Source organism: Odocoileus virginianus, chromosome 17 (genome assembly GCF_023699985.2).
Source record: "Odocoileus virginianus isolate 20LAN1187 ecotype Illinois chromosome 17, Ovbor_1.2, whole genome shotgun sequence".
Classification (NCBI taxonomy): domain Eukaryota; kingdom Metazoa; phylum Chordata; class Mammalia; order Artiodactyla; family Cervidae; genus Odocoileus; species Odocoileus virginianus.
The window spans coordinates 39170628-39227292 of record NC_069690.1 but is presented as its reverse complement, the minus strand read 5'-3'; the positions used below and the strand labels follow the sequence as shown (position 1 = coordinate 39227292).

The 56665-nt window shown below is 39.0% G+C and overlaps 4 protein-coding genes and 1 long non-coding RNA gene across 7 annotated transcripts; 4 read left to right on the top strand and 1 right to left on the bottom strand.

The window, feature by feature from the left end:
• Positions 1-4367: 4367 nt before the first annotated feature.
• LOC139039120 (uncharacterized) lies at positions 4368-47620 on the bottom strand. 3 transcript variants are annotated; one of them, XR_011492330.1, is made up of 7 exons: positions 47538-47620; positions 42565-42672; positions 31984-32202; positions 9276-9433; positions 8639-8777; positions 5958-6066; positions 4368-5406 (listed from the first exon to the last, which is right to left on the bottom strand). It is a non-coding gene; the product is annotated as an uncharacterized lncRNA (long non-coding RNA). The 3 variants fall into 3 exon arrangements; XR_011492331.1 differs by lacking the exon at positions 47538-47620 and adding an exon at positions 43942-45625; XR_011492329.1 differs by lacking the exons at positions 42565-42672; positions 47538-47620 and adding exons at positions 33216-33411; positions 34815-36103.
• On the top strand, positions 4969-13066 carry LOC110141027 (keratin, type I cytoskeletal 28). The gene is made up of 8 exons (XM_070479438.1): positions 4969-5517; positions 5989-6071; positions 6890-7046; positions 8245-8406; positions 8661-8786; positions 11540-11757; positions 12364-12419; positions 12690-13066. The coding sequence occupies exons 1-8, from the start codon at positions 4969-4971 to the stop codon at positions 12830-12832; spliced, it is 1494 nt and encodes a 497-aa protein (XP_070335539.1). The 3' UTR covers positions 12833-13066.
• KRT27 (keratin 27) lies at positions 20554-26169 on the top strand. Its single transcript, XM_020899754.2, has 8 exons — positions 20554-21022; positions 21493-21575; positions 22367-22523; positions 22752-22913; positions 22992-23117; positions 24820-25037; positions 25242-25291; positions 25849-26169. The coding sequence occupies exons 1-8, from the start codon at positions 20591-20593 to the stop codon at positions 25989-25991; spliced, it is 1371 nt and encodes a 456-aa protein (XP_020755413.2). The 5' UTR covers positions 20554-20590; the 3' UTR covers positions 25992-26169.
• Positions 32880-38759, top strand: LOC110141020 (keratin, type I cytoskeletal 26). Its single transcript, XM_020899742.2, has 8 exons — positions 32880-33365; positions 33804-33886; positions 34854-35010; positions 35657-35818; positions 35902-36027; positions 36705-36922; positions 37552-37619; positions 38345-38759. The coding sequence occupies exons 1-8, from the start codon at positions 32925-32927 to the stop codon at positions 38497-38499; spliced, it is 1410 nt and encodes a 469-aa protein (XP_020755401.2). The 5' UTR covers positions 32880-32924; the 3' UTR covers positions 38500-38759.
• KRT25 (keratin 25) lies at positions 47183-54716 on the top strand. Its single transcript, XM_020899752.2, has 8 exons — positions 47183-47687; positions 47986-48068; positions 48606-48762; positions 50981-51142; positions 51228-51353; positions 52825-53042; positions 53535-53602; positions 54327-54716. The coding sequence occupies exons 1-8, from the start codon at positions 47196-47198 to the stop codon at positions 54434-54436; spliced, it is 1416 nt and encodes a 471-aa protein (XP_020755411.2). The 5' UTR covers positions 47183-47195; the 3' UTR covers positions 54437-54716.
• The last annotated feature ends 1949 nt before the right edge of the window (positions 54717-56665 follow it).

Genomic DNA, 56665 nt, shown 5'->3' with positions numbered 1-56665 from the left:
TCCTCAAAATATTTTTTAAAAATACCAGCAATTCCACTTCTGGGTATGTACCTAAAAGAATTGAAATCATGGTCTTGAAGAGCTATTTGTACATGCCTTGTTCAAAGCAGCATTATTCGCAATAAGAGTTTGAAAGGTATATATTTTCCTTTCCACTATATCCTCTGCTACTAGTACAATGCCTGGTGTATTGTAGATACTCATTAAATATGTCTAGGTATTTAATTTGATAATTAAATTAATTTAATTTGATAACTGAATGTTTTTGAATTAAAAAATTGAATAGATGACTCCTGATAGGCACATAATTTGCAATCAACAGTTGCATTTTGCTATTACTAGAAATTCTGAAAAAAAATTTGTAAGAAATATGTTTGTGCTTTTCATTAAAGAAGGATTTTTGCATTGCTTGAGTTTTACTTTTCTACCTGACATTAAGATAACTATATATAGTAAAAGAAATCACACTGAATTACAAGGCTCATTCTGGCTTGATTCACCCAGTTTGATTCTGTGTATCCTTGAACAGTCCTTTTATTCAGTTTCCTCATGTTTAAATCAAAGGAAGGAAACCTCTCTTCCTAATTCCCAAATTCATTGTAAAGCTCAAATAAGATAATTTACAAGAAATTCCTTCAGAACTTATAAAGCCTGATATAAACATAAGAGAATTTTGTCTTTATATTCATCATGCTCTAGACTTTGAAAACATAAATGTTGAGGTAGGTTCTTGCTGTTGTGCTGTGTGCTCAGTCGTGTCCAACTCTTTGCGGCCCCATGGACTATAGGTCACCAGGATCCTCTGGCCATGGAATTTTCCAGGCAAGAATACTGGAGTGGGTTGCCATGCCCTCCTCCAGGGGAATCTTCCCAACCCAGGGATCAAACCTGCATCTCTTGTCTCTCCCGCATTAGCAGGCAGATTCAGGGGTTTAATATAATTTCCTGCCAAGGGCATGCATGAGCCAGGTTGAAGTCAGCCCCAAGAACATACATTTGCAAGTGAGCACTGCCCTCTGGTGGAAATAAAGGTAGGGGCAGGGGCAGTTAATGACGTGGGAGGGCCAGAGGTGATGCCAAGAAGCCATTTATTTAAATGTATGCATTAACAACAACAACAAAATCTTCCTTCTTTTTTGTCACACATGTTCCTTTGGAAATATTTTCCTTACGTATATAGAATGTGAACCTGTTACGCCAAAGTGAAAGTGAAAGTCGCTCAGTCGTGTCTGACTCTTTGCAACTCCGTGGACTATACAGTCCTTGGAATTCTCCAGGCCAGAATAATGGCGTGGGTAGCCTTTCCCTTCTCCAGGGCATCTTCCCAACCCAGGGATCAAACCCTGGTGTCCCGCATTGCAGGCGGATTCTTTACCAACTGAGCTACCAGGGAAGCCCGTTACACCAATTATTTGTCTAATTATTATATTTGCAGTTCCCTGGTGGCTCAGATGGTAAAGAATCTGCCTGCAATGTGAGAAACCCGTGTTTGATCCCTGGGTCAGGAAGATCCCCTGGAGAAGGGAATGGCTACTCACTCCAGTACTCTGGAGAATTCCATGGACAGAGGAGCCTGGTAGGCTACAGTTCATGAAGTTGCAAAGAGTTAGACACGACTGAGACACATGAATTCAAATTCAATGATCACGCAAGCATTGAAGAGAGTCACAGTTCTTTATATATTTTAATATCCTTATTCTTTGTTCTTTCAATTTCAATCACTCAATAACTTAATTAAAAGATAATTTCACAACCCATACAGCATTTTAAGATTACTGATGGCAACATATAAAGCAGATATTCAGTAGAGTTATTTCTTATATCTGAAATGTGCTCAAGATACAAGACTCTCAAGGTCACCTAAAAATATACCACATCTTCACTTGGCAGGTAGCTAGTGACTCTGAGCAAACTGTTTAACAGTTCTGGGACTTACTTGCTTCATCTGTCAAATGAAAAGGCTGAAATGGGTGATGCCTCAGGCCCTCTGCAGCTCTAAAAAGATCCTACAACTTTGCCCAGAAAATGCATTTAAAGGCCATGTTGATGCCAGCCTCAGTACCGGCTAACTAGGTTTCAGGCTGCTTGTACCAGCAGAGTTCCAGGAGACACCCTGACTGTCTTGGTGGCAAAGCAACTTCATTCCTCTCTCTGCCACAGAACTGGAACCAGTCAAGCCCAACCAAGTCCCTCCTGCTCCTCCTCCTCCCATCCTCTCTTCTTCCTTCACCCCGATCTCCCACCAAAGCCTCAAGAGGAGGCTTCTCAGGTCATTTCTTGCCCACTTCTGCTTCCACCGCAGCTTGACCTCCCCAGACTGTCCACACCAGCTTATAACACAACCACAACAATAAAGCTGCCCTTCATTGACAGCTTTTCATTTGCTGGGTATTGTGCTAAGCCAAGTCTCCTTTACTGTGTCAACAAAAAGAGGTGGAAAGTCTTTTTAACCACATTTTGACAACTCCCTAAACCTTTTCTGCACGTTTCTTTGCAGGAGGGTTCAACTGAAAAGATTTTTTATAATATTACACTTTAATGTGTCTTTCTCCCAAATTCGCCCAGGAACTTTTTCTGTTGGAAACTGATCATTCATTTCCTCTCTCTACCTCCCAACCCTCTCCTCCCTCTCTCCTCTCCTCCATTTCCCTTCCACCTCTCTCCTCATTCCCTCCCAACTCCACTTCCACATATCTAACATACAGACTTCAAGGCCGAATCCGTATTCTCTATATCCCCAATGCCACATCCAGCTTCCTGTCATTTCATTCTTAAGCTAAAATTCTTCTTTTGAGGCTGATGCTATCCAATTACCCCCCACCACACCCTTCCACCATCCAAGGACTTCCCCACCTGGTTTGTAGTCCACTTCTCTTCATCTCCTGCCATCATGGGAGACTTCCTGGCTATAAAGATGGCTCGTTTAACACTCCAGTCTAATTCCTACTCCAGGACTTCAGTGTCAGTCCATTTCTAACCTCTTATTCCAGCGATTGTTGGGTCCAGGCCCCATGTCTATTCACTAAACTTTATCAAGATCTGGGGTTATATCTCAATTAGAATTCTAAACTCTGGCTTCCACCATCCAACTTTAACCTACCATCCTTCATCTCTGTTAATCTCCTGCCCACTCCACCTGCTGTATATCCTCAAAAAAGTGCCCAATGACTCAATCTTTGTCTTTGCTCAGTGTATCTGTTCCTCTAGTCTTACTTCCTTCTTTACATATGACTATATGGTCAATCCAGAGAAGGCAATGGCACCCCACTCCAGTACTCTTGCCTGGAAAGTCCCATGGATGGAGGAGCCTGGTAGGCGTCAGTCCATGGGGTCGCTAAGAGTCAGACACGACTGAGCGACTTCACTTCCACTTTTCACTTTCATGCACTGGAGAAGGAAATGGCAACCCACTCCAGTGTTCTTGCCTTGAGAATCCCAGGGATGGGGGAGCCTAGTGGGCTGCTATCTATGGGGTCACACAGAGTCGGACACGACTGAAGTGACTTAGCAGCAGCAGCAGCAGCATATGGTCAATCACGGGCTTCACAGGTGGCTGAGTGGTAAAGAATCTACTTGCCAATGCAGGAGACACAGGAGATGGGGGTTTGACCCCTGGGTCAGGAAGATTCCCCTAGAGGAAGAAATGGCAGCCCACTCCAATATTCTTGCCCGGAAAATCCCAAGGACAGAGGAACCTGGTGGGCTACAGTCCATGGGATCATAAAAGAGTTGGGACACAACTCAGCATGCACCAGAAACTTCTTCACTATTTTTTCCTTCTTCTGAGCCCATCTTCAAACCCCAAATGCATATCAGCCGATCATCTTCTCTCCTCCTACATGAAGATAACTTCCAAATATGCATTTAAATGTCATTAGAAATGAGAGTTGGTCCTTCAAGCCTTTCACTCATTGCTAGTCAGGCATCTTTCCCCATTCCAAGTACTTATTCTAAACATTCACACTTCCTATCTTCATATGAGACATTCCACCAACCCTTAAAACTCAGCTGGACCAAAGCTAACCCCAGTATCTTCCTCCTCTTGTGTTTCCTATCTCATTCAGTATTATAGGATTCCCAGCATCTGAAAGCAATTACCTAAGAGCCACCCCCAATTCTTATTCTTTATTCTCCAAATTCAATCAATGACCATCTCCTCTCAACTTCTTTCCATCCTACTACCCTCATCCTTTCCACCTGAACCATTTTCCTAGCCTTGTAACTGGTCTTATTTTTCATTTCAACGTGATTATGTTGTCCCCTGCTTTTTAGTTATGATTCATTTCAAAGTTTTTAATACAGACAGCTAAACATGATCCAGCCCCTATCTGGTCCTGACCATACATTTCTCAAAGATTGTAACTATGCATTTTTCATGTCTGCATTTATTTAGCATCATGTCTTTATTTTTACACTTAGTATTGACTAACAAATGTAGTAGCTATACATTTTAAATAAAGGAATCAGTCAATATTTAGGTTATTGTTCAAGGTAACGAATAGATGTAATAATCACAGTAAGACAAGAGAAGTTAGTAGGATCATATATGTTTTAAAACAACACAATGCTTCTTGGTGTGGTGGGATAAAATATGTGTTTCTGTAGCTAATGGTTCTTTATATCAATATATCTCTCTGGTAATTAAGACCCTACTGTAGCTGATGGTACCCTATCACAAGCTTAACTTTTAAGACTTTATAATAACCTGTATCAAATAATAATGGTATATTCTTAGGGTCTAGATGAAAGTAAAGGATTACTCACCCAAAATTATAAGTTAAAATAATGAACTTAATATAGAATGAACCCTATTATATGTAAGATAACAAATATCCTGAAGCAACAACCCAGGATGGTAGACATTAATTTAGCCCCCCAAATCACCCAATTATACATAATTTCATGCTAATTTGAATGATGCCTTTTTTTTCCTTTTGGCATGTATAACTCAAATAGAGACACCCCCCAATGTGTATAAAAGCCCAAAGAAGCCATCAGCACACAATATTCTGTTCTCCTCTGAAGTCACAGCTATCCACAGACAAAGTGACCATTTCTCATATTGCCATGTCTCTCCGATTTTCTAGCGGGTCCAGGCATATTTGCCTACGGTCTGGAACTGGATCTGTCAGACCATCCAATGGAGGCACAGGCTTTGCAGGTAGCAATGCTTGTGGCAACTCTGGTGCTGGACGTGGATTTTCCTACGCTTTGGGCGGCGGCTTGGGCAGTCTTCCTGGTGGGGACCACGCTGGTGGTATCCCGGGAAGTGGTACCTGTGCTGGCTTTGCTGGAAGTGAAGGGGGACTCTTCTCTGGGAATGAGAAGGTGACCATGCAGAATCTTAATGACCGCTTGGCATCCTACCTGGATAACGTGCGAGCTCTGGAGGAGGCAAATGCTGAACTAGAGAGAAAAATCAAGAGTTGGTATGAAAAACATGGTCCTGGATCTTGCCATGGACTTGATCATGACTACAGCAGATATCACTTAACAATCGAAGATCTTAAGAATAAGGTGAGAATTCACAAACTTGGAACTATTCAAAGTATTTAAAACTAAAAATGATCTAGCAAAAGACACAGAAGTAGAACAGGAAATGCTTCAGAACTGTTATGTATCATTTATATCATATTTATTATCTATTTTGAAACGTAATTCTTCCTATTAGCTAAAAACAGGCATTCTGATTCATGAATGTCTATGCAACTTAAATGTTACTAGTTCCATTATTGCTTATTTTGAGATATATTCATTGACAAAGAAGTATTACAGTCTAAAAGTTATATGGAAAGAAGTAAAACCATATTTGTAATTTTTAAAAACAAAATTTTAAACCTTTTTGGTTATTACATAAGGAAGTAAGATTTTTTTTTATACCAAGGTTGATTCTACAATGTTTTTTGTTTGTGTGCTTGTTTGTTTCCTGAAATAATAGGTTGTTAGAGCAGACTTACTGGTTGTGTTCTCCCTCCTGATTTCTTCTAGATCATCTCTTCCACTACGGCAAATGCTAATGTCATTCTGCAGATTGATAATGCCAGACTGGCTGCTGACGATTTCCGGCTAAAGTAGGATATAGAAAATAATCACACCTAGAACATGGTTCTAGTCCACTTAATGTGTTATATAAAATTTCAATTTCACCCCGAAATTTCACCCCATAGAACAAGCTATGGGCTTCCCAGATGGTGCTAGTGGTAAAGAACCCACCCTCCAGTGCAGAAGACATGAGAGACACAGATTTGATCCCTGGGTCAGGAAGATCCCCTGGAGAAGGGCATGACAACCCACTCCAGTATTCTTGCCTGGAGAATCCCATTAGACATAGGATCCTGGTGGGCTAAAGTCCATAGAGTCACATAGAGTCTGACACAACTAAAGTGATTAGTACGTACGCATAGAACAAGCTATAACCTAAGAGATTAAAGGAAGTAACATGTGACAATGCAACAACAAAATGCAACACAAAGCATGTTCTAAGATTACAATCAGCTAGACTCACATTTTACATATTTATGACATTCTTGAGCCAAAATATCACTGTATTTCTAGGCCTGCCTAAAATAGTGCCAAGTACAAAGTAAATGTAAATATTTGTTTTAATGGCCCAATTTACAATTTTCACTTTTAACTTCAATAAAATTCTGAAACAGTCTATTTCTACTTAATTGGGATATGCTATTGGAATTTGCATGACCAGATATTCATGCTGATTATTCTGCACAGAATTGTGTGAGAGGAGTGGAGGAGGACTTTCTTTGTATACACTTATAATATTTAGAGACCTGATTTCATTTAACTTTCACTTAAAAGCAGTTGAGCAGTTGAGTAAAGCAGGTTTTACTTTTCGGTCTCTTGAGCTGAGATTCACTAAATGTTTCCTAAGGTATGAAAATGAGCTCGCCCTTCACCAAAACACAGAGGCTGACATCAACGGGTTACGGCGAGTCCTGGATGAACTGACTCTCTGCAGGACTGACCAGGAACTGCAGTATGAATCCCTGAGTGAAGAGATGACCTATCTCAAGAAGAACCATGAAGAGGTAGGGGAAGATTTAGCTCTAGTTATTTTAAATACTTGGGAGTGAAGACTAAATGACAATAGTAACTCGTGCTCCTTATAATAATTCAAACAATGCCAAGGCATATCAAACAAAGAATTCCATGTCTCCAGCTCTGCCCTTCTAATCTCATCCCCCAAGGTAATACATGGTTAACACTTTGATCCGTATCCTTCAATTTTCTGGCTGTCACAGCCTAACCTTAGGAAATTACTACATTACTTTTCTCTACCACATTCAAATCCAGGAATGTTCAAGTCCTGGATGTTCAGGTACTAAGCATCTTGGGCAAATAGTTTAACCTCTCTGTGCCTCCATTTCCCAATCTGTAAATTAAGTCTGGTAATAGTACCTATTAGTTAGAGATGTTAATACCCCTAAACTGCTTTAGAACAATGTCTGGCATATAACAAGTGCTCAACTGAGAGCTGTGGTCCTTAAGGTGAGAGTTCCCAGAGGGCAGGGATTTTTATTTGTTTTTCCACTGCTCTAGTCCCATCAACAAGCACTCTCACTGACATTTCATCGAGAATTATATGCTTGATGCAAACTACTATACATAACATAAACAACAAGGTCCTATTGTACCACACAGGAAACTATATTCAATATCTTTTTCTTTTTTTTTTTTCTTTTTTTTTTTTTTTTGCTGCACCCCACGGTATGTGGGCTCTTAGTTTCCCAACCAGGGGGGATCCAACTCAGGCCCTCTGCAGTGGAAGCCAGGTCCTAACTACTGGACCGCCAGGGAATTCCCTACATTCAATATCTTGTAATAACATTATCTACAATGGAAAAGAACCTGAAAATGAATAGATACATATGGATCATTTTGCTGTACAGTTGAAACTAACATAACATTGTAAATCAAGTTTAATAAAATTTTTTTTTAAATAAAGAAAAAAAAGAATTTAAGAACTCTCTGATCTTTGTACCCACTTCTCACTTGAAAGGATAAAACATCTCTCTGGATGTTGTGGTGTTGGTTGTGGCTGTCTTAACAAATAACGAAGTAAATAGATGATTGGCATGACTACTGATCGAATAAGTCAACTTAAAAAATCATTCGTGCCTTAACTTAGACAACTCGAATTTAAGTCACAAACTGAGACCTAAAAAAGGAACAAGAGCGCAGGTGATCCCACACCGCCCTCGGGTCACAGTCAACGTCTCCCCGCAGGAGATGAAGGCTCTACAGTGCACCGCGGGAGGCAATGTGAACGTGGAGATGAACGCGGCGCCCGGCGTGGACCTCACGCTTCTGCTGAACAACATGCGGGCCGAGTACGAAGACCTGGCCGAGCAGAACCGCAGGGACGCCGAGGCCTGGTTCAACGAAAAGGTGAGGGATGCCCAGCCCAGCCGGGCCGGTACCCACCCCCGCCACCTCTCACCCTGCATCCCTCCACCCCACCCTCTCATCCCCCTCATCCCCCTCATCCCCCTCACCCGACCCCCGCCACCCCCCACCCCCACACCCCTCACCCTGCATCCCTCCACCCCACCCCATCATCCCCCTCACCCCACCCCCGCCACGCACCCACCCACCCCCTGGCAAGCTCAGACGCGCTTACTCCCGGGCGCCCGGCCTTGCAGAGCGCCAGCCTGCAGCAGCAGATCTCTGACGACGCGGGCGCGGCCTCCTCCGCCCGGGGCGAGCTCACGGAAATGAAGCGCACGGTGCAGACCCTGGACATAGAGCTGCAGTCCCTCCTGGCAACGGTAGGTGAGAGCGCAGGTCAGCGACTCCAAAAAGTCTAACTGAAATTCTTCCCAGGCCCCCTGTCATAACTTCATCTCCGAATACTTAGTGGAGAGAGGAGGACAGACAGACCCCGAGACGCTCAGAGAGACAGACAGCACTTCTTCTTCCCTGAGGTCTCTGAAGGTTCCTTCCCGCCCAGGCTCAGTGCCCACTTCCCGAAATGGGTCCTTTCTTCAGCTGGATGCAAAGCAAACAGCAGCAGCATTGATCTACCCGACAATCAAGTGGCAAGCTTATGTCAGGCGGTCAGGCAAAGCAGAGCTGGTATCACCAGCATCTCCTAATATTGCTGAAGTCCTGTTAAAGGCCACACTGTGCTTGCCACCAGGCAAAGAAGGGGACACATCTGAGGACTGTTAGCCTCTTCAGCCTCAGGGCATCCAGGGGAGACATCCCAACCCGACACACCCCAAAAGACTTGGCTGTCAGCCTTCTCTGGCACTTACTGCCAATTATTTCAAATGTTTCCGTGGACACAGCCCAGGAGGAAAATGGCTTCTCTTCTGGAGTGTCTGCTGGCAGCATTCAAAAGGCTTGGTTTTGAGAATTATGGCACACGTGATGGTCCAAGGGTTCCCTGTCCTCATCAGAGGTTTCACAGCCCCTGAGGACACCAGGTTGACACAAAGAGTCACTATTATACAAATAACAGTAAGCAGAGAAGGAAAAGATACTCAAAACAATAGGAAGACTGATTTGATGTAGACACCCTAAAAAAGGCTAGGGCTTTCTTACTATATCGTATTTAGATTGGAAATTTTACCACTCACTAACCCCATCTGGACAACTGTGCCCCTCTCCTCCTTCACCTTCATCACCACTGCTGGCTGGTACCCAAGACCCTCCTCCCTTCCACTTTGGGCTCCTGGAACCCTCCTCTCTTCCCCATTCCCTTCTTTCCTGCAACTAGAACCTGAGGCCCTATTCCTGCTGCCGTGCTCCTGAACACAAATCCTCCCTCTCATTTTGGAGCTGCGCTGAAGGAAATAAATTCCTGAGCTCCCAGAGCAGAATTTTAAGCACTTTCACAGAAAAGCAATGATATTAGAAAGTAGCTAGATTCCGTGCAGCCAGTAGTCCTGTAGTTTGGGCTCATGAAATAATCCACAAAAAAGCCCATCTTAACTTCCAACATAATCGAATAATAGAATAAGGGTGGCATGGAACCTATCTTCCATTCCTGAGATTCTTTTGTGGTCAGATGACTTCTATAGTTTGGAACACAAACTGTGAACATGCTGAGAGTTGTCTAAATATATCTCAATGCTTCACATGCTTCCTGTAATGTACAAACTTCCAAGTTCATCCTGACCTGTCTCCACATTCACAAGCCAACCTTTACAGTAGGAAGTTGTGAGACAGAGATGCTTATGGTCTGGTCTGATTTAGGACAGTGTTAACAATCTTGAAAAGGAGTATCATATGAGGACACTTTATCAGGGAAATTCAAGTTTTGAACACCTGAGCACGCACCTCCCTGATATCTGCCACTTGTCGCCTCAGCGTCCTATTACTATCCTGTTCACCTTCCACTTCTTTTCCCTGGAGAGCCCAGCCCCACCCATGTGATGTACTGGTCAGCCTGTTTATCAAAGGCAGTGCTTCTTAGCTCCCTGAGACTCCTGTTTAATAATGAATCTCTTATAACTCCCTCTTTATAATCCTAAAAATGGAGTCAAGAGATAATATATTTAGCAATACACACAAGATTTTTAAAACCAGTGTAATGCCATAACAACAATCAAGAGGAAAAATGGAAGTTTTAAAATAATATATATTTAATATGTAAACACTTGGGCCCAACTACCCTGTAATGAAACAGACTGAGGCTTACACCTTCTTTTCACTGATAAGTTTCATTTTAAACAACATAAGATTGGGAGTTGGTCCACACAAGAATACAAAGAAAATGAAAGAGTGAAAGTAGGAGTGCACACTGAGGTAATAACTAATATCAAGAGACGTAATAACCACCCGGATGTGATACGATAATAGAAAGAGGAAAATTATATTAATTAAAGTAGAGATCACATGACAAGACAAATTACAGACTATGCAAGTGGAAATGAGGAGGTATAATATTCACAAGAGTAGAGTTGAAATAATGACTTGTCCTGGCTTATGAAATATATCTCTTGTCTTGAAATCCCGCCCATGTGAGGGCATTCACACAATCTCAAGTGCTTATTAAAAGGCCTTTGACTGATGACAGAAAATCAAGGATGAATTAGAAAAAGAAACAGCAGCACAAAAAGCAGTGGTGGGGTGGATCTTTGGAGACAGTAGTAGAGTTAGATTGAAAACAACAGGCAACTCAAAAATAAGTATGAGATCTCAAGATAAAATTGAAAGACTTCAAAATAAGATTGATTTCTTATTATCTTACCCCCCCCAAAGTGTTTTAATATAAAGATTGGTTGTTATATGAAACAATACCTAAATGTGTGAATGTCTACTGGAATAATCAGAAATCTGTGGGTCAGGTATCTCACTCCAGGACATCCATCAGGCCTGCCCACCCCCACCCCACCACCAAGTAAACGCCAGTCACTTCCCCTTTCTCTCCACCTCCTGTTTAACTCTGACAAGTGCCTCAGATTTCCAAAGTCCACCTAGGGAGCAGTACTGCCCTTTGCTGAGAAACACTAGTCCACGTGTCCTCCCAGTGGTCCTCCTTCATCTCTTGTTGTGACACCTTTTATGTCCTCAGAAACACTCCCTGGAGTGCTCCTTGACAGAGACGGAGGGCAACTACTGTGCACAGCTGGCCCAGATCCAGGCTCAGATCGGGGCCCTGGAGGAGCAGCTGCACCAGGTCAGGACCGAGACCGAGGGCCAGAAGCTGGAGTATGAACAGCTCCTGGACATCAAGGTCCACCTGGAGAAAGAAATCGAGACCTACTGCCGCCTGATAGATGGAGACAGAAAGTAAGTAATGCCGTTAGAAAATTCAGTTTTTACCTATTTCAAGCCACAACCATAGACAGTCATTCCCCTTCTATGCCTCCAAGCCTCCCCTCTTCCTTCCCACTGCAGAAAAGCATGGCCATCTCTTGCCTCAACTGTCTTCTCTTCCACACTTTGTACATCACAGCCGCATCTTCGTTTGCTCTGGGTGATCCCAGTCATCCCTGCAGAAGTCTCCATTTGTTATCCTTTTAATCCTTGTGTGTTTGAAGCTTTATCTACCTTTCAGTTCATTCCTAACATCACTGCTGTCCTGAAATAAATGTACTCTTTACAACCCCCCAGGATCTATATGTAAAGTGTATACTTTTCCTTAAGTTTCAAATTCTTGGGTTTAAAAAACAATCAAATGTAAACAAGATGGTTTTATATCCTCTCTTTAGATAAACTTTAGCTATCTAAATGTTAGATTTAGGTAGCTAAAATTTTAATATTTTCCTCTATAGAAAATGAAAATCTGTTTTGGGCCTACAAAGTTTGCTGGCATTCATGTTCATCCCTTGACTCAATGAATATTTATGAAGTGATGAACAAATATTACAGAATAAATTGGATTTCTTTTAACAGCTCATGCTCTAAATCAAAAGGCTTTGGATCAGGAAGCCCAGGAACTTCATCTAAAGGTAATAAAATCTAGTTTTCTTTCTATTTCAGCAAATATTTTTACATTAATGACAATCATACACTATGGCAACAGCCTGTCTATGTTTAAGTAATTTTAACTAATGTGCTCTGAACTTAAAGTATTCTGTTGAGTGGATACAACTGTCCCAAACAATTATTATAAACCAATACTTAACTCCCTCAACAAAAAAATTATATTACAACAGTGGAACTCTTTGTCATGTAATATTTTCAGTTGAATATGTGTATTACATATGTTTTATTTCTAGATTTATCCAGAACCACGCTGGTAAAGACGGTGGTTGAAGAGATAGATCAACGTGGTAAAGTTCTTTCATCAAGGGTTCAGTCCATTGAAGAGAAGACATCTAAAATGACCAATGGCAAGACAGAACAAAGAATTCCTTTCTAATTGTCACTTTTGAGAAAAGAATCATTTGAGGAAATATCCTGGAAAACTTCATTATTCTAAATATCAAGGAGATAATAAAAACACTTTCTACCCTTAAAGATTAGTTACTTACCAAGAAAAAAAACCCTGTTGTCTTAGTTACCTTTTACAGGAAGTTGGGTGTTTATTTTCAAATAAATAAAAAAGTTGATGTGCACTTATGTTCATTCACTCATGACAAATAAATAATTGAGAGTTATTTTTTCCATGTCTAATTCATAGGGAAACATTTATGGAATATATTTTAACTGCCTTTTGCCCTAGCTTTATATAATAGTCAATACCATATGGCAATTAAATATTAAACATTCACTAGGCATAATCTTTGTTGTTGTTGAGTCGTTAAGTCACATCCAACTCTTGTGACCCCATGGACTGGACTATAACCTGCCAGGCTCCTCTATTCATGGGATTTTCCAGGCAAGAATACTAGAGTGGGTTGCCATTTCCTTCTCCAGGGTATCTTCCTGATCCAGGGATTGAACTCATGTCTCCTGCATTGCAGGTCAATTCTTAATGCTGAGCCACTAGGGAAGCAGGCATAATCTTTAAATCATTTTCACATGAGCAAGCAATCTGGAAGGAAATCAGTCCTGAATATGCATTGGAAGGACTGATGCTGAAGCTGAAACTCCAATACTTTGGCCACCTGATGTGAAAAACTGACTCATTGGAAAAGACCCGGATGCTGGGAAAGCCTGAAGGTGGGAGGAGAAGGGGACAGAGGATGAGATAGTTGGATGGCATCACCGACTCAATGGAATTTGAGTAAATTCCAGGAGTTGGTGATGGACGGGGAGGTCTTGTGTGCTGCAGTCCATGGTGTCGCAAAGAGGAGGACACAACTGAGTGAGCGACAACTGAAGCAATCTGGAAAATTTTTAGAAAATTTCCTGCGATTGAAAACTTCCACCTCTAGATGGCACATTTCTGGTGTTTCACCTATGAGCCTATCTCGGACTCATTTGGAGATCTGGATACTTATCAGGATACCATTCCCCATAATCAGGATAATCTCGACAGATGTACAGCAAAGAATCTCATGCCACTGACTTTTTTCTAGAGCAGAAGTTGGCAAGCTTTTTCTTTAAAATATTGGGCCCAGACAGTAAATATTTTAAGCTTGGCAGGCCATAAGTTCTCTATTTCAATGACTACTCAACTCATTCATTGAAGTAGACAGCAGCCATAAACAATGGATAAGAAAATAAGCATGACTACCTTCCAATAAACTTTAGTTATAGACACTGAAATTTGAATGGCCAATAATTTTGACATGACAAAAAATATTTATCCTTCTTTGATTTTTTTCCAACCATTTAAACATAAAAAAATATTCTTAGCTCATGGACTGTACAGAAACATAGGGTGGGCCAGATTTAACCCATGAGCAGCTCTTCTAGAACTTAAAATTTCATGAGGTTGATGAATACAGCTTTCCATCTTTCTCAATCAAAGTGTATGATAGGGATTCCCAGCAAATTTTAAACTCTGCAAAGGAAGAACAACTCTCATATTTCTCAAATTTGTGATTGATTCTAATGAGAAGCTTCAATGAGGGCAGGAATTCTACCAAACAACCCAACGGTTATATGGAAGTTCAAAGAAGGGGCAAAAAGGATATTTATAAAATCTTGAGCCAAAGGTCACTAAATGAAGCAAATAGTAGAAGTTGATGGGGAAATAATTTCCCAATGGTACAATGTATGGGCTTCCCAGGTGGCTCAGAGGTAAAGAATCTGCCTGCCAATGCAGGAGATGCAGAAGACGCAGGTTCAATCCCCGGATGGGGAGCTCCTCTGGAGGAGGAAATGGAAACTTGCTTCAGTATTCTTGTCTGGAAAATTCCATGGACAAAAGAGACTGGCGGGCAACAGTCCATGGGGTCACATAGAGTCGGACATGACTAAGCAATGAGCACACACAAGCACAGTGTATAGGGCCAGCTGCATAACTTGCAGGGCTCAGTGCAAAATGAAAATGTGGACTCCTATGTTCAAAAATCAGCAGAAAAAGCATCACTAAAGGCACTAAAATAAGTTGTTTTTTTTTTTTTCCTTCTGCATTCATACTCTTGACGTCATAGTTTTGGAGTAGGATTTTTTGGCCATTTAATGTCATTAGGTATGGTAAGTCACTCCGTCATATCCAACTCTTTGTGACCCTATGGACTGTAGCCCGCCAGGCTCCCTTGTCCATGGGATTTTCCAGGCAAGAATACTGGAGTGGATTGCCATGCCCTCCTCCAGGGGATCTTCCCAACCCAGGGATTGAACCTGTAGCTCTTACGTGTCCTGCATTAGCAGGCAGGTTCTTTACCACTAGCGCAATGTCATCATAAATTAAAAATTTAAGCTGTTGGCATGAATTTTACAGTTTCATATTGTGCAATGACAGTTTTAAATCCAAATACAAGAACATGCAGTCAATGAAATTACACAATTTTTTTTTTTTCTGCTGATCTCCCCCACAGGACATGAGGGATCTCAGTTCCCTAACAAGGGATGGAACCCATGGCCACTGCAATGGAAGCACAAGTCTCAACCTCAAGACCACCAGGAAAGTCCACAACTCATATACTGTAGCTCATACATGCATATGCATTTTATTCTTACCAAAACAGTGGGAACACTGCATCAAACAAACTCAACTATTTTTAAATTTCACTTTATAGGCTCACATTCTACCAACACTCTTCACCACTGGCTTTCTGATAAGTAAGAAAAGACAGAAAAGGACACAGGGGGATTAAAGATCTAAATGTAAGACCAGAAACTATAAAACTCCTAGAGGAGAACATAGGCAAAACCTTCTCCGACATAAATCACAGCAGGATCCTCTATGACCCACCTCCCAGAATATTGGAAATAAAAGCAAAAATAAACAAATGGGACCTAATGAAACTTAAAAGCTTTTGCACAACGAAGGAAACTATAAGCAAGGTGAAAAAAGACAGCCCTCAGATTGGGAGAAAATAATAGCAAACAAAGCAACAGACAAAGGATTAATCTCAAAAATATACAAGCAACTCCTGCAGCTCAATTCCAGAAAAATAAATGACCTAATCAAAAAATGGGCCAAAGAACGAAACAGACATTTCTCCAAAGAAGACATACAGATGGCTAACAAACACATGAAAAGATGCTCAACATCACTCATTATCAGAGAAATGCAAATCAAAACCACAATGAGGTACCATTACACGCCAGTCAGGATGGCTGCTATCCAAAAGTCTACAAGCAATAAATGCTGGAGAGGGTGTGGAGAAAAGGGAACCCTTTTACACTGTTGGTGGGAATGCAAACTAGTACAGCCGCTATGGAGAACAGTGTGGAGATTTCTTTAAAAACTGGAAATAAAACTGCCATATGACCCAGCAATACCACTTCTGGGCATACACACAGAGGAAACTAGATCTGAAAGAGACACGTGCACCCCAATGTTCATCACAGCACTGTTTATAATAGCCAGGACATGGAAGCAACCTAGATGCCCATCAGCAGACGAATGGATAAGGAAGCTCTGGTACATATACACCATGGAATATTACTCAGCCATTAAAACAAATTCATTTGAATCAATTCTAATGAGATGGATGAAACTGGAGCCCATTATACAGAGCGAAGTAAGCCAGAAAGATAAAGGCCATTACAGTATACTAACACATGTATATGGAATTTAGAAAGATGCAAAACAGAAAAAGAGACACAGATGTACAGAACAGACTTTTGGACTCTGTGGGAGAAGGCGAGGGTGGGATGTTTCGAGAGAACAGCATCGAAACATGTATATCTAGGGTGAAACAGATCACCAGCCCAGGTTGGATGCATGAGACAAGTGCTTGGGCCTGGTGCACTGGGAAGACCCAGAGGGATCGGGTAGAGAGGGAGGTGGGAGGGGGGATCGGGATGGGGAATACATGTAAATCCATGGCTGATTCATGTCAATATATGACAAAAACCACTACAATATTGTAAAGCAATTAGCCTCCAACTAATAAAAATAAATGGGAAAAAAAAAGGACACAGGGTCACCTTTTCTTTCTATTTCACTGTTTTCAGGAAGTAGTTGGCTAATACAGGAATGTAATAGTAGTACATGACAGGATTCCTTGATCATTCGTGTATCTTAGAATACCATTGCCTCTGTCTACATTCAAGGCAAGTTCCATTTAAGTGGGAAGCCTGGCCTCTTGGGGTTGTTAGAGACCCTGCTTACTTGCTTATAGACATATCATACTTACCTTGTACACACCATCAGGGAAATTTGTTCAATGCATTCTTGTATTGGAACCCCATTCTCTGGATCCTAAGCTTTCCTGTTTCTTGTTCATTTTTCCCTCTAGTGACTTCCTGACAAAGTTCAAGAGAGGTAAATTTTTTGAGACTTTTTATGTCTGAAAATATATTTATTCCATCCTCACTCATGATTAATTGTCAAAGCAGAGAATTTTAGGTTGAATATCATTTTCAGTTAGAATTTTGAAGGCTTCCTTCACTGGAATCATGGCTTCCAGGACTGTTTAGAAGTCCCGAACCATTCTGATTTCCTCGTCCTTGGATACATGTTGTCTTTTCTTCCGTGGTTCCCTGAAATAGTCTGTGCACGTGCCTGGCTGTGATTCTTTTTCATTTATTATTCTTAGTTCTTGGTGGTCTCTTTCCATTTAGAAACTAGGTTCTTTATAAAATAGTTTCTTCATTCTTTCTCCCTTCTCTATTTCAGGAAGGCCTCCTTAAGACTGTTCTTCTTAGGCCAAGCATCTAATTTTCTAATCTTTTCGTTGATCTATCTTTTTGTCCTTTGTTCTACTGTTGGGGAGATTTTTAAAAGTTTATTTTCCAACCAATCTGTTAACATTTGGTTGTGGAAGTTAGCTTTTAATCCCAAGATCTCTTTCTTTTTGCTCTCTAGCTCAACTTTGATGATATTCTATTCGTATTTCAAATATGCAGTATTTTTGTTACTTCTAAGGATATTAATTATACTTACTTTCTTTTTTAAAGTTTTCTTCAGCTTCTTTGATTATCTGTTTCCGAGAGTGCTATTTTTTGCTTCTTTCTTTGAATCTTTGTCTTTCACATTGCAGTATTTTTCAGTGTAAGGTGATCTTCGAAATTCTGTTCATTTTCAAGAGGAAGGCCTTAAGTATTTGAAAGTTCTGTGTGTATGTGTGTGTATTTCATTCCAGGGCTGTTGTCAGGTGAGTTTCTTTTGTGGAAAACACTCAAATACCTGTATCTTGAGTTCTTTTCTCCAGGATTTTTCAGCTTCCCTAGAGAAGGCCCCAATAACCAGAGTTGGCTACATAATTTGCAGGGCCTAATGCAAAATGAAAATGTTGAAGTCCTTGCTCAAATTCAAGGAAAAGTTCAGCTAGAGGTACTAAAGCCTCAATATTTTTCTTTAAAAACATTTCATTACTTCTATAGTAGAGGTAATAATGATACACATCTAATAACAGAAACTTACAAGTCAAAAAAACATTTTTTAAATCCTGGTTTTATGTAATACAATAAATTAATGCTTGATTAAAGTGATTTCTTGATTGATCAGCATGTTTTTCTGGCTTGCTTTTCTGAAAATTCACTTATTAGCTTATGAAAATTTATATTTTTATCAACTGCATTTTCAATCTATATAATTGAAAGGGATGTCAGTAATTCTTGGCAAATGCAAGATCTCTCAAGATCTTAAATAATCTCAAATGAAGAAAACAGCATGGAGCAAAGACCAAAATGGAGGAGAGGGAAAGAAGGAGTAAAATAAAAGAATGGACAAGTCAGGCAGGTAGAAGAAGAGTCTGAAATGTCAGGAGAAGAAGCTTCAGCTAGTCTATGGTTGATGGATTTAAACTGAAAAAGAGTAGAGGAAGGAAAGAAATACTCATTGACTACCTACCATTGGCAAGCATAATTGTGTATCATATTTAGCTACCATTCAACAGTATCTGAACAATACAAGTAATGGCTCCATCTTAGTAATGAAAAACCAAGGCTCAGAAAGAATGAGCTTGCATTAGTACCACAGTTAGAAAAAATGACAGAACTGATATGTGCATGCTGATATATCTGACTCAACAGCCCAAGTTCTGTCAATTACATGAATGGTGTGGTACTTCAGGACTGGTACCTTGGCCTCCTGACCATGATGGAAAGGAAAAAGACTCGAAACCAAAATTCCAATTAAGGTTCTAAGAACTGAGCTGAAAGAAAATGATAGTGACAAAGACAAGGAAAAGAGAAAAATTCTTCAAGAGAAACTGCAGAAGTAGATTCAATAGGACCTAGTGAATTACTGGAGACAGCTGGTATAAAATGAGAGCAATTAAAATTTTTCTTAATAATCATGAGATGACTCAGGGTAATTCTACCAACAAATAACAGAGAAGGATGCCAAAGAACAAAGTATGATGACAAGGTGACTGAGTTGAAAGTCATGACAGAACATCCAAGTAGGAATGTCTGATGGGCACAGTAAGGAATGTGTCCAGAAAGGGGAAGAAGCCATTATTAGACAATATGAAACCATTCACATAGAGCCAAAGCCACAAGAAGGGATGAGATCACTGAGGGAGAGAGGGTAGGAAAAAAGATCGTGAGTACAAAACTGTAAAGAATGACAAATTTTAGACCATTTTTTCAGAATCTATGAGTGGAAGAAAGAAAAGGAGCAGAGATGTAGCTGTATTCTTGAAAGCAATGGTTTAGGACTCAGTTAGACTCAGGTGGTCGGTATCAAATGTGTCCAAGAGGGTGTAGGAGAAGAAATATGAAAAATGATAACTGGATTTGAGATGTAGGGTAATTAGTAATTTTTGTGGGATAAGTTTCAGTTAAATGATGAGATTAAAATTCAGGGATGAGTAGGAAGTGAAAAGTGGAGGAAATGAACGCAGAAAATTTTTCTAGAAATAATGACAGGAAGAAACATAGGAATACAAGAAATTCAGAAATAGAACAGGAATATCAGGTCATAGTCTAGTCCCTTCATTTTATAGATGAAGAAACTGAGACCCACAGAGGTTAACCAATACTGTTATTTAACCTGGTTAGAAAAGAGCTTAGACAGAAAACCAATAAAGATGGCATGGTAACTCAGGAGGGATAAGAATCAAGAGAAGACTATCTGTCTTCAAAGAAGAGCCCATTTAATTCCTCGATTTTCATTTTGTACCTGGCCTTCTTCCTCTGGTACCATGAACCCACTGGTTCTTGAAATTATTTTTGATCTATCCAAAAGGATCATTATTACCTATAGAAAACCATGACTATGATGGCTCACTTACTGGAGAAAAAGCAAAATTATTGGTTTGAGCAAGGGAAAAAGAAATTTGTGTATCACACTATTTTATTCTTACAGGAACTTTATAGTCCTAAGGCCTGGAAGACAGGAAGGATTACTCAAGCTAAATTTGAAATGCCTCACTATAATAATCTTGATAATACTCCTCCCTTTCTCATTTTGGAGATAACAAATAACCCTAAGGTAACTATCCACCTACAGAAATGGACACATTAGGGTAAAGGCATTCATTTAAGAAAAAAGCACCTAATTATGAATACTTCAGATGAGCTGGCAAACACCATTTTGCTATGGGTAGCAGAGTTCACCAAGAAACACCCTGATAATGTGTATATAAAGGTACATGAAACTGTTCGAGTAGGACATTTGCCATCAGAGCTTCCCTCCAGAAAGAAGCAGGGCAGTCTAGACACCATGAGCGTGCGCTTTTCTTCTGCATCCAGACGCCTTGGCTCCTGTGGGGGAGCTGGCTCTGTGCGGCTCTCCAGTGGGGCAGCCGGCTTTGGGGTCAGCAGCACAGGCTTTGGAAGCGGCTTCACCTGCGCCTTTGGAGGAAGCTCCTCTGCAGGAGGCTACAGCGGAGGGCTGGGCGGAGGAAATGCTTCCTGCGCTGCCTTCACTGGAAATGAACATGGCCTCCTCTCCGGCAATGAGAAGGTGACCATGCAGAACCTCAACGACCGCCTGGCCTCCTACCTGGACAACGTGCGCGCCCTGGAGGAGGCCAACGCCGACTTGGAGCAGAAGATCAAGGGCTGGTATGAGAAATTTGGGCCTGGTTCCTGCCGTGGTCTCGATCACGATTATAGCAGATACTTTACGGTAATTGACGACCTTAGGAACCAGGTAAGAAATACAGTGCCATGAGGTTTAGTACCTGTAAGGGTAATTAGCCACACAGGCACAGATGCCTAAATTATCACAGCAAGGCTTTGCTCTCAGCTGCTAATTTTAGGTAGTTTATTAATATTAAAACTAATTTATATTAAAATTCTGGTCTTCAAACATGGCTCACTCATCATCTGATATGTGGTATGCATGTTTATGCTTTCAGAAATACTAAAATATCAAAAACTACCCAATGTCTCCAGTTATATATTTACATAGAAAGTTTTCCATAGAAAGTTTTTTTCTTTTTTAATGGGTAAGATAGAGAGTAAAAGAGGCTATACTTAAATTTTCTATTTTCAAGGATCATCTTCTTGTTAGAGACAGGATGCCAAAAATATTGCATAATTTTATAGTTGACTTTATTTCAAGGAAATATGAATTTTTTAAAATATTTCCTCATTCTTAACTAATTCTCCATTTATCAGATAATTTCCGCAACAACAAGCAATGCCAATGTTGTCCTGCAAAATGACAATGCAAGGCTCACAGCTGATGACTTCAGACTAAAGTAAGTGGAGCTGAAAAGAAACCAGAACAGTTGCCTAAGCCTTTCCCTCTTTTATTTAGGCTATTTGAGGTCATCTCCATTCTTTGAGTTTATTTGTTTTAAACCAAATGCATGTTCGAATGACTCACTGAATTATATATATTTATTGGGAAATTGGGGGACTGACACAAATGAATGTCAAAGTCATACAAAAGGGGAATTTTGAGTTTTCTCATTCTCTTGTGTCAAAGAAATTTATTTACTTTTATGATTATGAATGATCTACCTGAAGTTTGGAGTATATTTTAACAGTTGGACTTAAAAGCTTAGTTTGAAGGGTTTTTTGTTTTGTTTTATACAGTTTCTGCCTTAACCTTTTTTAATATCCATTCTGAGTTTATTATGTTTTATTCTATTTGCCATGCCTTGTGGCATGTAAGATAATTAGTTCCTCCAACAGAGATGGAACCCCCTGCAGTGCAAATGCAGAGTCTTAACCAGGAGACGAGCAGTGAAGTCCCTTAGCTTGAGTTTTATGATGACCTAAAAGGTGATGGTGGGGCTTCCCTGGTGGCTCAGAGGGTAAAGAATTTGCCTGCAGCACAGGAGACCCTGGGTTCAATCCCTGGATTGGGAAGATCCCCTGAAGAAGGGAATGGCTACCCACTCTAGTATTCTTGCCTGGAGAATTCCATGGACAGAGGAGCTTGGAGGGTTACGGTCCACGGGGTGGCAAACAGCGGGACACAACTGAGTGACTTAACACAAAAGGTGATGACTGATGTGATGACGCTTTCAAATATTTTTCTAAGGTTTGAAAATGAACAGGCCCTCCACCAGAGCGTGGACGCGGATGTCAGCAGTTTGCGCCGGGTCCTGGACGAACTGACTCTGTGCAGAACGGACTTAGAGATTCAGCTGGAGACACTCAGCGAGGAGCTGGCGTACCTCAAGAAGAACCATGAGGAGGTAGGTGGTCTCTCTCCCCTGTTTAAAAATGTTTAAAAAATACGTTTCAGATGACAAATATAATATCTTGAATTCAAGAAATTGTTGATTTCTCTATATGGCTTAGATGGTCTGAAATGTTTCTGTTCATCTCCCTCCAAAGAAACCCTAACAGAAGTTTCTAACCATATGGATCGTGTCTGTCTGGCTCCTTCATATATATTCCAATCCCAACATGGTTTCTTTTAGGAGATGAAGGCTCTGCAGTGCGCGGCCGGAGGCAATGTGAATGTGGAGATGAATGCGGCACCCGGCGTGGACCTCACGGTTCTTCTGAACAACATGCGGGCAGAGTACGAAGCCCTGGCCGAGCAGAACCGCAGGGATGCAGAGGCCTGGTTCAACGAAAAGGTAAAAAGCAAGCTAGGGTGCGCTGACTTGGCACCCGGTGCTGATGCAAGCATCGCTCATAGGCCCATAATGTTTCAGAGCGCTTCGCTGCAGCAGCAGATTTCTGATGATGCTGGCGCCACCACCTCAGCTCGGAATGAACTGACGGAGATGAAGCGTACTCTTCAAACCCTGGAGATTGAACTTCAGTCTCTCTTAGCAACAGTAAGTAAAAATGACACCAAAGAGTTGCTTTAGAAGTCGAGGGGAAAAAATTAGAGTTTTTCTGCCAGCTGTTATTATTAATTTTCATTTTTATTCAGTCATTACTCTGCCTGAAATAAGATACATTTGCATTTTTTCACAGTAGAATATCTTTGGCCTGAAAATTATACCAAGATGCTAATAATTGTGAAATGTTAGAATTAAAAAAAATACAATGATTTTTTAGGTACTCAAAAAGAAACAGGGGCTGACTCTGCACTCCCAATGCAGGGGACCCAGGTTCCATCCCTGGTCAGGGGACTAGATCCCACATGCTGCAACTAAAGATCCCACATGTTACAACTAAGACTTGGCACAGCCAAATAAATAAATAAAAATAAATAGTAAAAAAAAAAAAAGAAGAAGAAAACAGTTTTTACCCTGAGTCTTCTCTCCCACATCAGAAGATGAAAAATCACTGTTCATGAAGTGCAAAAACACACTTGCACCCATCCTAGTTTCTTTATCTAGCATTCCTTTGGGCCACTTAATTTTAATTGGAACACTTACAGGTTCCCTTTTAAGGGACATAAACAAGCAAAGGAGAGGCATGAAGGCTGCACATAAAGCTAAACATGACAATAATATTAATAATAACCTTTTTCATTAAGGGTTGCCCAGCACTTTCACCCACGTGAGTTCACAATAACCCTGGGTCTTGGGCAGACCAGACTTTATATTTCATGTTATTATTTCCAAGAGAAGAACCTGAGGTTCAAAGAAGTTAAGCAATTTTCCTAGAGTCCCACAGTCAGATACAAAGGTACCCGAACTTCTCTCCAAATTTTCTAACTCCCAAGTCTATACTTTTTCCACTGTGGCTAGTAAACTTCCAGAAGAGGCTATAAATATATGTGAAATTCTTGCAGGTAGAAGAATAAGACACTCTCATTGTCATCCCATGTAAAATTACAGCAAGCACCCATCTGTGGGATAAACCCATAAAGCCAATGAATCAAACTATTTAAAGCCTAAGAACACCACTCTTTTCTTGGGATCAATCTACTTCCAGAAAATTTATGCAAAGGTTACTTTTTTAAAGTTTTTTTAAAATGTATTTTTAGCTGCATTCAGTCTTCATTGCTGCACGTGGGCTTTCTCTATTTGTGGCGAGCAGGGACCACTTTCTGGTTGCAGTGTGCAGGCTTCTCATTACAGTGGTTTCTCTTGTTGTGGAGCATGGGCTCTAGAGTGCAGGACCAGTAGTTGTGGCACATCCCCTGCATTGTCAGGCAGATTCTTAACCACTGCAAACCAGGGAAATCCCAGGATTACTTCTTTAATGTAACAGCTATAATCCTCATGACACAAAGCTGCCACACGATTAGAAATGAGTTCACAAAATGTAGGGGGACTTTAATTCCTGGAAAAAGTGGCAAACTGTACTAAAGCACAGGGTAAGTGAGAGGGGACAGATCTTTAGACTGTGTCCTAAGAGAAAACAAATTTTCTAACACTCATGGGGATATGAGTAGCATTTACCACCAACTGTGCTATTCTCCAATAGATTAAAAATAGTATGACATCTAATAAGGGCAACAATTAATATTAAACAAGAGGAATACAGTTATTATGTAAGGATAACTCTCTCAATATCTCTTAAGTGCTTTGAAATATCCTAAAACAGTGACATCATCTACTAAATTGTCTCACTGATCCTCAGAAACACTCCCTGGAGTGCTCCTTGACGGAGACGGAGGGCAACTACTGTGCACAGCTGGCCCAGATCCAGGCTCAGATCGGAGCCCTCGAGGAGCAGCTGCACCAGGTCAGGACCGAAACCGAGGGCCAGAAACTGGAATACGAACAGCTCCTGGACATCAAGGTCCACCTAGAAAAAGAAATCGAGACCTACTGCCGCCTGATAGATGGAGAGGATGGGTAAGTAGTATTTACACTGAAAAAACTATTTTAAGATTATTAAAGACTTTTTTGAAATCCAAAGTGTCTATGATCTAGGTCATGTGTACATAAACTCCTCCTAGTGTTAAGAGTTTCGTTATCTCCCATATTAAATCATTCATCTTAAATCAGTTTCTTGCAAAACAATGCGAAATATCTAATACATACTTTATGTTTTTACAGCTCTTGCGCTAAATCAAAAGGCTATGGTGGGCCAGGAAATCAGATAAAAGGTAAACAAAAGCTGGGTTGAGCATTCAACATTTGTATATGTTTCAAGGAATGAGTTATTTCCCCTTTATGAATTTGATAAATTCTAACAATTCATGTCTCATTTAACTTTTTTCTTTTTTTAAAGTGAAGTAGAGTTGATTTCCAATGTTGTATTAAGTTCTGCTTTACAGCAAAGTGATTCAATTATATATACATACATATACATATTCTTTTTTTAATATTAGTTTCCACTGTGGTTCATCATAGATTACTGAATATAATTCTCCATACTATACAGTAGGAACTTGTTGTTTATCCATTCTGCATGTAAAAGTTTACATCTGCCAAGCCCAACCTCCCAACCCATCCAACCAAACCCCTCCCCTTAGATGACCACCAGTCTGTTCTCTGTATTCCTGATTCTGTTTCTGTTTCGTAGATAGGTTCATTTGTGTCATCTTTTAGATTCCCCACATAAGTGATGTCATATGCATTGTGGTTCTTGTTTTGACTTAATTCACTTAGTATGATAATCTCTAATTGCCTCCATATTACTGCAGTATATATGTCATTTTAGATCCAGCTAAAGCCACCATGGTTAAAACAATTGTTGAAGAAATAGATCCTCGTGGCAAAGTTCTGTCATCTAGAGTTCACACTGTGGAAGAGAAGCCCACCAAAGTCAACAACATGAAGAGTGAGCAGAGGGTGCCTTCCTGAGCCCAAAAGAATGCCCTAAATCAAAATATGAAATCAAAGCTGGGTTCCTAAATAAGAGCCCTGATTTCTCTGCTTTTCTTCCCATGAACTTTAAAAAAAAATTATTTTTAGAATAGTAACATTTCTTTGGCTTTCTCTGTGGTGGTGTTTCAATAAAAGTTCTTCCTCTTGCAAGTCATCCTCACTGGTTCTGGTCAGTCTTTGCATTTTAAATATACCCACCCCCACCCCCCAACACCCCTGCGCCCTAGCCCCCCCCCCCCCGCCCCCCACCAACAGAAGCTGAATTTGTTTTTAATTTCTTCTCTTTAATGCAATGGTCCTCACAAGTTAGGTGTTAAGTTTAACAGGCAAAAAACTAGTTGGTGTCTTTTTCATATCTTTGTCAAATTTTAAACCTTCCTTCCTTCAGTAAATACTTGTTGAGTATATACTACCAACAGTAAGAGTAATAAAATCCAGTCACTGGGAAGACCCAGAGGGATCAGGCGGAGAGGGAGGTGGGAGGGGCAATCGGGATGGGGAATACATGTAAAACCATGGCTGATTCTTGTCAATGTATGACAAAAACCACTACAATATTGTAAAGTAATTAGCCTCCAACTAATAAAAAAAAAAATCCAGTCACTGAGTGCAACACACTCATTGAAGTGGAAATATAAGGAACTGAAGAATCAGAAATAAATGACATAAAGACTAGAATGACATTAGAAAAGGTCAACAAAACTGAGTTGGGTTTTTTTTTTTAAGATAAAATTGACAAATCTTTAACTAGACTAACCAAGAAAGAAAGAGAGAGAACTCAAATAAATAAAAGTATCAATGAAAAAGAAGACATTACAACAGATGCCTGAAATACAAAGGATCATAAGAAAACACTAGAGGGACTTCCCTGATGGTCCAGTAGCTAACACTTCATGCTTCCAATGCAGGACACCCAGGTTCTATCCCTGCTCAAGGATCCCACATGCTTCAACTAAGAGTTTCCATGCTGCAACTAAGACCCAGCACAGACAAATAAATATATAAAAAAGAAAATACTAGAATATTTATATACCAACAAAATGGATAATTTAGAAGAAACAAATTCTTAGAAACATACAATTTACATAGACTGAATCATGTAGAAATAGAAAATTTGAACAGACCAATAATGAATAAAGAGATTGAATTGGTAATCATACCCTCTCAGCAAAGAAAAGCCCAGGACCAGGTGGTTTCCTGGTGAATTCTACCACTTAAAGAAGAATCAATGCCTATCTTTCTTAAACTTTTCCAAAAAATTAAATAAGAGGGAAATTTTATAAACTCATTTTACAAAGCCAGCATTACCCTGATACCAAACACAAAGACACTACACGGTAATGAAATTATAGGTCAATATCTCTGATGAACATAGGTGCAAAAGTCTTCAACAAAATATTATCAAACAAATTCAAGAGCATATTAAACAGGTCATAAACCATGATCAAGTGGGATTTATCCCTGGGATGCAAGATGCTTCAATACATACAAATCAATAAATGTGATATATCACATTAACAGAAGGAAGGATAAAAATCATATGATCATCTCAATAGAGGCCAAAAAAACATATGACAAAATTCAAACCCTTTCAGGATAAAAATACTCAAAAACTTTGGTATAGAAGGATGTATTCCAATACAACAAAGGCCATATATGACAGTCCCACAGCTAACATCAAACTTAATGGTGAAAAGCTTAAAGCTTTTCCTCTAAGATCAGGAACAAAAATCTTTTCTTCTAAGATCATGTCCACTCTTGCCACTTTTATTCAATACAGTACTGGAAGTCCTCGCCAGAGCAATTAGGTAAGAAAAAGAAATAAAAGGCATCCAAATCCAAAAGGAAGAAGCAAAATTGTCTCAGTTTGCAGAAGACATGATCTTAAATATAGAAAACCCTTAAAACTTCCTCAAAAAACTATCAGAACTAATAAATTCAGCAAAGTTGCAGGATACAACTCAACATTTTTAAAAAATAAGTTAGTTTTATATACAAATTATCAAAAAAAATTAAACAATCTTATTTACAATAGCATAAAAAAGAATAAAATACCTATCAATAAATTTAATCAAAGAGATAAAATATTTGTACACTGAAAACTATAATTTTATAGCAGAGTAATTATAGTAGCAATTATAGCAGTATTTATAGCAGAGGCAAATAAATGGAGAGACATTCAAGTTCACAGATTGGGAGAATTAATATTGTTAAAATGTTTCTACTACCAAGATGCTCTACAAATTCAAACAATCCCTATCAAAATCCCACCTGTATTTTTTTACAGAAATGGAAAAAAATCCTAAAATTCATAGAGAAACACAAAAGACTCTTGATAACCAAAGCAATTTTGGGAAAGAACAAAGCTGAAGGCATCACATTTCCTAATTTCAAAATATATTACAAAGTTACTGGAATTAAAACACTAGGGTAGATATATAAATAGCCAACAAACATGAAAGGAGGCTGAAGTTTACTAATCATTAGGGAATGCAAATCAAAACTGAAAGGAGATACCACCTCATACGCAAGTGAATGACTACTGTCAAAAAAAAACAGAAAATAACAAGTGTTAGTAGGGATGTGGTTGCCAGGTGCTGGGAAGAGGAGGGAATGGGGAGTTATTGTTTAATAGATATGAGTTTCAGTTTTATAATATGAAAACAGTTTTGGAGATGGATATTGGTTGCAAACATTGTGAATGAATATATTTAATATCACCGAACTTCACAAATAAAATGGTTAAGTGGTAATTTTATGCTTTGTGTATTTTACTGCTATTGGGAGGGAAAAAAACAGTGTGGTGGGAGGGGGGAAGACAGACCTAAACAATTGAAACAGAATAGAGAACTCAGAACTGAACTCACATGTATACAGTCAACTGATTTTTGACAAGGGAGCCAAGGATACATAATCAGGAAAGGACAGTTTTATCAACAAATGGTATTGGGAAAACTGAATATCCACATGTAAAAAGAATAAAATTGGGCCCCTATTGTACTCTTTTCATACTCTTCGTAGAGGATGAGATGGTTGGATGGCATCACCAACTCGATGGACATGAGTTTGAGCAAGTTCCAGGAGTTGGTGATGGACAAGGAAGCCTGGCATGTTGCAGTCCATAGGGGTGGCAGAGTCAGACATGACTGAGCGACTGAACTGAACTGATCATACACTATTCACAAAATCAACCCAACACGGGTTAAAGACCTAAATATCAAGACCTGAAACTATAAAACTCTTCAAAGAAAACATAAGGAAAAGCTTCTTGACATTGGTCTTGGCAATGGTTTCTCAGATTTGATACCAAAAGCAACAGGCAATGAAACCAAACATATATCCAGGACTTTTTAACATAACTTCCAGGGGAAAAAAAAAATCAAAATAATGATAACGAATACTTGCTATGTGCTAGGGTCTATTCTGTGCATGCATGAAGCTCAGTTGCTTCAGCCGTGTCTGACTCTTTGTGACACTATGGACCGTAGCCCACCAGGCTACTCTGTCCATGGGATTCTCCAGGCAAGAATACTGGAGTGGGTTGCCATGTCCTCCTCCAGGGGATCTTCCCAACTCAGGGATTAAACCCAATCCTCCTATGTCTCCTGCATTAGCAGGTGGGTTCTTTACCACTGGCACCACCTGGGAAGTCCATGGTCTGTTCTAAGCATCATTTAATTCTCACAACAACACTATGAGGTAGATTCTATTAACACTCTCTTTTTACAGATAAGAACACTGAAGCAGAGAGTGATTAGATAATTTGCCCAAGGTCTCTCAGCTAATAACTGGAGTTGCTGGAATGCTAATCCAGGCAGTCTGGCTCAGTCTGTTTGCTTAATTACAACATTAACACCATGCTAGTGAGAACTTCAGGCTTCCACCTTCCAACAAGGGAAGGAATTTAAAAAAAAAAAAAAACACTAAATCACCCTAACTCCAATCAGTCTGAGATTAAGCAGTCATCAGAGTTTCCTTCCCAAATGAATCAGGGAAGCCATTTTGTGAGAGGAATTAGCACACCAGAGTCTGATTCTCAGAAAAAAACTAAGAATCTGGTGACAAAACCTCATCTGTGTTCAAGAAACACACTTTTCTAAACTTGGCTAGAAGAAATGTAGAATGTTAATTTTAAACAACTGCAAAAGATACCAAAAAGTAAAAGTAAAGTTCCTCAATCGTGTCTGACTCCTTGTGACCCCACGGACTGTAGCCTACCAGGCTCCTCTGTTCATGAGATTTTCCAGGCAAGAGTACTGGAGTGGGTTGCCATTTCCTTCTCCAGGGGATCGTCCCAACCCAGGGATCGAACCCAGGTCTCCAGCATTGCAGACAGATGCTTTACCATGTGAGTCCAAAGCATATATGAAATTAAACGCTAACTTTATCAGGGAAAAAATTAGCATCCAATCATTAGAATAAGAAAATGTAAGGAATAACTTTATCCTGAACTAAGCAGACATTAAAACTGCCTAACTTAAAGTTTGTATGTTCAATTATTTTTGAGTACCGACATTGTTGTTGTTCAGCTGCTAAGTCGTGTTGGACACTTCATGACCCAATGGGCTGCAGCACGCCGAGATTTCCAATCCTTCACTCTCTCCCGAAGTTTGACCAAGTTCATGTCCATTGAATCGGTGATGCTATCCAATCATCTCACACTGTTCATGGGATTCTACCTACACTATGTATATTATATAATGAATGTACTAATACCTAATAGATTCTCAAGAAATGATAATGATATGCAGCTGAATACACATTTCTTATTGTTAATAAAATAACCGCTGTCAGGGAAGAAATATATAGATAGAACTAGCCTAGAATATTTAACCCTGTCCCCCACTTCTAGAAAGGACTAAAGCATGTCTAAACTTTTGTAGTAATTGTTAGTTTGGAGGAAATCTATGATTAAAAAACTCAAGAGGTTTGCCTTATGAGTAAATAGATAACAATGTTTCACTGAGTTTAGCATCATACATTCCAGTCCTGCTTTGATACAGAAATGCTTTATAATCTGTGTTGCCTCTTAGCTTCACAGTCAACTTGTCTTCAAAATGGTTTTAATAATACATGCTTACCTTATTACACAAAAGATTATCACTTAATTAGTATTTATAAAAGATCTAGAGATAAGCAGATTATGTTAATAACACTTTGCAGTCTCATAATACCTCTTATCCACGAAACTCAAAACTTATCAACTATTACACTGACAACATACTCTGTTTTTCTTGTATTACTCATGGGAAACATGGACAAAAACATTGAAATTTTGACCAGGTCACTACAAAATCAGTACCAAGTTTTGAAATATGAGCTGAATCTCTTATCACACATTGTTCTAAATGTGTCCCAGTGGTCTCTGTTAGTTTTACCTTAATTATCTTTAAATACTTTGGGTCAAAAAATATGGATTTTTATGGATTCTGGTACACCAAATATCATTTAGAAACAATAATGTTGGATGTTTTCCAAAGGTATCCACAACATTGACAACTCTTTTTCAGAAAAACTACTGTTTCAAAACTATTTGGACACATAATCGGTTAACCAATCAATTTGCACCATTTTAAGTGATGGACAGCTGACCCTGTCTGACATGTGTACTTTATTATAATACTTTAAATAATTAACACTTACAAAATGTTTGCGCCCATCCAACTGTGTTGTAATCATTAATTATTGGAACTGCTCAACATTCATTTGAGACTTTTCAACATTATTATTTTCATTTGCCCTACAGGGAAAAGAAGCACAACCAGACAGGATAACTTCCTGTGGGCATCAAGGCAGAAGGAGGAAGACTCTGCTCAACAATGACATCTAATCTTTTACCTAGAGTACCATGATTATTGGTTTTCTAAGTAGTGATGAAAATCCCCCTCTTTTTCATGTACTTTACACCCTCCTCACCAACATGAAGCTCATTTCTCAAAAAAAAATTCATAATGTCTTAAATACATACATTTTTGGGCTTCCCTGGTGGTTCAGAGGTTAAAGCGTCTGCCTCCAATGCAGGAGACCCGGGTTCGATCCCTGGGTCGGGAAGATCTCCTGGAGAAGGAGATGGTAACCCACTCCGGTATTCTTGCCTGGAGAATCCCATGGATGGAGGAGCCTGGTAGACTACAGTCCATGGGATTGCAAACAGTCAGACATGACTGAGCGACTTCATTCATTTAAACTATAAAACATTAGAAAATATTTTTGAGTTAGAAAAATGAGCAATTTGGAGGCTCAGAAGTTACTTGAGTAGACATTCTGTTACTGGACTAAACCAAGAAATCTCAATACAAATAATTTCTCTGTCAATGCCACATACTCATTAATTTTAGTTAAATTGATAAGCAAAGTTCTGCAGGACTTTTATTTCTCTTTTTTTTTTTAATCAATTAGAGAGCTCCCACTACCAAAGGATCACTATATATTGAGAGCACCTGATTTGAATAAGAGAGAAAACATTCAATAACACATGAATAATAAAAAATAGTTCATAAGTATTTACAGAACAAAAGTGCTAGACACTGTCCATTTGATTTATGAATCTTTTGTTATATTGGAGGGAAAAAACAACTAAAATCTATTTCAGAGGTCAAAACGATGTACATTGACTCATATATAATATTGACTTTTAAAACTGTGGTTTGGTATTACTCTATCTGGCACCTTTCTCATATACAAAGATATCCTTGGGCCAGCTTTCCACCTACAGACTGGACACTATTAAAAAATCACCCAATTATGAAAAACAACAATTAGCATGCAAGTAATATTTTATTACAGATCGGCATAGTTAAGGCTGAAATGACCTACTAAATCCTATAAAAGGCCAACAGAGCTAACTTCCACGGATAGTGTCTTTTTACTTTGCTCCTCTCTGAGAAAGGGTCGTTTGGGGCTGTCGCCATGTCTTTTCGACTTTCTAGTGGATCCAGGCGGCTCTGCTCTCAAGCTGGCACTGGTCGGCTAACGGGTGGAAGGACAGGCTTCAGGGCTGGAAATGTATGCGGTGGGTTGGGAGCAGGAAGCAACTTCTCTGGCCCTCTTGGAAGCGTTTCTTCTAGAGGAAGCTTCTCTCATGGTGGTGGAGGGTTGGGAAGTGGTGTCTCTACTGGTTTTCCTGAAAATGAGCATGGCCTCCTCTCTGGGAATGAAAAGGTGACACTGCAGAACCTCAATGACCGCCTGGCATCCTACCTGGACCATGTGTATACTCTGGAGGAGGCCAACGCTGACCTCGAGCAGAAAATCAAGGGCTGGTACGAGAAATATGGGCCTGGTTCTGGCCAGCAACTTGCTCAAGACTATAGTAAATATTTCTCAGTCACTGAAGATCTCAAAAGGCAGGTAAGAAAGATGGATACTTTTACTACAGACTTTGGGTGTGCATAACCTTAAAAAAAAAAAAAAAGATGTAATAGAAAGCATGCTTAGCAACTTTGTATGAATTTGCTAACTCTACATTCCCAGTACTTGGCACACTGCCTGGCAATAAGAATTTGAAGAATTAATTGATGAAAGAGACATTGTTTCCAAATAGATAGAATTGCTTCACTGATCTTTTATGTAGCTCATACTTTTTGATGAAGAGTATTAAAACTGTCTGTGATTGGAAAAGTTTACATTTGGCTCTTAAACTCTGCAGAAAATCCAAATTTCTTTAAAATAGGAAAAAATGATACTAAAATAGATGTTTTATGGATTAAGAAGATAAGAATCACAATGAGATCTGGAATCTCCCTTGACTTTTGGGACCTAACATTTTGCACCATCTACCCTATTTAGATTATTTCTGTGACTACCTGTAATGCCAGCATTGTTCTACAAAATGAAAATGCCAGACTGACCGCCGAGGACTTCAGGCTGAAGTAAGTAAACATAAAGTAATTAATTATAATAAAGGTAAAAATACTACAGTTGGAGTAGAGAACATAACTTTTGCTTTAAAAATCAACATGGTTTTATAAAGTCAGACTAGATCACTGAAGAGATTAAATGTGCCCTGATACAAAGCTAGCATAAATTTTATTTTTTTAACTTTTTAAAAATGTTTTATTTTATATTGGAGTATAACCAGTTAACAATGCTGTGACAGTTTCAGGTGGCAGCAAAGGGACTCAGCCATACATATACATGTATCCATTCTCCCTCAAACTTCCCATCCAGGCTGCCACATAACATTGAGCAGAGTTCCCTGTGCTATACAGCAGGTCTTGTTGGTTATCCATTTTAAATATAGTGGTATGTATATGTCGATCCCAAACTCCCTAACTATCCCTTCTTCCCATCATTCCCCCCTGACAACCATCAGCCTGTCCTCTAAGTATGTGAGTCTGTTTCTGTTTTGTAAATAAGTTCATTTGTAACATTCCTTTTTAGATTCCACATATGAAGGATGGCATACAATATTTCTCCTTCTCTGCCTGACTTACTTTACTCAGTATGATAATCTCTAGGTCCATCCATGTTGCTGCAGATGGCATTATTTCATTCTTTTTAGTGGCTGAATAATATTCCATCATATATATATGTACCACATCTTCTTTATCTATTTCTCTGCTGATGGACATTTAGGGTAAAGTTAACATATATTTTAAAGAGTAATTTTCTTCTGGTAAGCACATGGGATGCCAAAAATAAACTCTGAGGAAACAGCTCCAAAATAATATTCATAAATCAATAGGTGTTCCAAAGTGTTTCATCATTTTGCTATCATCATCTGCTTCAGGGGTATGTACTGAACATCAGTATCTTTCAGTATATGAAACATCTAGAAAAGTCATGCTTTGCACCTACCTACGATTGTAGTTCTCAAGCATTTTAACAACCTTCCAGGTATGAAAATGAGCTTGCTCTGCACCAGAGTGTTGAGGCAGACATCAATGGTCTTCACAGAGTTATGGACGAGCTGACTCTTTGTACAACTGACCTGGAGATACAGTGCGAAGCACTCAGTGAGGAACTGACATACCTCAAAAAAAATCACCAGGAGGTAAGGAACCCTGGCTTCCTATGGTATCTGATGCCCCTCCTCAAGTCCACTGTGTATCTCAATCAGAAGTCTACCTTGAACAGATTTGTGATTGCCAGGAGGGAAGGGGGAGAAGGAAGGAATGAATTGGGAGTTTGAGATTAGCAGAGGCAAACTATTATATATAGGAGAGATCAACAGCAAAGTCCTACTGTATAGCACAGGGAACTATATTCAATACCTTGTGATAAGCCATGATGAAAAAGAATATGAAAAAGAATCTGTAGGTATGTATGTATAACCAAGTTAACTTTGCTCTATAGAAGAAATTAACACAACATTGTAAATCAACTTGTGTGTGTGTGTGTGTGTGTGTGTGTGTGTGTGTGTGTGAGCTCAGTGGTGCCTGACTTTTTGCAACCCCATGGACTATAGCCCGCCAGGCTCCTCTGTCCATGGAATTTTCCAGGCAAGAATACTGGAGGCAATTGCCATTTTCCTCTCCAGGGATCTTCCTGTGCCAGAGATTGAACCCACGTCTCTTACATCTCCTGCACTGGCAGACAGGTTCTTTACCACTAGCGCCACCTGGGAAGCCCAAAATCAACTATACTTCAATAATTTTCTTTAAGTATACTTTGATGATTAATACAGATCGCTTTTCCAGGAAATGAAAATCTTGCAGGGTACAGCTGGGGGGAACGTGAATGTGGAAATAAATGCAGCCCCAGGAGTGGACCTCACTGTTCTGTTGAACAACATGAGGGCTGAGTACGAGGACTTGGCGGAACAGAATCGCGAAGATGCTGAGGCCTGGTTTAATGAGAAGGTACATGTAGCAAATCACAGGCCAAGGGTTTGTTCAGGAGACTGCCAAGCAGGTCACTAACCCATCTGACAATTATGCTTCAGAGCACATCGCTGCATCAGCAGATTTCTGACGATGTGGGAGCTGCTACGGCAGCCAGAAATGAGCTGATGGAACTGAAGCGCAACCTGCAATCCTTGGAAATAGAACTTCAGTCCCTCATGGCCATGGTTCGTAGGCATCAACTTGACTTGAATGTGTGTGTGTATTAAGTAAACATATATATATATATATATATATATATATATATATATATATATATATATATTTGTTGTTGTTTAGTTGCTAAGTCATGTCTGACCCTTGCAACCCCATGGACTGTAGCCTGCCAGACTCCTCTGTCAATGTGATTCTACAGGCAAGGATACTGGAGTGGGTTGCCATTTCCTTCTCCAAGGGATCTACCCAACCCAGGGATCAAACCAGCATCTCCTGCATTGGCAGGCGGATGCTTTACCACTGAGCCGCCTGGGAAGCCCATATATATATATACACATAATGTATATATATTAACATATAACTGAATATATAAAATTATATATCTGAATATACATAACTAATTATATTTCACTAAAAATGTATTAAATAGACATGGACATATTATATATCAAGCATTTTGTCTATAAATATTACTTCTGATTCACCAATCCCAAAACTTGAATAAGGAAAAACAAGAAGCTTTTTCAATGGAGAGCAAAAATTTTTTTAAATTCAGCTAATGTTGATTTTCAAGGGGAAAGATTTAGCCTGTGTACAAAATATTTCTTTCTACCTTGAGAATGTTTTTAAAGCATGAATATGTGGTTTATCTGTTACACGTGCAAGCTGTGCTTTGTTCTTCTTTAAGAAACATTCCTACGAATGCTCCTTGGCTGAGACTGAAAGCAATTACTGCCATCAGCTCCAGCAAATCCAAGAGCAGATTGGAGCAACGGAGGACCGACTCCAGCAGATTCGGATGGAAACAGAAGGCCAGAAGCTTGAGCACGAAAGGCTTCTCGATGTCAAAATATTTTTAGAAAAAGAAATTGAAATGTATTGCAAATTAATAGATGGGGAAGGAAGGTAAATATCAACTTGTGAAAAACATGAAAAACATCGACTAGGTTTCCTCAGTGTATGTGTAAACCAATACTGTATCCTAGAATTTCCTGCTCTGAAGAGCATCACTTAGCAATTTGTTACTGCATGTAGATGACATGAAAACAGGCAGCAAAATCCAATCTCTTAGTATGTAAAGTATCTATACCTGTTAATGTAAAGAACATTTAAATATGGAATATTGAGCAATGCCTGGACTCCAATCCAGGAGGAAAACTGCTTTCTGAGATTGAGCATTGAAGCATATTTCTTATAATAACACACTCCATTGTGGCTTCACTGGTTACCATCCTGTTGTGGTGTTGTTTAGCGGCTAAGTCATGTCTGACTCTGCAACCCCATGGACTATAGCCAGCCAGGCTCCTCTGTCCATGGGATTTCCCAGGCAAGAAAACTGGAGTGGGTTGCCATTTCCTTCTCCAGGGGATCTTGGAGATCTTGGAGATCTCATTTCCTTCAACTAATGTTGAAGCCATATTTGAAACTAGAACTTCAATTGAAATTAGCACTCCAAAACCTTTATTCCCCATTCATAGTTATTTATGAGATCCCTAGTGAAAGAAAACTGCAGTTATTTTCTTTTCTCTTCACAGAAAAAGCAAGTCCACATGTTACAAATCAGAAGGGCGTGGGCCCAAAAATTCTGAAAATCAAGTCAAAGGTACAGGAGGGGTTTTTTTTTTAACTTGGAATAACTCTTTTAAACTCCAGGAGTCATATTAAATAAGTCACTTATTTGGAAACTAAGTAAAATTGTATATAAGTTTAGTTCTAGTGAATGAAGGGTATCAGCTCTTAACATTCATATTTCATGTTCCTGTAGAACAGATGTGGTCAAATTATGAAATTACCGAAATGGGAAATCAACTCCCCCAACATTTTTCTTACTTAGAACCTATTATTTTCCCAGTTTCCATTTTTTTCTAGAAAAGCACCTTTATTTTAAACCACAAAAACAGGGCAAGTTGGTGTTTAAAAGAAGACATTACTTGCTCCAGGCCTATACCTGCCTGATACTTCTTAACGCATGTTTCACTTACACTTTCAAACATCCATTGTTCTAAAAGATAAGAAAGATAGCCTCAGGCCTTGCTAAGCACAGATATTGAGTATTACATCTCAATTTTCAGCAGACTTGCAAACACTGTTTGTTATTTTTTAAATATTTTTATTTATTTATTTACTTGGCTGTGTTAACTGCAGCATGTGGGATCTAGCTCCCTGACCAGGGATCAAATCCAGGCCCCTTACATTGAGAGCAGCAGTCTTAGCCATTTGACCACCAGGGAAGTTCTGCAAACTGTTTTATATGAGCATACCTGTTGTAACTAAATACCTTTCCACCTATTAAGAATGAGTACTAAGCTTGCATTGATTTTATTTTAGACTCAAAAGAAGAAGCTGTTGTCAAAACAGTGGTTGGGGAACTTGATCAGCTTGGCAGTGTCCTCTCACTAAGGGTCCACTCGGTTGAAGAAAAATCCTCAAAAATAAGTAACATTACAATGGAGCAACGACTGCCTTCTAAAGTCCCTCAATGAAGGGACATGCTATTTAAACAAAAAAAAAAAAAAAAGTCTGCTTTTGTAAAATCCTATTGACCAAAAAACCCAAGGAAACCATTCATTTCTGTTCTTCAAAATAAAAGGGTTAGAAGATGTTTTCCTTCTCTTCCCTTTCTCAGGTTGTTTGTATGTCATCCTTCCCAGGAATAGGAAAAAATCTGCTCTGTCCCTGGTTTTTGCTTGCATTTGGTGGAAACTTTATTGCCTTTTCATTAAAAATTTTCTGTCCCAAGTTATTTTTGATAAATTCTGTGCTTTTGAATTTCCACAGTTGATCTCAATGTCACAGTACTAAAGATATGCTAATAAAATTAAGTGTTTCACTTGTAGTCATATTTACTCCAGGATGAATTGTAAAGAATGCCAGTCCTAACCTCTGGTCCCAAATCTGTCCCCGATTAACTATGTAAATGACTGGTTCTCTTTGAGTTTGAGCTGCTATGGATGTAATAGAAAATGATACTGATTGAGCTTTATAATTGGTTCAACCTCAGAATGCCCGGCCTGCAGAGGTGATCGGCTAATGTTAGTTTGTTACTCTGAATCTGGATAGCTTTTTTCCATTTTGCACTTAGTTACTTATTGACTGGGGTGGTTCTCAATCTTGCTCATATCCTCCTGTACACAAGATCCTGCCTGATATCCTAACCAAGTTATTTTAGAAAGTACAGCTAGGCCTAGACAGCAGCAAACTTCTGGGATATAAAAGCTTATTTTATATGGGTGATGAGGCAGAGAGCTCTGCAATAACCTAGATTTCCAATGTGAATGACAAAGTATCACAAAAGGGTTGTTTTGGCTTTTTTTGGGGGGTGGGGGGAGGATTGGTTTGTTTGACTGCACTGTGTTAGTCGCAGCATATGGGATGCAGTTCCCCAATCAGGGATCAAACCCAGGCCCCCTGGACCAGGAGCTTAGAGTCTTAGCCCCTGGACCACCAAGGAGGTTTCTCACTAAAGGGTTTTAACCAACTTATATATACCCATGTGGAATTCAAAGTGGCCCACATACTCAACTGCAACATATCTAGGTGCTGAGCCACACTAAGGCTGCATCTCCAGGTCTCAAAGATCATTTTGATTGCTATATTTCCTACTCCCACATACGTAGTTGACCTCTGCCCCAGCATAGTTTCTTGAACTGTAGCTACAGCTGGATGTTACCTTTTTCATGGTCTTCTGATGAAGGGCTCCAATTATGGTAATGGAAGTCATAAGTTCAGTGGTGTAGAGTTGGATTGGGTTAGGTTAAAATTACTTTCAATTGCAGGACCATAATACCAATGTTTTACATTTACTGAGTGTGCTTTAATCTTGCTTTCTATGAACTCACCATTTTGATCTTCATAAAGGCTTATAAGGTAAGTGTTTTTATTATTTTTATTTACATAAAGACATAAACATTCAAATAGATTAAGCAATTCCCCCAGAGTTACACAGATCATGGGTGGTGGGGGATAAATTCAAATTCAGATCTCCCTTTCTTCCTCACTGACCAGAGTCTTAATTGACCAGGAAAAAATCAACAACTTCCCCAAAGCACCTTCTATTTCACACTAAGATTCCATTGCCATCCAGGAATGTCCATCATCAACAGAGTCTTGTGTGCAGAGATGTAGTCTTTTCCTCTCTGTTCACCACCCATCTCCAGCTCCTCTCCAGCACCAACCTTCTCTGTCTTCATATTTATTAAGTCCTGGTCACTAGATATCCTCTCTCTTAGGCTGCAAGCTACTTCATTATGTCTTGTTACCATCTCATTCTGACTAGTAGGGTCATCCAGAGGCTCCATCTCCTAGGAACTGGAGGACTAGAGCCACAACTACAGCTCTCTCAAGACACCTGGCTAATCCATCATCTCAATACCACAATGTTGGACCCTCTTTGTCTGCGACCACCAGTGCTAGTCACTCCTTGTTCCCAAGAGTGTTCTTATTCTTTCCAAAAACAAAATCTACCTTCCATTTTTCTACATCCACTCTTTCCTATTCAGATAAAAAGACCTGTCTCTCTATACCAGACAGATTTATATTTAATACAAACTTAAGTTGTGATTCCAAAATGCATGGTTTTAGCTAATACTTCTGGAAAGCATAAGTATGAGGGCTGGGAAACTTAAGTACTCATCCACATTTCTAAGAATTCAGTCTTAGTGAAAAAAATAAAAAAGGTAAAACACTGGTATCAATAGTTAACAAATCCCCAAAACTTTCATTCAGTTCAGTCACTCAGTCGTATCCAACTCTGCGACCCCATGGACCGCAGCATGCCAGGCCTCCCTGGCCATCACCAACTCCCGGAGTTTACTCAAACTCTTGTCCATTGAGTCGGTGATGCCTTCTGACCATCTCATCCTCTATCGTCCCCTTCTCCTCCCAACTTCAATCTTTCCCAGCATCAGGGTCTTTTCCAATGAGTCAGCTCTTCGCATCAGTTGGCCAAAGTATTGGAGTTTCAGCTTCAGCATCAGTCCTTCCAGTGAATATTCAGGACTGATTTCCTTTAGAATGGACTGGTTGGATCTCCTTGCAATCCAAGGGACTCTCAAGAGTCTTCTCCAACACCACAGTTTAAAAGCATCAGTTCTTCAGTGCTCAGCTTTCTTTAGTCCAACTCTCACATCCATACATAACTACTGGAAAAACCATAGCTTTGAGCAGATGCCATTTGTCGACAAAATAACATGTGGCTTTTTAGTAAGTTGTCTAGGTTTGTCATAACTTTTCTTCCAGGGAACAAGCATCTTTTAATTTCATGGCTGCAGTCACAAACTGCAGTGATTTTGGAGCCCAAGAAAATAGTCTTCACTGTTTCCATTGTTTTCCCATCTATTTGCCATGAAGTGATGGGACCAGATGCCATGATATTAGTTTTCTGAATGCTGAGTTTTAAGTCAACTTTTTCACTCTCCTCTTTCATTTTCATCAATAGGCTCTTTAGTTCTTCTTCACTTTCTGCCATAATGGTGGTGTCATCTGCATATCTGAGGTTATTTATATTTATCCCAGCAATCTTGATTCCACCTTGTGCTGCATCCAGCCCAGCGTTTCTCATGATGCATTCTGCATATAAGTTAAATAAGCAGGGTGACAATATACAGCCTTGACATACTCCTTTCCCGATTTGGAACCAGTCTGGTGTTCAATGTCCAGTTCTAAAACTTTCATTGGGCACTCTTTTAATTGTTAACTACCAAACCTTGTCCAGTATCCATCATTCAGACCTTGGCTAACAGAACATGTCCTAGATATTTCACCATCAGGCCCTTGGAAACAAATATTTTACAGAACAGGCTGAGAAGTTACTGCCCTGAAAAATCAGGACCATAAGAGCTCATGGCCTCTGGAGTAAAACACAGCATGGAGGAATCAGGCAGGATCTCCCTCCTCAGTCCTACAAGCACAGCAAAAACACAAACAGGCAAGATACAAACAGTTTTGTGCTATATTAGAACTTTCTGAGGATATCTGAAAGGCCCTATTTTGTCTCTGATTCAGATATTTCACATATTCCCTGAGCCCCAAGGGCTGATGCAAGAATCATAGTCTTGAATGTGACCAATTTGAGGCTGCACCCAATCATGGTACAGACAGAGTACTGCCATCTTCTTTCCAAAAACACACCATACTGAACATGTAGGTTCTTCTTCCTCCCCACACCCCATTTAAGAATGAAAAATGTATAAAACCAAAAAGATAGAAAAAAATAAGAGAAGAATTAAAGGTGGATTTTCTTTTTTTTTAATTTGGAAGAAAGGAAGTGATGGAAGAAGCCTCAATAGCAACAACAAAATACATGTTCCTGGAACTAGTCAACCTCATAAAATCCAAGAGAGATTCAAGGCTTAGAAGAACCAAGTGTGATGGAGGACTGGGCTGAGGGGTGAAGCTGAGGTCATGGTGACTGACAGAGGTGAAAGTACCATGACACTAATGACACAGAAGCTTCAAGAACCCTCATTAGCACAAGGGCCCAAAGGGGGCCCTAGAATTAGGTTCATATGGCCACTTTTTGTAAAATTTGCAAAACTAAAATAATTTACCACAATTGGTCAAATCTGCTGACTGTTTCCATGCCAACATCCCTTGCATCATCAGTTTCCCTCAGGTCTGGAGGTGTTTGGATATCCACAAGCATTCTGAGGGCCAGTCTAAGATAAAGGGACCATAAGTTATTATCCAAATGTAACATCTGAGAGGGAGCAAAAGGTGCTATTAATCAGGTGCACACACAGAGTCGGACACGACTGAAGTGACTTAGCAGCAGCAGCAGTAGGCATGAACTGATCTATTGTAGGCATATGAACATAGAGTCACTTTAAGTGGACAGAAAATTGAGTTCCACATGCTGGGATATATTTATGAGTTTTTCATCATTTCTGTGGGAGGCTTCTAGCAGAATTCCCACTGCCCTGATGTGCTGGCTCAAACATGAATGCATTTCAGTTGTCTTATGCTAAGAGAAAGAAGCCAGACTCAGGGATACATACTGTATGATTCCATTTACATGACATTCTGGAATAGGCAAAACTATAGAAATAGAAAATTGATCAGTGTTTGTCCGGAGCTGGGGCTGTGGGGATAGGTTGATGACAAAGGGGTCAAAGGAATTGGGGGATGAGTAACAGAACTTTCTATATCTTGGTTGTAGTGAGTGTTACATGACTATGAATTTGTCAAAACTCATAGAGTATGCTTAAAGAATGAATTTTATTATACATACATTAAACCTCAACAAATCTGGCTAAAATGAACTAACACAAAGATTTAAGAATTCTACCTTAAAGAAAAATGAAAACATGGCTGGCATTATTAATAACAGCAAAAAGTAGGAAACAATCTGAAAGTTCCTAAATAAGATAGTGGTTAAACAAATTACTTAATATTAGGTTTGGTCCTGAGTTACAATAACAAAATAACATGACTTTACACAGATAGAAGTTTGTTTCTCTCATACATAAAAATTCAAAAGTAGGCTAATCAGGGCTGTGGATGGCAGCTTTGTGCCTCACGGCATCCTCCGGGACCCACATTCCTTTCAGTTTTCCATTCTGCCATACCCAGGATATGGTACCAGCTCATAGTCCAAGATGACCCTCCAACCCTCACACCCAGCCATCACACCCTGAACCAGGATGGAGGAAACGGAGAAAACAGGACAAAAGATGTGTGTCTGCTTTCTCTTAGACAAAGCTTTCTAGAATTTACCGCATATACTGCTTACATCATATCAGCTACTTAATTACATTGTCACAGCTGGCTGCAAAGAAAGCCTTTCTTGTGGTAAGCTATTGCCCAGCTAAAATTAAGGGTCAACCAATGGTTTCATTCACATTGGGCACCCACCCATGCACTAAAGTGTATTATGGAAGGTGAACAAAACAATTTACAGAACAACACATTTAACACAGAAGACTCACAGACAGCATGTGTATTTTTACATGTTGTGTATGTGTGCAAATAAATAGAACTCCATTTGGAAGGGTGAAAACATCTGGATGGGTAAACTGCAACTTCCTGAGAAAGCAGGGAGGACAAAAGAGAAGGGAAGGTGAGGAAAAATTTCAACATTTTATTCTACAGACATTGCTATGTTTGTTTATATCAAGAATATTTTCCTGTTGTTTTATGGCAGAAACTAACACAACATTGAAAAGCAATTATCCTCCAATTAAAAAAAATCAAATTTTCATGCAGAGAGTAGAATGGTATTGCCAGGGACTAGGGAAAAGAGAAAAAAAGGGTACATAATTTTAGTTAAAAGATGAATAAATTCTGAGGATCTACTGTGTAGCATAATGACTAAAGTTAATTATACTGTACTGAATACTTAAAATTTGCTAAGAGAGCAGATATTACATGTTCTCACCAGAAAGAAAGAAAAAAAAGGTAACCATATGAGGTGATAAATGCATTTACTAACTTCATTGTGAGAATAATTTCTCACAATTGTGTTTATGCATTATAATTTTGTCAGTTGGTCCTCAATAAAACTGGGAAAATTAATAAATAAAAGCTGGAGGATGGGAATTTCATGGAGATCCAATGGCTATGACTCTGTGCTTCCATGATCAAATGTCCGGGTTCAATTCCTGGTCAGGGAACTAAGATCCTGCATACTATCCAGCCACAAAAATAAAAATTTTAAACTCAGTGGGGAGAAAACAGATTGTAGTAAAGTTGATCAAACCCACTACACAGATATCAACTGCATTTCTTAGTACAATTTGTCCAGAAAGTGTGATTTCTAAAAGATATCTTTGGCAATATTAGATAACCATCTGGAAATAGTTCTTTAAAAAGGATGCAAAAGCATATTATGAAGAAATCTGCACCTTTTCACTGAAGAACATTATGGAAGACCTAAATAAATGGAAAGAATTTCAACTTTTTGGATAGACATACACAATATCACAGAGATGTCAATTTTCTTCAAATAGCTTTATGGAGTTCAAGCAAATCTTGGGCTATTGCATTTGAGAATCAGGCTTTAAATTTTATATGAAAGAGCAATACAGAAGAAATATTTGACTTGATGGCAAATAAGAACAAAGAACAAAGGAATACTTGCCTTACCAGATACCAAGTTATATTACAGAGCAATGGTAACCAAAACAATATGTTTCTGCACTAGACCAAAAAATAGTAACAGTTGAATCTCCACCTAAATGACGATTTATTGAGGACTTTGATTTCCTGACTAATTGAGGCATTGGACAGTTCCTTTATGACAGTATGGCACGGCATTGCAGAGAGAGGGTGACACTATTCTGTACACAGTGCTGAAATCATTATCCATATCGAAAAAATGAAATTTGATTACATACCACAGAATACACAAAAATTATTCCAAACTACCAAAGCCTTAACCATGAAAGGCAAAATGTTTCAAGTATGTTACCAGAAGATACTTTTATGACCTCACAGAATTAATCACTTCCTTAAGTTAGATAAAATAATCACAATCCAAAAATGAAGAGTGATGTGTGCATGTGTGTGCTTAGTCACTCAGTCATGTCCAACTCTTAATTCAACCTATTTAAAAACAAGATGATAATGAGTTAACATCCAGAATATAAAACAAACTCCTACAACTTAACCAAAAAAAAAAAAAAAAACCCAACATGATATTTTAAGTGGGCAAAGGACTTAAATAGACATTTCTCCAGAGAAAATATGTAAATGGCCAACAAGGACATGAATAGCTGTCCAACATCACTAATCATTAGGGAAATGCAAGTCAAAACTACAATGAGATACCACCTGATACGGTGACTATCAAAAAAAAAGGAAATAACAAATGTTTGTGATGATGTGAAGAAATCAAAATCCTTGAGCGCTATGTATGGGAATATAAGATAGTGCAGCCACTATGGAAAATAGTACAGTACTTCTTCAAAAAAATTAAAAATAAAATTTCCATATGATCTAATAATTCTACTTTGGGGTATGTTCCCATGAAAAGGGTACACAAGGACTGGAACAGATATTTATACATCTGTGTTCATAGTTGCATTATACATTATTTAAAATAACTAAAAAGTGGATGCAACCCAAGTGGCCACTGACTGATGAATGGATAAACAAAATATATGCAATGGAACATTATTCAGCCTTAAAAAGAGAGGAAAATCTGATACATCCTGCCACATGGATGAACTCTGAAGACATTTTACTAAGTGAAACAAGCCAGTCACGAAAGGACAAATAACGTATGATTCTACTTATCACAAGTGTCAGAATAATGACTGGCACATAGTAGGTTCTAAATGAATGAAGGAATTAACGCATATTTTCATAACAGCCTCACATAATAAATATTCATGGAAATTTTGTCCATAAGCCAATTTCCAGATTTTTTTCCCCAAATTGCCATAATATTTAGAGTTTTCAATAAATATGTAGGAATCCTCATCCAGGAAGAAGCTTACTGATGACTTTCACCTAAGCGAAACCACCACAAAGTAGAAACAGGTGAAATCATTCTTTCCAGGTTTTTGCTTCAAATTTTGCAAGGTCAGGAAATAAGTTAATGTCCTTCCAAACTCCCACAACCCATAACAGCAATTAGGGGTGTGTTCCTAATTACCAAAATAGATGTGAGAAGACAACTCTACCCAGACATAAGTACATGTCAACAAAACACCCTACATGTCAGCCAAAATGGAAATTAGCTTCCCACCAGAAACAGTAGCAAGAGTGGAGGAGGAAAGTCGGTGGTTTAAGATCCAAGCTGGGGAAATAATGATTGCTGTCCTGTCCTCTATTTATGTGGAAAGAACTGTAAAAACAGAAGCAGTAAAAGTCTCAGAAACATCAAAATCTACCTTGGCCTAACAGCCCAAAACCATGACGCCAGATTTTTATTCGGTGGTGGACTGGTGAGTTTTTATCTTCTAAGGAGGGAAGTGAGGAATGACTCACTTGCAATTTTAAAATGTAATAAGGAACCAGAAATTGCTCCACCCAGACCCATTTCTCAGATAACCACCAACCTGGGGGCAACTGCCCTCCTACAGAAATGAGCCGGGCAAAGTTAGATACTAATTAGGAAAATTCATCCAATTAAGCTAACTTGCTGAGGCTGGCAAGCAGTGTTTGACTCTATGTAGGCAGAATTTCATCCAGAACACACTTGAGCATTGTCTATAAAAAGGACGACAGAAGAGCTGGGATGGGCAGTCACTCCATTCCAGCTTTCATAAATACAGCTCTGCAACACGCCTGTCCTGACATCATGTCTCTTCGACTTCCCAGTGGATCCAGGAGGGCCAGTCCCCGTCCCACCACCGGCTCACTCAGGCTCTCTGGTGGGGGAGCCAGCTTTGGGGCTGGAAATGCTTGCAGCATGCCTGGAATTGGAAGCGGTTTCTCGTGTGCCTTTGGGGGCAGCTCGTCAGGAGGAAACGCCTTGGGGAGCAATGCCTGTGCTGGCTTTACTGTGAATGAGGGGGGCCTCCTTTCTGGCAATGAGAAGGTGACCATGCAGAATCTCAATGACCGCCTCGCATCCTACCTGGAGAATGTTCGCGCCCTGGAGGAGGCCAATGCTGACCTGGAGCAGAAGATCAAGGGCTGGTATGAGAAATTTGGGCCCGGTTCTTGCCGTGGTCTTGATCACGACTATAGTAGATATTTCCCAATAATCGAGGATCTTAAAAACCAGGTAAGAAATTACACTTCGCCATCATTTTTATGTACTTTTATTTCCAAATGTTCTTTTTCTTTCTTCATTGAATACTAAAAACATTTCTCATTCCTACTTGTGACTTCTTAAAGGGAATTTCAATTTAGCACTGGAAATAAGCACTAAATAGATTCAGTACTTATGATGAAAATGTCACTATCTAGTAACTATATTAACTTGGATTATTTCCATTTCCTAATCTTAAACACACACATACTTTTTGGTTTTTATCAGTTATGATAAATTGCCTCTAAAAAGTCAAACTCCCTGCTTCCAGATCATTGCTTCTACCACCAGCAATGCCAATGCTGTTCTGCAGATCGATAATGCCAGGCTGACCGCTGATGATTTCAGACTCAAGTAAGTAAACTTACAGAGTGAAAAAAAAAAATTCACAAGGTCAATGAGAAGCATTTCATTAAATTTATTTTTTGATCCCTCATTAAATATTACCAACTCTGGTCCCAACACTGTAAAATACTTGGACTTAAACAGAATGTTATTATTTTTTTATTCTTTGGCTATGAAATATAAAGTATGAACTGCTATCAAAGCAGTGTGCAAAACCCTAGTTCTTTTTCTGCCAAGAAAGTATCTCAAAATAATTATGATACAACATATTTTGAAAATGTCTCTCGTGGCCAAATGTGTCACTTTATTTTCTTAAACTTTTTATTTTGTATTGGGTTATAGCCGATTAACAATGCTGTGATAGTTTCAGGTGAATAGCAAAGGGACTCAGCCATACATATACATGTATCCATTCTCCCCCAAACTCCCTTCCCATCTAAGCCAAATGTGTCACTCTAAAATTCCAGAATTCTAGCATTTGATCACTGATCAGTGACTAATTCCCCAACCATGAAATAAACTGGAAAATCATTAACCCTCTTTAAGGTATGAAAACGAGCTGGCTCTTCATCAGAGCGTAGAGAGTGATGTCAATGGGCTTCGCAGAGTTCTGGATGAAATCACCCTCTGCAGAACAGACTTGGAGATTCAGTATGAAACCCTGAGTGAAGAGCTGACTTACCTCAAAAAGAACCATAAAGAGGTAAGAGCTGACTGCCTACATATTGCCATCCCTCTGCAGACACTATCCATTTAACAGGAGATAATAGACTTGACTTCTTAAGTAAGAAATTGGCACTAAAGATCCGTGATCAGACAGACATGAGGCCTGAGTGGTTCATAGCAGTGGTGAAGTATTAGTCCAGATTCACCTCTGATCTCACATCAAATTTCCCATGGCAGGGAGGGGGAAAGAATCGTCTTTTCCATACCAAACATACCAATCAGGGTTCTAAGAGCAATGTTTCAGCTAGGCAATTATGGCTAAGTTGAAATGGCATACTTAGGAGATTACATCTAATTAGATAAAATAAATATACTCTAAGGATATCTTAAGGAAACCAGAGCTAGATTTCTATAAAACAGTGGCAGATTTAAAACACTTAAACATTTACTTTGTATACACTTCAGCATATGTTCTTAATGTATAATCTTAATATATATGATAGATATAAACTTAATGTATATAAAAATAACGAGACTGAAGCTAAACATATAAAAATGTACACTTCCAAATAAATATCCAAAGTGGTCATCATTGGAAGTTAGATTAAAAAATCAGACCATACAGCCATGACTCTGGACACATTTTGGAGAATGCTTTCAGAACCACTGTTTTCTAAGAAATTTTTATTCTTTGAAATTGAATTTCTTTTAAAATAGTCAAAAAAGTTCTAAGAGTCATGCCAAACCTCAAAGCAGGAGATCAAGCTAAGAATGCAATTTGATTAGCCACGAGGCTGTCTTGAAACAATACCTACTTAAAGAACATTAATATGAACATACAGGTTCAGGAATGTTTATAGCCCATGGTAACTACATGATAATTTTTTTTTTAATCTTTGGGTGTACAGCTCAGCATTTGGGATCTCAGTTCCCCAACCAGAGACTGAGCCTGTGCCCCCTGCAGTGGAAGCTCAGTCTTAACCACTGGACCACCAGGGAAGTCCCTACAACAAATTTTTGATGAATTGAATAAATTGATTTTTTAAATGATTCACTCACAGACAGACCCACATGCATCTTTTTTATCTTTTTCTGCTTGAACTGAAGAAGTTTTCACTAAATCCTCAGAAGTAAAAACCACACCTGGAGAAAGAGAAGGTATACTGATCACCAGCAAAAAAGAAAGCCTCATTATTGTCATTAGGTCCAATTCAGGGCTCCGGATATGGGCAGGCAGGAGGGCTTCTGCAGTAGAGACCTAAGCTGATCCCTGCTGTTTCAATGTACACAGTCTTAGCAGTGATGTCTGCTATCCACAACCTTAGAACTGAGTGCATCCCAACAGCCCACACCTTGGATGGGATAATAAGTGGACTTTGGCTGCAAAACTGATTCCAGCTTCTGTGATGATGACAATGATCATAACTAGCATTTGTTTTAGCATTTAAACACCAGATAGTATTACCAGGTCTTATCACTAATAATTCTTTCCCATCATTCAACCACCCAGAGAAGGATTTTTTTTTATTCTTATTTTATCTGAAAATCGAGACTAAAAAGTCAAGGAGTTTCCCAAGTTTGCTTAACCACTATAGGGCAGAACTGGAGTTCATGCAGAGATCTGTCTGACACCCAAGTCCATCATGACACTAGTCCCTGTGTAAGCTTAATAGCTTAACTGACAGCTAGGATTCTTTAGAGGAGTAGGTTCTCCCTTTATTAATTGCAAGTAAGCAAGTATGTTTAAATTATAAATATACATATATAACAAATATTTGTTTATAATTATTCAGAATTCTTTAGACTTAGCCCCTGGATCATGTTCCTACTGATCTGAGGTCAGGAGAGAGCTGATCAGAGAACACTTCAAAGCTGGTCTCTTAAGTAAAATGCAGACCAGTGCATCAAGGTGGAGACATTTCAGCCATAAATAAATAGAATAAGAGAGAAGGATAACTCATTTTAAATATCTTAGGGACTTTCATTTGGGAAAGGAAGAAAGACTCTTTTCTGTGCAGCAGAACTAAAATCGATGAATTGGAGTTACAGGAGCAGGAATTAAATTGACCAGAAGGAAGAGCTTTGGAGCAATTAAAACTTTACAAGAATAAAACACACTACTTCATGAGACAGGAAATACGAAATGCAGAGGTACCTGGACCCAGAGAAACTCTTAAGAACCCTACCAAATCTAAGCCTCTAGACTTTCTCTAAACATCCCGACACAGCTGAACTGAATGCTCTTCCACCTCCAGGAAATGCAGGTTCTTCAGTGTGCGGCTGGAGGCAACGTGAACGTGGAGATGAACGCAGCGCCCGGCGTGGACCTCACGGTTCTGCTGAACAACATGCGGGCCGAGTACGAAGCCCTGGCCGAGCAGAACCGCAGGGACGCTGAGGCTTGGTTTAACGAAAAGGTGAGCCTTAACCGGAAAATACCCCCTCTGCTTTTGAACGCTGTTCACAAAACTAAGATGTGCTTCCTCCTTTACACCTTGACAGAGCGCTTCGCTGCAACAGCAGATCACTGAGGATGTGGGAGCCACCACCTCAGCCAGGAATGAGCTGACAGAGATGAAGCGCAACCTCCAAACACTGGAAATTGAACTTCAGTCTCTCCTAGCCACGGTATGAAAAGGCTGATCTCTTACCATCTCCTAGGTTATCTTTTTTCTTCTTTTTTTTTAATCGATGTATAGTTGATTTACAATGCTGTGTTAGTTTGAGGTATAGAACAAAGTGATTCAGATATATACATAGACTTTAGCTGCAAAATTGATTCCAACTTCTATGATGATATAATGATCATAATAACTAACATTTAACATGTGAACATTACATATATATATCTTTTTCTGATTCTTTTTCATTATAGCTTATTACAAGATATTGAATATAGTTCCCTGTGCTATACAGTAGGACCTTATTGTTATCTATTTTATATAAAGTAGTGTATATCTGTTAAGCCCAAGATCCTAATTTATCTCTTTCTCCCCTTCCCCCTTTGGTAACCATAAATTTGTTTTCTATGTCTGTGAGTCTATTTCTGTTTTGTAAATAGGTTCATTTGCATCACTTTTCAGGTTCTACATATAAATAATATATATTTGTCTTTCTCTGACTTACTTCATGTATATGATAATTTCTAGTTGCATCCATGTTGCTGCAAATGGCATTCTATCATTCTCTTTTATGGCTGAGTAGTATTCCATTGTGTATATACTCACCACATTTTCTTAATCCATTCATCTCTTGATGGGTCCTTAGTTCCTTCCATGTCTTGGCTACTGTAAATAGTATTGCTATGAACATTGGTGTGCATGTATCTTTTCAAGTTAATATTTTCTCTGGATATATGCCCAGGAATGGGATTGCTGGATCATACAGTAACTCTATTTTTAGTTTTTTAAGGAACCTCCATACTTTTTTTCCATGGTGGCTATACCAATTAACATTCCCACCAATGGTGTAGGAGAGTTCCTTTTTCTTCACACGTTCTCCAGTTTATTATCTGTAGACTTTTTGAGGATGGCCATTCTGACTGGTACAAGCTGCTACTTCATTGTAGTTTTGATTTGCATTTCTCTAATAATTAGTGATGTTGAGCATCTTTTCATATGCCTGTTGGCCATTCTGTATTTATTCTTTGGAAAAATGCTTACTTGGGTCTTCTGTCCATTTTTTGATTGGGTTTTTTGTTTTATATTGAGCTGTAGGAACTGTTTGTATATTCTGGAAATTAAGCTCCTATGTTACCATTTTAAATGTGTGCCAGTTGATGTTAAAAGCCTTAACTGTGTTGAGAATATATCCATATATCCAAAAATATGTATTTTTATGTAGTTAACTTAGAACATAAGAAAAGAATGGTATTTTATGTAACAGCTGAAACAGCATCACCGATATCTTTTGGCTTATTCTACCAAAAAAGAAAATTTTGCTGATTTTTAAGAGTGTCATAGAGTGTCTTCTTAACTATGTGTCAATGTGAAATCTAAAACAATTATAGGGAGAGGGAACAAAAGGAAAAAGTCATCTATCAAAGCAAATGTCTGCATATCTGTATATCTATCCCAGATTCTTTACTGTTTTCCAACAGAAACATTCCCTGGAGTGCTCCTTGACGGAAACGGAAGGCAACTACTGTGCACAGCTGGCCCAGATCCAGGCTCAGATCGGGGCCCTGGAGGAACAGCTGCACCAGGTCAGGACTGAGACCGAGGGCCAGAAGCTGGAGTATGAACAGCTCCTGGACATCAAGGTCCACCTGGAAAAAGAAATTGAGACCTACTGTCTCCTCATTGGTGGAGATGATGGGTAAGTGGAATTCTTTACAGGGAAAATGCAATATACCAAAATCTGCTTGAAACTTAGATACCCGGAAAGTGAACATAAATTGAAATGACCATATTTATGAGCATAAATGCTAAATATTAATCATGATACACTACTGCCAAGATACAAATTAGCCACATCTTACAAAATCAAGGTGCCACAAGCTCTGTATTTAAGGTGAGAAGATTTTTAAAACCACATCGTGTTGCTAAAGCAAAGTAGCTTCAACTGTGTGACCCACTGAAACTCTTCTCACTGAACAGCTAAAGAAAACAAGAGTAAAAAAAAGAGGGGGACTTCCCTGGCAGTCCAGTGTCAAAACTATGCTTTCACTTCAGGGGGTGCAGGTTCGATCTCTGGTCAGGATACTATTAACAAGAGAACAAAAAAGGAAAACAAGAGTGAATCTAGAGTTAACGGATTTCTTTCTAAGTCACTCTCCTGTGTGACATTTTCAACGATTTGTGTCCACAGGGCTTGCAAGTCTGGAGGTTACAAGTCTAAAGACTATGGAGCTGGAAATGTGGGAAACCAAATGAAAGGTAATTAAAATGGAATTCTGATTTTCTGCTATTCTACTTCATTTTCAATGCACAGCTTGACTGTTTTCATATTTCCAGGCCTCAGTAAGTACAGATGTAATAAAGAACTGTAGTGGATACCAGTGTGTGCTAGATGTCTAACTTTAGCGATGTGTGCTAATTTTAAACAAAGTGTTTTGTCATCACATTTTTAGTTAACCAAGAAATCAAAATTCCCCAAAAATGAGTCTGAGTATTTGTGCTTCCTGCATAGTCATTTCTATATAAAAATTCTATTATTCCTTTAATTAATATAACTTATTATTATTTTTCCACTTTTTTACTGTGGTAAAATACACAGAACATAAAATTTACTATCTTAACCATACTAAGTGTATAGTTCAGTGGCATTAAGTACATTCATATTCTTGTGTAGCCATCATTACTGTCTATCTCTTTTCATCTTGTAAAATTGAAACTCTATTCCTGTTTTAAAAAAAAAAAACAACTCCCCTTTTCCTCCTCCTCCCTCCAGTTTCTTCAACTACCATTCTACTTTCTCTTGCTATGAATCTGACTACTCTAGGTACCTTATATAAGTGGAATCATACCGTATTTGTCTTTTTGTGATTGATTGATTTCTCTTAGCATAATATCCTCAAGACTCATCCACATTTTAGCTATTGTGATTTTATTCATCTTGTTTCAACTCTCTAAAAGTTTCCTTTGAAATTCTGAATTTCAGATCCAGTCAAGGCCATTGTGGTTAAGAAAGTCCTTGAGGAGGTAGACCAGCGCAGCAAAATCCTTACCACCAGGCTCCACTCCCTGGAGGAGAAATCTCAAAGCAATTGATCTGATATACAAGAGACAGCATATGCCGAAACTCTCTGAGAAGAGATGGCATAAGATATCTGTCTGGGAAAATGAGCAAGTCTTAAAAAAAAGGGTCTGTCCTCTTATCTTCCTGTTACCGAAATATAATCTCTGTCTGGGAAATCGTTAGCATTGTCAATAGTATCTTCCCATTCATCTGGAAGAACATCACACATAAATATGATGACTCATTTGATTACCCTACAGAAAGTGTTATCAGTTCTTTTTAATCAATAAACCTTCTTCCTTTAGCAAGTTATCACTGGTGGTGTTGTCTTCTCTTTAAAATGTTCATGTATGTGGTACAGATGTACGAACATCTAACAGCTCTTGGTCTACATGAAAACTTTAAAAAATAATTATGATTTCTCCCTGGATTTTCATGAGGCTTTCCCAATAACTAACTATGAGATAAACTCAAAAGGAATAAAAATCCTTCCACTGACCCCCAATCTGCCATCCTTTGACATATAGCAAGTCTATTCCTTTTCACAGTAGTCCATTTCAGGTTCATCTATAAAACAATAACAGTACTTCTCTCAAGTGGTTATTGTAAAGATTAAACAAATACATTATCATAAAGTACACTTAAGGGTAAGCACTCAATAAATGTTAGCTCATTTTTTAATACTCAATATTTATAGTGATTAACTTTCAGATCTCATTTACCTTTTGAATAAATATTTAAACAATATTTCAAATGTAAAGGAGGTTAATTAAAAGTTCTGGCTGGAATTTAAGTTTTTTTAATGGAGTACTTCATTTGTATTACAAAGTACACTTGATGTTTGTAACTCTCTTGATCAACATCTCCAAGAAAGGGAAATAAATTAGATAAACTGAAAACATAATTTCCTCAGATCAAATATTACCCCTAGACATTCAGCTGACTCTTAACACCCTATAGATACCCATGTTGTGATCCATTCATGAAAATATGATTTCAAGATCCATCTGAAAGTATTAAGCAGATAATAATAATTATTATTAAGCAGGTAATAAGCACTAGAGTTATCCTTGAATTATTTTTATTGTATTTATTTCTCCACTGATCTCCAGTAGCATATTGGTAGATCAGTGGACAAATAACTCCAGAAAGAATGAAGGGATGGAGCCAAAGCAAAAACAACACCCAGTTGTGAATGGGACTGGTGATGGAAGCAGGGTTCGATGCTGTAAAGAGCAATATTGCATAGGAACCTGGAATCCATCAATCAGGATCAGTTAGGTCCATGAATCAAGGCAAATTGGAAGTTGTCAAACAGGAGATGACAAGAGTGAACATCAACATTCTAGGAATCAGTGAACTAAGATGGACTGGAATGGGTGAATTTAACTCAGATGACCAATATATCTACTATTGTGGGCAGGAATCCCTTAGAAGAAATGGAGTAGCCAGCATAGTCAACAAAAGAGTCCAAAATGCAGTGCTTGGATGCAGTCTCAAGAATGACAGAATGATCTCTGTTCATTTCTGAGGCAAATCATTCAATATCATGGTAATCCAAATCTATACCCCGACCAGTAACTCGGAAGAAGCTGAAGTTGAACAGTTCTATGAAGACCTAGAAGACTTTCTAGAACTAACACCCAAAAAAGATGTACTTTTCATTATAGGGGACTGGAATGCAAAAGTAGGAAGTCAAGAAACACCTGGAGTAACAGATAAATTTGGTCTTGGAGCACAGAATGAAGCAGGGCAAAGGCTAATAGTTCTTCCAAGAGAACGCAATAGTCATAGCAAACACCCTCTTCCAACAACACAAGAGAAGACTCCACACATGGACATCACCAGATGGTCAACACCGAAATCTGATTGATTATATTCTTTGCAACCAAAGATGGAGAAGCTCTATACAGTCAGCAAAAACAAGACTGGGCGCTGACTGTGGCTCAGGTCATGAACTCCTTGATGCCAAATTCAGACTGAAATTGAGGAAAGTAGGGAAAACCACTAGACCATTCAGGTATGACCTAAATTAAATCCCTTATGACTATACAGTGGAAGTGAGAAATAGATTTAAAGGACTAGATCTGATAAACAGAGTACCTGATGAACTATGGATGGAGGTACGTGACATTGTACAGGAGACAGGAATCAAGACCATCCCCATGGAAAAGAAATACAAAAAAGCAAAATGGCTGCCTGACGAGGCCTTACAAATAGTTGCGAAAAGAAGGGAAGCGAAAAGCAAAGGAGAAAAGGAA

Excerpts from the sequence above, each read along its gene's own strand:
- LOC110141027 (XM_070479438.1), top strand. The coding sequence starts at position 4,969 with ATGTGTATAAAAGCCCAAAGAAGCCATCAGCACACAATATTCTGTTCT. Across the intron at positions 7,047-8,244 it reads TCAAGAAGAACCATGAAGAG|GAGATGAAGGCTCTACAGTG; the intron begins GTAGGGGAAGAT and ends GTCTCCCCGCAG. Across the intron at positions 11,758-12,363 it reads CTGATAGATGGAGACAGAAA|CTCATGCTCTAAATCAAAAG; the intron begins GTAAGTAATGCC and ends TTCTTTTAACAG.
- KRT27 (XM_020899754.2), top strand. The coding sequence starts at position 20,591 with ATGAGCGTGCGCTTTTCTTCTGCATCCAGACGCCTTGGCTCCTGTGGG. Across the intron at positions 21,023-21,492 it reads TTGACGACCTTAGGAACCAG|ATAATTTCCGCAACAACAAG; the intron begins GTAAGAAATACA and ends TCCATTTATCAG. Across the intron at positions 25,292-25,848 it reads GCCAGGAAATCAGATAAAAG|ATCCAGCTAAAGCCACCATG; the intron begins GTAAACAAAAGC and ends ATGTCATTTTAG.
- LOC110141020 (XM_020899742.2), top strand. The coding sequence starts at position 32,925 with ATGTCTTTTCGACTTTCTAGTGGATCCAGGCGGCTCTGCTCTCAAGCT. Across the intron at positions 35,011-35,656 it reads TCAAAAAAAATCACCAGGAG|GAAATGAAAATCTTGCAGGG; the intron begins GTAAGGAACCCT and ends TCGCTTTTCCAG. Across the intron at positions 36,923-37,551 it reads TTAATAGATGGGGAAGGAAG|AAAAAGCAAGTCCACATGTT; the intron begins GTAAATATCAAC and ends TTCTCTTCACAG.
- KRT25 (XM_020899752.2), top strand. The coding sequence starts at position 47,196 with ATGGGCAGTCACTCCATTCCAGCTTTCATAAATACAGCTCTGCAACAC. Across the intron at positions 48,069-48,605 it reads GCTGATGATTTCAGACTCAA|GTATGAAAACGAGCTGGCTC; the intron begins GTAAGTAAACTT and ends ACCCTCTTTAAG. Across the intron at positions 51,354-52,824 it reads TTCAGTCTCTCCTAGCCACG|AAACATTCCCTGGAGTGCTC; the intron begins GTATGAAAAGGC and ends GTTTTCCAACAG.